At 37.4% G+C, this 63,760-nt stretch overlaps 2 protein-coding genes across 2 annotated transcripts; both read right to left on the bottom strand.

The window, feature by feature from the left end:
* Positions 1-16,165: 16,165 nt before the first annotated feature.
* LOC109696321 (disintegrin and metalloproteinase domain-containing protein 25-like) lies at positions 16,166-21,121 on the bottom strand. The gene is given in 5 exon segments (XM_074053320.1): positions 16,166-16,312; positions 16,517-17,409; positions 17,412-18,077; positions 18,080-18,572; positions 20,885-21,121. Coding segments are annotated over 5 exon segments (2,436 nt in total).
* A 20,497-nt stretch (positions 21,122-41,618) lies between these two features.
* On the bottom strand, positions 41,619-62,327 carry LOC109696322 (disintegrin and metalloproteinase domain-containing protein 25-like). The gene is given in 6 exon segments (XM_074053319.1): positions 41,619-41,885; positions 41,969-42,299; positions 42,301-42,375; positions 42,377-43,440; positions 43,443-43,906; positions 62,237-62,327. Coding segments are annotated over 6 exon segments (2,292 nt in total).
* Positions 62,328-63,760: the final 1,433 nt, after the last annotated feature.

Below are 63,760 nucleotides of genomic sequence, written 5' to 3'. Positions count from 1 at the left end.
TGATGGAGAAAAGGAAGGTGAGGGAATATGGGTGATGTGCTTCATATGTATGTATGAAAAAGAGCCGTAAATCCTTTTTCAATTCTTTTATGTAGGACAAGAGATGGTGGAGGCTAACTAACTAATGTACAGAATTGTCACAATGAATCCCCCCATACAATAAATAAGAAATGAATCTAATTCAGTGTTTTTTAAACTGTTGAAAACAACACATTGAAAAAGTTTAGAGAGGAGATTGGGAGAAGACAGTGGGGGCACTCTAACCAATGTACAATGAAAGGTCATTTGGAATTTTCATAAGGAATCTACCCTTTCTATTGAGTACATGCTAATAAAAATAGGGAAAAATAAAAACAGGTTTGAGGCTCCCAACAAAATAAATAAATACAGTAGAATAGAACATAATAAAGGACATATTCCTCCCAAGATATGGGAATTTGTAAAGAATCATGGTGTGTGTGTATGTGTGTTCATATACTAATTATTTATGCTTCTCTCCTTTAGAGTTAGAGTCTTGAATGACTTACCAGACAATGTAGTGATGATTTCCATGATCCTTTCTCTTTATAGCTCTTTCCATGACTCATTTGTAACAGCCATCTTATGACCAAACATTTTTTTGTGACCTCACAGGACAAAGAGAAAAATAAATGCCGTCTTTCAATTGCCTCTCATTTCATTAAGTTCTAGCTTTTGTTGCCTAGCAGCTGGAGACTCAGTCTACAGACATGACAACTGACCAAGATTTCTCCCCACTGTGCCTCCATCATCTCAACCAAACTTTATTTTTACTTCTCAATATGAATAAACCTGAATTCCTTACCATCATTTATTGTGCTCTAGTAACTGTTCAGCATGAGTGTTTCCTTACTCCCATTCCATATGTTACTCCTATTCAGTATGATTTCACTTTGTGCACTTCTATTCAAACTGCTACCCTCTTCCCACTTTATTTCCTCAACATTGAGCACATGGAAGAATACCTGAAGTACTTCAAGATCCAGAAAAATGTTCAAACACATCTAAAAATTCTCTTAGGAATCCAGACATCAGAAAACATCTGAATCTTTCTTACTAAGGTTCATGAATGAGTCAGAAACATTTTATATATGCATATAAAATACTTTATCGATTATGGAAAACTATTGCATATAGGAAAATGTAAAAGCAGAATTTAGAAGAGAGGCAAATTTAAAAATTAGCAGATGAATAAACTTCATAGTCACATTAGTATGTTGGCAGGAGAGAAACTACATAAACAAGTTGGGTATTTATTCATTTCAAGAGTTTAGCTGTAGGATGGGGAGGATGTTAGTAATATGTGCAAGCTTGGTATCAGCCACTGTGTTTTCACTACCCTCCGTATTAGTGTGTCCAGATCTGCACCATTTCCCTCATTGGACTTTCTCAATTTTTTCCAGGTTTCATCACAACTGATTCTTAAGAGACTAAAGTTGACCTGATGGTTTTAATGTCAATTAGTTAGTTTTCTAGATGTGATGTCATAAAGTAATGACAAAATGAGTGTAAGTAACAGAAAGGCATTGTCTGAAGTTTTGGAGGCTAGAAATCCAGCACCTTGGTGTTCTCAGAGCCATACTTCCTCTGTAGTTTCTAAGGAATGATTTAGTTCAGACTTCTCTCCCAGCTTCTGGCAATACCCTGTTTATACAGAAAAATTCAAATCATCACCTGCTATTCTCCTTCGATTCAAAATTTCTTTCTTTTAAGGAGACACCTATTCATACATCACAGAATTTAACTCAGAAACTGTCACAAGAGACAAAAAGTTCATTATGTAATAAAATGATCAATTCAGGAGAAAGATATGCAGCAGCTGTTTGTGCACCCCTCCTTACGCCCACTAAATACGTAATACAAAATTTGAATGTCTAAGGGAGAAGTAGACATGAATACAATAATTCCAGGAAACTTTAATATATTCCCATAAATTGTGGTTATAAAATCCAGAGAGAAAATTCATGAGTAAATAGAATATTTTACCAACAGTATGAAATAAGAAAATCCAGCAGATATGTACCAAATGCATCACTCAGTAACACTAGCACACACCTCTGTCTCAAATACAAAAAGAATAGTTTTCAGGAGTGATGACATGTTACATCACATAACATATCATAACCAGCTTAGAAGTCTGAAATTATATTGAGTATCTATTTTGACCAATATAGAGTAAAACTAGAAATCAGTACCAGAAGGAAATCTGATAAATTCACAAATGTATAGAAATTATACAATACCTTCTTGAATAAGCAATGTATCAAATGAGATCAAAGGGAAAAATTAAAAATTTCTTGAGCCAAGCAAAAATGAAAACAGAACATTCCAAAAATTATGAGATGCACTAAAAGAGAAATATATGGGTAAGTATAGAAATAACTCTCAAGGAACTAGAAAAATAGGAATAAAGTAAGCCCAAAGTTAACAGAAGGAAGGAAATGACAACAAATAAAGAAGTAAACAATAGAAAATAAGCAAATAAAAAAAAACACTAAGAGTAGGTTCTTTTTGGGAAAGATTCAACAACCTTTCCAATGAAGTAAGGAAAAAAGTGAGAATGCACAAAGTCAGAAATGATACAGAAGACATTCTGACAGATGCCTCACATATCAAAAGCATCATAAGAGTCTACCATGAATAAAAATGCACCAACAAATATGATAAGCTAGAGTGATTCGATAAACTATGTAGCAACAAATATAATAACCTAGAATGATTGGATAAATTGCAATAAATATACTATGAAGAACTGGTAAGTCTGAAGATACTAAAAACAAACAAGGAGATTCAATGAGGAATAACTCCTCGATAATAAAAACTTAGACCAAAAAGATTTCATGAAGAAATGCTACCAAACATGTAAAAAAATAACATCAATACTTTAAAATTTTTCCAAAATATAACAGGGAAATATTTTAAATTCTTTTTGTGTGGTCAGATTCATTCGATCCCAAATCACATTATGACACCACAAGGAGAGAAAACTACAGGCCAATAACCCTGATGAACTTTGATGCAAAAATGCTCGATAAAATACTACCAACCCAAATTTAATAGCATATGAAAAAGATGATAGATATGACCAAATGTGATACACCCTTGAAATGTTAGCATATACAAAGACAGTCAACATGACACACCACATTAACACAATAAGGGATAAAAATCCCAATATCATCTCAGCAGGTACAAATAAAGCAAGTGACAAAATTCAGCACTTTCAACACAGTCTATATAATAGAAACTTACCTAGAATCTATAAAAGCTGTGCATGAGAAGCACACAGCTAATGGTACATTCGCTGATGGAAAACTGAAGCTTTTACTGTAAGATCAGGCACAAAATGAGGACATTTCTCCACTTCTATACAACATAGGTCTTATCCTGCCCAATTGGACAAGAAAATAGAAATATAACTATCCAAATTAGAAAGGAGGAATTAGTATCATCTCTGTTAGCAGAGAACATTATCACATATGTAGAAAACCCTAAAGTCTCCACAAAAACAATTGAAATAAATGAATTCCTCACTGAATCAAAGGGGGGTAAACACAACTTATGACTAAATACAGGCTACACAAAAAAGCCATTTGAATATCAATAGACAGAAATTAAATCAAAAGCCAAATGGAAATTCTTGCACTGAAAAGTATAACCATCAAAATAAAATAATTCATAATAGACATCAGTATGTCTGCTTCTTCAGTGTATCTGAAGCAACCTTCAGGCCAAAAGTTGTACAGGCAACCTCAAAGACAGTCCATTAGAGAGGACACAATTTGAGTAAAAGTAAGGAATAAGACAAGAAAAGTTAATGATCTTTCTGCAATTCAGTATGAAGCATTGGCTTTATTTTTATTTATTTATTTATTTTTTAAATTTTATTATTCATATGAGCATACAAGGGTTGGGTCATTTCTCCCCCCTGCCCCTACCCCCTCCCTTACCACCCACTCTGCCCCCTCCCTCTCCACCCCACCCCCTCAATACCCAGCAGAAACTATTTTGCCCTTATTTCTAATTTTGTTGTAGAGAGAGTATAAGCCATAATAGGAAGGAACAAGGTTTTTTGCTAGTTGAGATAAGGATAGCTATACAGGGAGTTGACTCACATTAATTTCCTGTGTGTGTGTGTTACCTTCTAGGTTAAATCTTTTTGATCTCACCTTTTCTCTAGTTCCTGGTCTCCTTTTCCTATTGGCCTCAGTTGCTTTTAAGGTATCTGCTTTAGTTTCTCTGCGTTAAGGGCAACAAATGCTAGCTAATTTTTTAGGTGTCTTACCTATCCTCACCCCTCCCTTGTGTGCTCTCGCTTTTATCATGTGCTCAAAGTCCAATCCCATTGTTGTGTTTGCCCTTGATCTAATGTCCACATATGAGGGAGAACATACGATTTTTGGTCTTTTGGGCCAGGCTAACCTCACTCAGAATGATGTTCTCCAATTCCATCCATTTACCAGCGAATGATAACATTTCATTCTTCTTCATGGCTGCATAAAATTCCATTGTGTATAGATACCACATTTTATTAATCCATTCATCAGTGGTGGGGCATCTTGGCTGTTTCCATAACTTGGCTATTGTGAATAGTGCCACAATAAACATGGGTGTGCAGGTGCCTCTGGAGTAACCTGTGTCACAGTCTTTTGGGTATATCCCCAAGAGTGGTATTGCTGGATCAAATGGTACATCAATGTTTAGATTTTTGAGTAGCCTCCAAATTTTTTTCCAGAGTGGTTGTACTAGTTTACATTCCCACCAACAGTGTAAGAGGGTTCCTTTTTCCCCACATCCTCGCCAACACCTGTTGTTGGTGGTGTTGCTGATGATGGCTATTCTAACAGGAGTGAGGTGGAATCTTAGTGTGGTTTTAATTTGCATTTCCTTTATTGCTAGAGATGGTGAGCATTTTTTCATGTGTTTTTTTGCCATTTGAATCTCTTCTTTTAAGAAAGTTCTGTTTAGTTCACTTGCCCATTTCTTTATTGGTTCATTAGTTTTGGGAGAATTTAGTTTTTTAAGTTCCCTATATATTCTGGTTATCAGTCCTTTGTGTGATGTGTAGCTGGCAAATATATTCTCCCATTCTGTGGGTGTTCTCTTCAGTTTAGAGACCATTTCTTTTGATGAACAGAAGCTTTTTAGCTTTATGAGGTCCCATTTATCTATGCTAACTCTTAGTTGCTGTGCTGCTGGGGTTTCGTTGAGAAAGTTCTTGCCTATACCTATTAATTCCAGAGTATTTCCTACTCTTTCCTGTATCAACCTTAGAGTTTGTGATCTGATATTAAGATCCTTGATCCATTTTGAGTTAATATTGGTATAGGGTGATATACATGGATCTAGTTTCAGTTTTTTGCAGACTGTTAACCAGTTTTCCCAGCAGTTTTTGTTGAAGAGGCTGCTATTTCTCCATCATGTATTTTTAGCTCCTTTGTCAAAGACAAGTTGGTTATAGTTGTGTGGCTTCATATCTGGTTCCTCTATTCTGTTCCAATGGTCTTCATGTCTGTTTTTGTGCCAGTACCATGCTGTTTTTATTGTTATTGCTTTGTAATATAGTTTGAAGACAGGTATTGTGATACTTCCTGCATTGTTCTTTTGGCTGAGTATTGCCTTGGCTATTTGTGGCCTCTTGTGTTTCCATATAAATTTAACAGTAGATTTTTCAATCTCTTTAATGAATGTCATTGGAATTTTGATGGGAATTGCATTAAACATGTAGATTGCTTTTGGGAGTATCGACATTTTTACTATGTTGATTCTGCCAATCCATGAGCATGGGAGATCTCTCCACTTTCTATAGTCTTCCTCAATCTCTTTCTTCAGAAGTGTATAGTTTTCCTTGTAGAGGTCTTTCACATCTTTTGTTAGGTTTACACCTAGGTATTTGATTTTTTGAGGCTATTATAATTGAATTGTTCTCATACATTTTTTTTCAGTTTGCTCATTGTTAGTGTATATAAATGCTAATGATTTTTCTATGTTGATTTTATGTCATGCTACCTTGCTATAGCTATTGATGATGTCTAGAAGCTTCTGAGTAGAGTTTTTTGGGGTGTTTAAGGTATAGGATCATGTTGTCTGCAAATAGGGATATTTTGACAGCTTCTTTACCTATTTTTATTCCTTTTATTCCTTCTTCTTGCCTAATTGCTGTGGCTAGGAATTCCAGTACTATGTTGAATAGGAGTGGGGATAGTGGGCATCCTTGTCTGGTTCCTGAATTTAGAGGGAATGGTTTCAGTTTTTCTCTGTTAAGTATAATGCTGGCTGTAGGTTTGTCATATGTAGCTTTTATAATGTTGAGGTACTTTCCTTCTATTCCTAGTTTTCTTAGAGCTTTAGCATGAAATGTTATTGGATCTTATCGAATGCTTTTTCTGCATCTATTGAGATGATCAAGTGGTTTTTGTCTTTGCTTCTGTTAATGTGGTTTATTACATTTATTGATTTTTGTATGTTGAACCACCCTGCATCCCTGGGATGAAGCCTACTTGGTCGTGGTGAATAATCTTTTTGATGTGTTGTTGAATTCGGTTTGCCATTATTTTGTTGAGGATTTTTGCAACAATGTTCATTAGGAGATTGGCCTCTAGTTCTCCTTTTTGGAGGTGTCTTTGCCTGGTTTAGGGAGAAGTGTAATACTGGCTTCATAAAATGTGTTTGGCAGTTTTCCTTCCCTTTCTATTTCATGGACCAGTTTAAGGAGGTGTGGTATCAGTTCTTCTTTAAAGGTCTGATAGAATTCAGCAGAGAATCCATCAGGTCCTGGACTTTACTTTTTGGGGAGACTCTTGATTGCTGCTTCAATTTCATTTTGTGTTATAGGTCTATTCAGGTGATTAATTTCCTCTTGGTTCAGTTTTGGATGATCATATGTATCTAGAAATCTGTCCATTTCTTTAAGATTTTCAAAATTATTTGAATATAGGTTCTCAAAGTAGTCTCTGATGATTTCCTGGACTTCCATGGTGTTTGTTGTTATCTCCCCTTTTGCATTCCTGATTCTACTAATTTGGGTTTTTTCTCTCCTCATTTTAGTCAGGTTTGCCAGGGGTCTATCGATCTTGTTTATTTTTTCAAGAACCAACTTTTTCTTTCATTAATTCTTTGTATGGTTTTTTTGGTTTCTATTTCATTGATTTCAGCTCTTATTTTTATTATTTCTCTCCTATTTGTTTTGGGATTTGCTTGTTCTTGTTTTTTTAGGAGTTTGAGATGTATCATTAGGTCATTGATTTGGGATCTTTCAGTCTTTTTCATATATACACTCATGGCTATAAACTTTCCTCTCAGGACTGCCTTAGCTGTGTCCCATAGGTTCTGGTAGGTTATGTTTTCATTTTCATTGACTTCCAGGAACTTTTTAATTTCCTCTTTTATTTCATCGATGATCCATTCTTCATTAAGTAATGAGTTATTTAGTGTCCAGCTGTTTGCATGTTTTTTGTCTTTACTTTTGTTGTTGAGTTCTACTTTTACTGCATTGTGATCAGATAGTATGCATGGTATAATTTCTATTTTCTTATATTTGCTGAGAGTTTCTTTGTGCCCTAGGATATGATCTATTTTGAGAAGGTTCCATGGTCTCCTGAGAAGAATGTATATTGTGTAGAAGTTGGATGAAATGTTCTGTAGACATCAACTAGATCCATTTGATCTCTTGCATATTTTATATCTTGGATTTCTTTATTGATTTTTTGTTTGGATGACATATCTATTGATGATAATGGGGTGTTAAAGTCTCCCACAACCACTGTGTTGGCGTTTATATATGCTTTTAGGTCTTTCAGGGTATGTTTGATGAAATTGGGTGTGTTGACATTGGGTGCATACAGGTTGATGGTTATTATTTCCTTTTGGTCTATTTCCCCTTTTATTAGTATGGAATGTCCTTCTTTATCTCGTTTGATCAATGTAGGTTTGAAGTCTACTTTGTCAGAGATAAGTATTGCTACTCCTGCCTGTTTTCAGGGCCCATTGGCTTGGTAAATCTTCCAGCCTTTCATCCTAAGCCTATGCTTATTTCTGTCGGTGAGATGAGTAACCTGTAAGAAACAAATTGTTGGATCTTCCTTTTTAATCCATTTCACCAAGTCGTGCCTTTTGATGGGTGAATTAAGTCTGTTAACATTAAGCGTTAGTACTGATAGGTATGTGGTGATTCCTGTCATTTTGTTGTCTTAGTTGTTTGAAGGTTTGTTTGTGTGTACCTAAGTTGAGGTTACTCTCCACTGTCTTGCTTTTTCTCTTCCTGTGGTTTGGTGCTGCCTGTCTCTTCATGGTTAAGTTGGGTTTCACTTTCTGTGTGTAGAATCCCTTGAAGAATCTTTTGTAGTGGTGGCTTTGTGGTCACATATTGTTTTAGTTTCTGCTTATCATGGAAGACTTTTATTGCTCCATCTATTTTGAATGATAGTTTTGCTGGGTAGAGTATCCTGGGGTTGAAGTTATTTTCATTCAGTGCCTGGAAGATCTCATCCCATGCTCTTCTTGCTTTTAGTGTTTCTGTTGAGAAGTCTGCTGTGATTTTGATGGGTTTACCTTTGTATGTTATTTGTTTTTTCTCTCTTACAGCCTTCAATATTCTTTCCTTAGTTTCTGAACTTCTTGTTTTAACGATGATATGTCGTGGGGTACTTCTATTTTCATCTGGTTTGTTTGGTGTCCTGGAGGCCTCTTGCATCTGTATGGGAATAGATTTCTCTAGATTTGGGAAATTTTTCATTATTATTTTGTTGAATAGATTACGCATTCCCTTCACTTGCACCTCTTCTCCTTCTTTGATGCCCATGATTCTCAAGTTTGGTCTTTTGATGCAGTCGGTGAGTTCTTGCATTTTCTTTTCACAGGTCTTGAGTTGTTTAATTAATAGTTCTTCAGTTTTTCCTTTAATTACCATTTCATCTTCAAGTTCTGAGATTCTGTCTTCTGTTTGTTCTATTCTGCTGGATTGGCCTTCCGTTTTGTTTTGCAGTTCTGTTTTGTTTTTTTTTTCAGAGGTTTTCCATATCCTGGGTGATTTCCTCTTTAATGTTGCCAATTTTTGTCCTGAGTTCATTTATCCATTTATTCATTGTGTTCTCTGTTTCACTTTGGTGTTTATACAGTGCTTCTATGGTTTCCTTTATTTCTTGTTTTGCTTTTTCAAATTCTCTATTTTTGTTGTCTTGGAATTTCTTGAGTGTCTCCTGTACATCTGGGTTGACCCTATCCAGTATCATCTCTATAAAATTCTCATTGAGTACCTGTAGTTTGTCTTCTTTTAAATTATTCTTGTGGGCTTCATTGGGTTCTTTGGCAAAGTTTATCTTCATTTTGTTGGAGTCTGGATCTGAGTTTCTGTCTTCTTCATTCTCCTCTGGTTCCTGTACTAATTTTTTGCTGTGGGGAAACTGGTTTCCCTGTTTTTTCTATCTTCCCGTCAGGGTCTTTGGTGTTGTTACTGTTCCTGTACTGTGTGCAATTAAGTATTTTCTAGCTTGTAAAAATAACAATGGTTATTAAATATATTAATATATATTAAATATATCAATATATTAAATAGTACAATGGTAATATTTAGAATGGAAAGGTGAGCTGAGATGGAAAGCAAGAAGTTAAAGAAAGGGAGAAAACGAATACACAGACAAGAAGGAGAAAACAGAACAAGATATCAGACAAGAAAGTTTCAAAGGTATAAACAGGGAGCATTAGTGTACTAATTGACAGCAAGCTGAACATACATTAGAGAGACAGAGAGAGGATTGAAAATCAAAATTAAAAAAAAATAAAGATAAGAATAAAAATAATGAATAAGTAAATGAAAGAAATATATCTATATATAAAAATGAATTAAAATAAAATGGAAAATAGAAAATTAAAAAAAAAACACCAAAAACCCAAAAAACCTCCAAGTTCAAATGCAGTGAAGTTTCAGTCTTAATAATTTGGGTGTCTGTCTCAGTCTCCAATCCTGGAGATGGTGCCTCAGATGTTGTTCTGTAGTTGTCTCATCAAAGGGGATGCATAAAGTAGAACAAAACTACACACACACACCAAAAAAAAAAAAAAAAAAAAACCCCACCAAGTGTCCCAGGTTCAAATGCAATAAAATTTCAGTAAGTTTTTCAGCATGCAGGTGTAATTCGGTTGTTTTCTCATCAAGGGTAGGGAGAAAAAGAAAAAAAAGAGTCTGGAGACAGTTCTGAGAATGGTATCTGCAGCTGTGGCTTGCCTGCCCACTGCTGTCAGCCTGCTGTTGCTGGCGGTGTTATTTATGCAGATCTCTGGGGTGAGCTTAGCACTCACCTGGCCCCGCAGGCTTTGTGTACTCAGAGTTCTCCTGTGCGGGAACCTCTGTTACAAGCTTTCCCCTTTGCAAGCACACTGGGAAAGGTGACACTGCACCTGTGTTGTCAGGCCTGCATGTTTATTTACAGTTCATGTGGGAGGTGGGTCTTCCCCCATCTCTTGTGGAGTTTTCCTCCCACCGCCACTTTTACAGGCTTTCCTGCTCTTGATTACTGGGCGGTGCTGCTGCTCCTGCCAGCCGCCATGTTTGTTTACAGTTCACATGGGAAGTGGGTCTTCCCTCCTCTCCTGTGGAGTTTTCCTCTCTCTGCCACTCTCACAAGCTTTCCCGCTCCTGGTTGCTGGGCATGCGCCCCCGCTCCTGCCAGAGCCTCTCCGGCCCACCTGCCTTGTTTATTTACAGTCCTGGGAAGGATTCCCTTCCCACAATCTTCAGCACTCAGGGTGTCCCACCCTCTTTCCCATGTGTCTTTATTGTTCTTATTGCTTATTAGTCAGTTTCTTTTTTTTCCCCAGGTGGAGGTCAGTCTGTCCAGGGGGCTATACTGCTCTGGCCCAGGCTTGTCTGTGGGAGTACCACAGTACTGCGAAGCTCACCTGGTCCACGTCTTCCCAAGCCATCTTGGTGCGGGCGACTGGTGGCCCAGGGGCCCTCCTGGCTTCTCCATTTAACATGAAGTGGAGATTCTCTGTGCCGGCTGGAGGTGTGGAGGGGTCAAAGTTATGCCTCTTCTCAGTGATCATGCCTGCAAAGTGTGTCTCCGGTGTCTCTCCAAGATTTCACTATAGGAGGCTTGCTCTCTGCCTCCTCCCTCTAGCCACCATCTTGGAATCCCCCTGAAGCATTGGTTTTAAATGGAGGAATAATTTCTTCACTTAAGAAAATTGCTGCTGGACACCCGTGGCTCATGCCTGTAATCCTATCTAATCAGGAGACAGAGATCTGGAGGATTGCAGTTTGAAGCCAGGATGGGCATAATAGTTTGTGAGACTCTATCTAAAAAAAACTCATCACAGAAAAGGACTGGAGGAGTAGCTCAAGGCGTAGGCCCTGAGTTCAAGCCCAAGTACCTCAACAAAAAAAGGAAAGAAAATTGTTAACAGGCAGGTTTGTGAACACTACTTCTAGTTAATTCTTTGTTTTCTTTCTCTCTTTTTACTGCAATATTCCAGATACTAGAACTTTATATACATTTCATATATCTGTTATCTTCTTATTTTTTATGTTTTCTTTTCTCTGTGCTTTTTGTGGAGATTTTTGCCATTTGCCTGTCTTCCAGTTAAATAATTCTGTAAGAAGTCTCTCCAATCAGGTGTTCAAACCATCTATTGACATGTTATTATATCTTATAATTTCAATTTCTGAAATGTCAATTAGATCATTTCTAATTCACTGAAGACATTCTACATTCTTATTTTGTACATTTTTCCAATTTTAAAATGCATTAATCATGGCTAATTTTTCAGGTACTCTTGGCCTATTCTCTGAATCATTTTGACATTATTTATCATTTTCCTGTGTGTCTCTTTCTCTCTTTTTTTTTAATAAAAATTCTCTATAAAGAAGACACATACTAAAGCATGTGTCCTTGTTAGTTTTCTCCTGCTATAATGGAACACTAGATACTGGCTAACTTATAAATAAAATAATCTTATTGCTCTTATTGAAAATAATCTGAGAGCAATAAGTGGGACTGAAAAGTCCCACTGAGGGGTCACCTTTTGTATGGGCCTTTGTGAGACATCATCCCATGTGCAAGGTGGAAGGAATGAGAAGGCACATAAGAGACAGAGTGCAATCTTGCTTTCATAAGAAAGCTAGTACTGTGACAACTTACCTGTCCCCATAAATACAACCTTAATCATCATAAGTGCGGAGCCCTTATGATGTGACTTACACACCTACTTTAAAGACCTTACTTCAAAATACCATTACACTAGCAATTAAAATTCAACATGGATTTTTGAGGGGATGGTGAATCCATACCATTCTACCCAACTAAACCAATGTCTTTCTCAGGAAGATGCTTTCATTCCAACTGAATGGCCACAAAGGTCTTAATTCTCTCATCAATTCACAATTCCAAAGTCCAGAGAGTCTCAAGTGCAAGTGAGTCTGGTGTCAGTGAGACACTAGGAATGATTCATCTTTGGGCAAATGCACTCCAGTTGTGAGCCTTTGAAAGTAAACAAGTTATCTACTGCTAAAATACAAAGGTGAGACATGCATGGGGTCGCTATTCCTGGGCCAAACCAAAGGGAAGAAATAATAAACAAGAATAGAGTAACTGCAACAAGCAAGTCAAAACCAAACAGGGCAAATAATATCAAGTCCTAAAGTGAGAAAATACTCTGTTTTGATTCCATGTTCCCATTTCTATGCCTACTGAGACCCTAGCACATATTAATCCTTTGGGAAATTGACCACACGGCCTTTAATAGCCAAGTTCCCATGGTTCTGCTGAACTTGGCTCACACTTCAGTTCTATCTGGTTGGATTCTCTTGACCTTTACCCTCCCAGGCTAGTCATAGATGGTGGGTGTTCTATACTTTTGGGGTCTTAAGGGTGGCCTTGCTTCTGTGACTCCACTGGGCATTGCCCTAGTAGAGGCCCAGTGTTGTGGCTATACCCCTAGGACAAGTCTCTCCATACACTCCCAGTCTGTCCATTACGTGCTTTGACTTCTTGGGTTGGAAGTTATGTCTTCATAATTCCTAAAATCTGCATTCCTGCAAACTTAATACCACATGGATGCTGCCAGTATTTGCTTTTGCCACATTCTGGAGTGGTGGGTCAAGTCACACTTAGGGATGATTAAGGCACGATAGGTGTGTCCAAGGAGTACTGCATTATAATTTAAAGAGCAGACACTTAGGTGGCCCTGGGGAGCAATCTCTTTTTTGCCATCAAGACCCTAATATTCTGAACCTCTGATAGAAACACCAATCTCTAACATCTCAGAATCTTTCTGGTTATTTGTACTATTGGCTTGATCAATATGACCTGGATGTTTTCAATTCATTCTAACATCTCTACCAAACATTGTTTGGTCACACCTGAGCATTCTTTCCTTTGCTATTGTTTTCATTTGTTATATTGCTAGCTTATTAGTTTTCAGATTTTCCACTGTGTTTCTGTTGAATTATAAATTCCATCTTTAAATAATCCTTCTTAAGTGGCCCAAAACACCCATACAACACACCTTTAATGCTTTTCAGTTTAACTATTTATTCTGAACATATCCTAGTTTGTCACTCTAAGTTCTGCCTTCTACAAAGTCCTAGGGTATTGACACAGTTCAGTGAACCTCTTTGCAACTATACGTCCAGTTTCCAATACCTTGTTCCTCATTGTCATGTGACCTCATCACAATGACCTACAGTGTCCATAGCATTTAAATAATCTACAAGAAGTGCACATTTTTTCATAGGTTTTTCTTCTGAGTCCTCTCCAGTGAACTCTTCATAGCCCACTCATGAAATTATTCCATCCTGTGTCTATTACTACTTCCAAAGTTGCTTCAACATTTTAAGGTATTTCTTGTTATCAGCATTGGTACCTTCATGGTTCCAATTTTTTTCATATTCTGATTTCTGCTATTTGAACAAATACTATGTTCTAGGTAATTTATTAAGAAAATAAATTTATTGGTAACTGTTCTGGACACTGGGAAGTCCAAGACTAAGGTCCTAGGGCCTTCTGGGTGCATTTTTTCTTGGTGGCTGACAAAAGGGCGAGAGGTCATTCATAAGAGAGAGGGACCTTGCTCCAATAATACCATTTCTGTGAAAACTAAGCTACTCTCATGATAATGTCTAATGCATTATGAAGTTACAGCCTAAAGGCTTCTTAGAAGCTACACTTCCCATTACTGTTACATTAACAATTAAATTTCAACATGAGTTTTGGAGTTAAAGAAATTCAAACCATAACAGCATGCATACTAATATTAATATTTTATTACATGCATGTCAATGAGTACAAAAACTACTACAGAATCTTCAGGTGGCTCTGCTAGAGATTCTTCACTATTTCCTCTGTTAGAAAGATAGACTAAAGACCTGATTACCTACATCATTCATGATTGAGCTAGGTGGGAGATGAATGAGGGTTTAGTAAATCATAGACTAATACTCCATTACTTGCACTGTGCTGCTCAGATATGGGCCTATGGACTTCCAGTTAGAAGTGTACCTGACTCTATCTCTTCAGCTCTGAAAAATCTATGGATGGATCTCTATCATCTGAAGTTTCACAATGTAGCTCTCCAGGTTCTTACCAAATACAAGTTGAAAATCAAGCAAGAGTCCCAGTGAAGAAAATGTGTATATGCTTGAGGCAAGACCGCTTTTATTATTTCCTTGTTCAAAATATGATTTCATGAAAATATGCCTTTTAGATATTTTGGACTAGCTCAGCAGCATCCTATCAAGCCTTCAAATTTGGCAACTGTGATGGGAAAAATAACGATGAATTATAGGTCCCCAAATGTCTAATGTGTGACTCTAGTGCTCTGCAGTACTTAGAGGATTGGAGTTTCTTTGTCTTTGAATAGACCAACCAAACATCATCCTCAACTGATGTGCAATGTTGGCAAGAGCTCCAGGGGAAATAATGGTGGTCATTCTTCAACTTAATTTCAGAACAGTTTTCTATGTTTGAAATTTTATTTTATGTAGTTCTCTGTGCAAACACAACTGTCAGCTGCCTTTAAAATATTGTTTTAAAAGTTTAATTTGGATTTTTGTTTTATTTCCAGAAGAATCATGATTTGCTAATACTTGTTACTTCCAACATACAACTGTAAATATCTTCTTTATCCCATTCTTAAAGCAAAGTTGCAGAGGAGTTGAGTGGCAAGTGCTATTATCTTCTGTTACAGATTTTAAAGAAATTCTACCCAAGTTTAAATCACTTCCCAAAAATGTTGAAGGTGAGTGGTAAACTATTTCAAATTTCTCTGGCGACTAGCACCTTCTTTATTCTGCATTGTACCAAGGTGAGTTCTGTATCACTTGACTTCAGTCACAAAATGAGAAAACACACATCTGAGATGACCACAAGTTACTATTTGAAGGTGTAGCTGTCATTACTGTGAGTAGAGATCATGGGGAGAGATTAGGGGTATTCAAATCCAGAGTTACTGGAATACATGACATGGTTCTAGGAGCCGAACTTCTAGGCATAGTCAGTTGGGAGCTGGAACCTCTCATAGTTGTTGCAGGAATCAGAGACCTGGGACTCACAACTGTGGGGTAAGTGGTGTGGTAATTGTTCTGTGTCCATGGCCTGACAATACTGCTTCTCTGGGACTTAACTAAATATACATATTCCAATGTGCAGACCGAAAGTCTTTGCTGCCACCAAGGAGAGAACTGCTACTGAGGCTACACAGATGGGAACGCAACTATGCTGTTCTCTCAAGTTCCCAGTCTCCTTCAAGGTGCTCAATGGGTCAAAACTGTAGGGAAAACCGGCAAAGAGGAAATCGGATTTGTAGTTTCCCTTTCTCTCCATGTGGCAAAGCAAAGTAAAAGGGAAAGATGGTTTGGACTATCTTTCATTTGAGAGACACCAAATGAATACAAACACACACACACAAAAACACATACAATCCATGATTTGGACCTTTGTTTAAGAAATGCAAGAGCTAATTTTCATTAAGCAAAAACTAATAAATTCATTAATAAAAGAAACCAGGGTAATATGTTAGGATTTATTTTTTAATGGTGTATAGTTATAATCCTGAAATATCATAGATTTCTGGGGCTTCCTGTCAGTGAATTCTGACACATGGATAAACAGTTACTGCCAGGAAACTAACAAGTAATGAATGAGAAATTTCATTACAACTTGGGATCATTTTCTGAAGTTCTAACATGTTGCTCTTCTGTCTCAGGTGAAATTTGATCAATGAGATGTTCTGTCTTAGATGAAGTTTGACTATTAATGTCTCCTGACAAAGTTGCAGATTGAGAATTCAGAGTTTCTCCCTGAGGAGAGATGTGAACATGAAGCTCTTCTTTCTTAGGAACAGTTTGAACATTGCGATCTTCTTTCTCAGATGAACTTCAAACATTTTGCTCTTCTTGCTTAGGTGATGCTTTTTTCCCCTTCCAAAGTAGAATTAAAAAACAGAGTAACAAAACACAAAAACTAATCAGACATATTGGCATCAGATAATTTCTCTTTTTCACTTTCTTTTGTATAACGTATTTCCCAGGAGGAGGGCCACTGTCATCACTACCTCCAGAACCATTCATGAGGCAGTTGGGTGGATCCCACCCAAAGTTGCAATGGCAGTGATGTTTATTGTTGCAGATCCCTTTCATGTTGCAAGTATTTGGTGAACAATCACTTGTCCAAACTGATTTGTTAACACACTTCTTGTTCATGCACACATGTTCTTGATCACCCTCTGTGCCATCTTTCACTTCACCAACATCAGGAATGGTCATCCCCCAATGGTAGTCGGTACCCCAGCAGGTGACACCATTCAAGTGAGTCTGATGCACAGTAGAATGTTCTCTTAGAAAGGGAATTGCTGTTACGTTCTCACACTGAATTCTCCCACAGAGGATATCTGAACTATTACACTTTATGTATGTATTGTGATTTATTCCGCAGTTACCAAAACGGTCACCTCTGGTGTTCATTTCCATATAGCAACTCTGAGATGCACTCCTGGCATTAATGCCAAAAGTCTGCCTGCACTGCTTATCATGGTTATTACATCTCTTCTCATAACAGTAGCCATTGCCCGGGCAAGGGAATCCCTCCTGCACATACACATCCTCTGGACAGTTGGGTGATGTACCATTACACCACTCTGGAAGATCACATTCATTGTTCTTTTCTCTACAGATTGTGCCGGGTGGCATGAACTCACAATCATTGCAACAAAGCCCAGAAGCACAGTCAGCCCCATATTTCAGCATGCAGCCTGTCATACAACATGGATCATTTGTACACAATTTTAAAGATCCACAGTCACATTCCTCTCCATCTTCAATTACACCATTTCCACAATGCTTCAATGGGACTATATCTAGTGGGTTTGGTGACTGGTGCATACAGCTTGTCCTAGCGCAATATTCCACAATGAGGCATAACTACAGTTACTGAATCTCCTGAAATTATTGTTGACTGCAGCCATTATGCATGATTTCTGCCCACATGTACATAAATTATCATAATGTACCATGCCCAAATTATGACCAATTTCATGTGCCACCACATGTCCAATGATATACATATCCTCTCCCATAAGTTGATCCACTCCACAATTAAAATATGGAACACATACACTTCCAATAATGGCATAGCCAAGATATATACCAAAGTGTTGCTGTACAAAAAGATGTGCAATATCATTTTGTATACGAGAGTTAAGAGTGGTAGCCTTCCAATAACAAAAATCTCCAAGGAGATTTTCTACATCATCTTGCACTATGGGGTTTCCTTTATTCCAGATCTCAAGTCCAAGTAAAGTGACATCAACATCCACCGAAATCAAAAGAGAATTTGCCTCATTGAGAATGATGAATAATTCCTGCAGCACATTTGATATATTACTTCCCCAATAAAGGAATCGATTATGGTCTACAACCAATGCCAATTCAATAAACCATCTGTGGGTCCACCAGCCCTCATAGCCACTTTGCATCAAAATGGATTCATCACGCCCTTGAAGCTTCAGTTGTCGTGCTATTTCTTCTTCCGTTAATGCACATCTTCTGGGGTGGATTTCTGTCTCACGGTGTCCATTTTATAAACTAGATGTTCAAATGTGTCAGAAAGGCTCTTGGGCTTGATTTCATAGAGCATATCATTTATCTGTAGTGTTCCTTGAAAGCCCCCAAAACAGGTGCTAAGAGCAACCAGGGATTCTGGGTCCCCTTCCACATAACCATGATAGTAGCAGTCATTTTGCACATAAGGCTGGTCCTCGAGAAGAGCGCCCTGGTCTGTGTAGGTGAACACAGAGAGGTGTCTGGATATCAAAAGCTTCTTGGCCTTCATGTAGATAATATGCCTCTTGCCCCCAAGGTACAGGCTATAGTAGAGCCAGTCTGGAGTCTTCATGCCTCTACTAGTGCCAGTTAACCTTAAGGGTATCACCACTTCTGGGGGGCTATGGTGTTGAACATGTGTGGATTGGGATCATCCAGAAAGGAATAGTAATACACCCAGCCAGAGCTGCAGGAGAGTGATTCTCACGTGCACCAGAGACTCACCCAGAGCCATCATAGGCTATGAGCGAGCAAAGGAGAGGAGAGCAGGAGGCAATGCTGGCCTATCTCTTCCCTTATTCTTGTTTATATGAAGCCCTGACCTTTATTGGTCTGTCTTCTATAAACTGAATTCTTCAGAACAGAAGAACTAAATGAAAAAAGAAAAAGAATGGCCTAAATAGCAGTGGGTAGATTATGAATAGAACGGAGGGAAGTTAAAATGAATTAGCATTTGTCCTGAGACATGAGTCCGTATACTACATTGGACATGCTATTTAATTTGGGTGAGGCAGTCAGATTGTGGGTATACAAAGAATGTCATTGGCCACATGTTGGTAATTCATAAGCCCAGATGAAGGACACATAATAGTCTTTAAATAAAAGTATATGTATGAATATTTCCACACGAAATATTTAAAGTAACAAATCTTATTGGAAAAGTGATCATACATTCTGTTTTGATGAGTCATTCTTGAATTATGCATACACTTGGAATAAATATCAATAGTTTTTACTTTACTTCAAATGATAAATCATTGAGTCATATTAATAAGAAGAGATACATAAAATTACTCACATTTATTATGTTTGATCATGTGTCTTAATATGTGCTTCCTTTTCTTATCTTTCTTCAATCCTGTGAAATTCCAAAGTGTTACAGCATCACCTCTCCTTCCAAAGTAATAGAATCAACTATAATAGGAACCTCCATTCAACAAAAAAAAAAAAACGGAATTGGAAGGTAGAGTACATTGGGTTGACAGATGGATATTATGCAAGGGTGTTTATATTTGATTACTCTCATAAGACACACCATTGTTTCAAAACCTCTGGTCACATAAAATTAGAAGGAAATCAAACTAACTGGAAAAATAGCAGCTGGAGTTGGGGAAGACTGGAAGCAAAACAAAGTGCCTTCAGAAGTGAAGGAAATCAAAGAACCTTGAAAAGAAAACATTGGGGAAGGTAGTGTAGTTGCACAGGTCAAGCATCAAAATTCATGACATTTTATGATTCATAACCAACTCCCAATAGTAACTTGCAAATGGATTTATATCAGATAAAATACATATATGTAAGTCATAAAGTGCAAATCCCAAACTATCTCAGTAATAAAAATGCATTAGCACCAGGCATAGTAGCTCATGCCTGAAATCCCAGGTACTAGAGGAAGCAGAGATCAGGAGGATCACAGCATGAGGACAGCCCACGCAAATTGTTTGCGAGATCTCATCTCAACTAATGGATGGGCATGGTGGTCCATGCCTGTCATCCCAGCCACACAGGGAAGCACAACTGGGAGGAGTAAATAAATAAAAAATAAATAATGTACTAGCATATATCTGTGAAAGTGAGAAATCCGTTAGTAGCACAGTGCCAGGCTACAAGACGGATGCATTGTGCTGCTCTTAAGTAAAATATTAATAAATTTGGATAACATGCAGATGCGGTGGTACACACGGGGAAAATATAACCGGATGCTACAGACCTGTTACTCCCATGATCTGGATCATCACTTTGTGCAGAATGGCTGGTGCAAAGATACACTTCAAGACTCTTAAACGTGCATGGAATGTTTCACACAATACCTGTTTTTATGGGGCTTGGAAAAGTATTCACAGGGCTCATGAGATCATAAAGTAACGAGAGCCTCAATGGACTGAGATTAAGAACTAAAGCTCTATTTGGGAGAAAAACATACACATAAACAAATAAAAACAACCGTGGAAATGAAATTTGCTCTAAGGAATCCACAACACACTGATCAAACACCATTTCCCACAGAAGGAAATGCAGAAATGAAAGATGTCAGATTGACCACCTGTATACTCCTTCAGTTTTCTTTAATCTTGATTCTAAGTTCTTCAATGTCTTTTCTCTACACTCATGCTCCTATTGTTACCAATCAGCTGGCTGGGGTTCTTTTGCTCTACCCAGGTGAAACTGGAAGTAGGCAAGGAGTAACACCTCCTGTGTTGGAAGACCTGGACCCACGAGTGCCCAAGAGTTGGGGATGTGCAGGCAGACCCAGAGATTTGCATCTCCATGTCCTGAGAACTAAGGACTATCACTCTAGGCTTTAGAATCAGGGACTTAGGCTCTAGGTACTCAGGTTGAAGGCCTGTTGCTCTGGGCCTTAACCATCAGCAGCCCAAATCCTTACACACAGAGTCATCTTCAGCTTTCATCAGCACCTAAATGAAGCAATAGGCAGTGGCAGATAGGGCCTTCTGGTGTTACAGCTTATGGGTGGGCTTTGAGGGGTGGGATCCTGGTTTCCTACAGTGTGCAGTGTGATGTCTTGGACCTAGAATGTCAGGACTCTCTGACCTTAAAGCCTTGGTAGCTCTCTGGAACTCTTCCAATGACCAGGGCCTGAAGTTTTCCTCTCTCATCTTCTCTATACATTTGCCATTTCTTCTTGTCTCCATTGACTATGTTCCTATAATTTATTCCCCCTGCCACTCTATGGAACACTTCAGCTGCACTCTCACCACTACTGTTGCTGCCACTACCACTACAGCCACCTACACCACTGCTTCTACTTCTCTGGTACTTCTGTTGCATCCTATTTGTGTCAGCAGCTCAGTCTGATTCAGTAATGCAAAGATCAAAAGTAAGCAAGAACGGATCACTCCAGAGAAGTCTTTTAAAGCAGGCCTGGGGGCAGCACAGGGGGTTATCTTCTGCCAGACTCAAAAATTTAGCTGAAGAGCCTGGTTTTATGAAATGAAGGTGGGTATGCAAGAGTGTTCGCACTAATCGTGGTGCAATCCTTCATACAAATGAATGTTTGTACCATTGTGTTTGCACCAATCACAGTATGAAGGACTGTGCTTGCACCAATCACAGGCCTTCTGCTGGGTCACCTGGGATGTGCTTCCCCTCTGGCTTGGGTGCAAATGACTTCAAAGTTCTTCAGAGTTTACTGAGGCTTATCTTCCATAGAGTGCTCCTTTCCAAGGCTGGTGCAGGCTGTCTGGAATGGTCATGACCGGACCATGACTACAACTCTTTGGCCAGAGTCATAGCTGGAGTGTCCTCAGAGTGATTGCAAGTGCCCATGAACAAAGTCTGGCCAGTTGCTAGTAAAGGGGCTGCATGGCTGACAGTTCCCTGCTCAAGACTACCAGGCCTAGGAGAAGGGGCCTACCAAATGCACCCCACCCTCACACCATGACACTTTTAATCATTCAAAGAAATTATCAAAATGGTGTTTACAATAAAGACTTAATGAAAGTTCAGCAGACAACCAATAATTCTAGTAATATTTAACAGAACTTAGTAATATTTAACAGAACTTAATAGTATTTAACAATGCTTAATAGCATATAACTCCTGCTCTAGTGTCCTAGCGAGAAGTGAGTCCCTCTGATCTGTCTCATTGTCAGTAATGGAATCTTCCTTTCATGAAATGTAGTATATATTGTCTGTTTATACCACTCATGTAGAATTCCTTTTACCTAATTAATTTTACAAAAATTTATATACCAACAATGCAAAACCCAGCAGAAGAGATACATTCTACTCTCAGAATTTCCATCTACCAAGTAGTCCAGATGTTCAATCATAATCTGCTTTCATTGCTAAAGCCACTTCCAACCCACTGAAACTAACTGGTGTCTCATCATACCATTATTTACCTTTCTTCTTCATTCATTTGCCCACCTCCCCAATCAATCCTGCACAAGCCTCTAAGAATGGAGTTTGTACTACTTTCTTAACTTCCAATAACTAGTAATCATATCCAAATATTAATTTTATTAAGGAAGCATGTTAATGATGCACATAGTACTTGATGTTTATGTGTTTGTTTTTCCTGTTACAACTCATCTTCAATGATCTTTAGGTCTAGACCTATAGCCATTTTCTGCATTGTATTATCACCACCTACCATCCTGATTCTTATATATCAAATAGGTTATCAAAACTTTTATGGTTAATAAACTTAATTTTCAAAGTCATTGACAATTCACATACATTTTATTTATATTTTCTCACTTTTGAAATTGCCCTCTTTGTTCTTGTCACCTCTACAGTGAAGAAGCTCTAGTCTCCATCAGTTCAATGACTGTCGACCAAAATGCTCACCTGAATCTAAACATTTCATGCTTTTAATAATTTGCACAAGGATGTTTTTTCACATAGTTTTTTACCTTTCTAGTTTTCAAAATTTCCTCAGGAAGACATAGGACCTTCAGCTAAACTTTGTCATTGTTTTGGTTTTTAAAAATTATTTAATGATAATATTGTTGTTGTATTTGGGGTACATTGTGACATTCACAAAAGTTCTTACAATGTCATAGTTGAATTCACACACTCCATGATTCTCCTTTACCCTCCTCTATCCCCCAATTTCTGTAGTAGTATCAAAAAGTCTCATTTTCCCATTTGCATACATGAGTAATAATATTTCTACCACATTCACCCTCCTATTTCCTTTCTTAATATCCCTCCTCCCTCCCACTGGTGTCAAAACCAGAGACAGGGCATGATTTGCATTCCTGTTCTCACAAAAAAAACCCTAGATATCATAAACACCTTCAGCAAAGTAGCAATCCTGCAATCAATTTACAAAATCAATTTATGAAAACAGTAGCCTTTTATATACCAATAACAAACAACTGTGAAAGAATTTAGGAAAATAATTGCATTTACCATTGCCTCAACAAATAAAATACCTAAGAAGAAACTTAACAAAGAAAGTAAAGACCTCTACAATGAAAATTATAAGCCACTGAAGAAAGAAATCAAAGAAGCTAGAGAAGATGGAAAGATATTCCATGCTCATGGATTGGCAGAATCAATATTGTAAAAGTAGCTAGATTACCAAAAGTAATCTACATGATCAATGCTATCCCATCAAAATTCCAATGACATCCATCACAGAGACTGAAAAATCAGCCCTAAAGTTCATTTGGAAGCAAAAAAAAAAAAAAAAGAATAGCCAAGAAAAAAGCCATGTGGGAGGTATCACATTCCCAACTTCAAAGTATACTACAGAGCCACAGCAGAAAAAACAGCATGGTACTGGCATAAGAACAGACATTAAGATCAGTGGATCAGAATAGGAGACATATGAATTAATACCACAGATAAGCCCACCTGATTTTTGACAAAGACACCTAAAACATATGATGGAGAAAAGACAGCCTGTTCAATAAATGTTGCTTGGAAAACTGGATATCTGCATGCAGAAAATTGAAACTCAATCCATATCTTTCAACCTGTAAAAGCATCAACTCAAAGTAGACTAAAGACCTTAATATAAGACCTGAAAGTTTGAAACTAGTACAGGAAAGAACAGGGAATATACTGGAATTAAGAGATATAGGCAATAACTTCTTAAGTAGAACTCAAATGTCTCAGCACTAAGAGAAAGGACTGAAATGAAAACACTTCTGTATAACAAAGAAATGCTCACTAGATTGAAGAGGCAACCCACAGAATGGGAGAAAATGTTTGCCGGCTATACATCTGACAAGGAATTAGTAACCAGAACATATGGTTTGCTCAAGAAACTAAACTCCCCCAAAATCAATGACCCAATGAAGAAATGGGCAAATAAACTGAAAGAGATTTTTCAAAGGAAGAATTCCAAATGGCCAAAAAACACATAAAGAAAAGCTCAACACCCCTGTCCATAAAGTCAATGCAAATCAAAGCCATGCCACAATTCTACCTCACTTTTTTGAGATTGGCTGTCTTCAAGAACACAAAAGAGGATGTGAGGAAAAAGGAACCCTCATACACTGTTGGTGGAATGTAAATTAGTACAACCACTATGGAAAACAATATGGAGGCTCCTCAAAAACTAAAAGTAGAACTACCATGTGATCCAGCAATATCATTCCTAAGGTTATACCTGAAGGAAATGTAAGTCAGGTTACAATAAAGTCACCTTCGCACACATGCTTTTTGCAGCATTATTTATAGTAACTAAGCTATGGAAACAGCCCAGATGCTCCACAATTGAAGAATGGATTAAGAAAATGTGATATTTATATATAGTGTAATTTTATTCAGTCATAAAGAAGAATGAAATTTTGTTGTTTATAGGTAAGTGAATGGAACCTGAGAATGTCACCATTTCTGTCGCCAGGCTCAGAAAGATAAATGTGACATGTTTTCTATATATCTGGAATATACACCCAACACAAATACAAACAATATTATGAAAAGCAGGCTATGCTAAGGGGAGATCACAAATGGGAGATGAAGGATAAAAAAAAGGAAGTTAAGTAGGTGTATATGGGTAATGTACTTTCTATACAAGAATGAATATAGAATTTTTCACGTGTTGAAGTCACCATAAGAGGGGTAATAAGATAGAAAGGAGAAAAAGAGGGCATAAACCAACTTGGGTTATAATTTATACATATGTGGAAATGTCACAATGAACTGTATAGCTATCTGAAACAAAAAAAGTCTTTATTTCAAAAATTATGTTTGCTTTTTTCAGATTGTTTTTATTATTAAAATTCAATCCAGATAGGTTTAGTTATAAAGCTAAGAATTTAGTGCATATTTATACAGCATTAAACATTTTTATTAGTCTTTGCTGTGTTGTTGCACATTGATGACAGAAATTTGTTTCAGACTGAAAATTATAATCATTTTTAAAATGAAAAGAGACCCTTGATGTAAAGTGATCATGAAAAATAAAAATAAAAGGAGGCTTAATTCACAAAATTAAGAAGAAAGTAAGATCACTGAAAGAAACCTGAGAGGACAACATTTCTACATTGTGAATAAAATCCTAAATTTCTGCTTTGGTCTTCATGTCTTTCTTGAAATGTAAGTGATAATGCTTTTTGTTAGTTTTTGTCCTAATGGTAAAGAATTATTTATTAATACCACTGTTGAGAGTAAATCCATCAATTTTCTGCTCAGGCCTAGTCTTGCAAGCATGTCTTAGGAAAGCTGTTGAATAATAAGAGTAGTAAAGAAAGGGTAAGGGAGCATAATAGAGGGGATTGAACTGAAAAGTGGAGTTTATTCACAGCTGAGATACATTGAGAAACCCCTTTGAACACAGATTTGGAATTAAAAATGAAGGACAGGGCTGTAAAATAGGACCGTGGGGGTTATGTTTGGGAGGAGGAGGGTGATGGAGAAAAGGAAGGTGAAGGAATATGGGTGATGTGCTTCATATGTATGTATGAAAAAGAGCCATGAATCCTTTTACAATTCTTTTATGTAGGTCAAGAGATGGTGGAGGCTAACTAACTAATGTACAATGTAAGGCCACTCAGAATTGTCACAATGAATCTCCCTATACAATAAATAAGAAATGAATCTAATTCAGTGTTTTTTAAACTGTTGAAAACAACACATTGAAAAAGTTTAGAGAGGAGGATTCCAAGATGGCGGCTACAGGGAAGAAGCAGAAAGTGTGCCCCCTACAATGAAATCTTGGAGAAACACTGGAGACACACCTTGCAAGCAAGACCACCGAGAAGAGGCAAAACTTTGACCCCTCCACACCTCCAGCCTGCGCAGAGCATCTCCACTTCACGTTAAACGGAGAAACCAGGAGGGCCCCCAGGCCGCCAGATGCCCATGCTCAGATAGCTTGGGAAGACGTGGACAAGGTGAGATAAGTGGTACGTGGTACTTCCACAGACAACCCTGGGCCAGATCAGCATAGCCCCCTGGACAGAACGACCCCCACCCAGGGAAAAAAGAGAACTGAGTAATAAGCAATAAGAACAATAAAGACATGTGGTAAAGAGGGTGGGGTGCCCTGAGCTCCAAAGGGTGGGGAGGGGAATCCCACCTGGAACTGTAAATAAACAAGCTGGGCCTGGCCAGAGAGGCTCTGGCAGGAGCGGGGGTGTGCACCCAGCAACCAGGAGCAGGAAAGCTTGTGAGAGTGGCAGAAGAAGGAAAACTCCACAAGAGAGGGGGGAAGACCCACCTCCCACGTGAACTGTAAACAAACACACCAGCCTGCAGGAGCAGCAGCACTGCCCAGCAATCAGGAGCTGGAAAGCTTGTAAAAGCAGCAGTGGGAGGAAAACTCCACAGGAGGAGGGAAAGACCCACTTCCCATGTGAACTGTAAATAAACATGCAGGCCTGAGAAAGCAGGTGCAGTGTCACCTCCCCCAGTGTGCTTGGAAAGGAGAAAGCTTGTAGCAGTGGCTCATGCACAGGAGAACTCAGTAAACAAAGCCTGAGGGGCCAGGTGAGTGTTAAGCTCAACCCAAAGATCTGCATAAATAAAGCCTCCAGCAACAGCAGGCTGACAGCAGTGGGCAGGTAAGCCACAGCCGCATATAGCCATTCACAGACCTGTCTCCAGACTCTTTTTTTTCTCTCTCCCTACCTTGATGAGAAAACAACCGAACTACACCTGCATGCTGAAACTTACTAAAACTGTATTGCATTTGAACTTGGGACACTTGGTGGGCTTTTGTGTGTGTGTGTGCAGTTTTGTTCTGCTTTATCTCTTCCCTTTGATGAGACAACTACAGAACAACATCTGAGGCACCATCTCCAGGACTGGACGCTGAGGGATGAACATCAAAATTATTAAGACTGATAATTCATTGCATTTGAACTTGGAGGATTTTATTTTTTATTTTGTTTTATTTTATCTTATATATGTATTTTTTCTTTCATTTACTTATTTTTTAATTTTTATTCTTATCTTTACTCTTTTTATTTTTTATTTTCAATCCTCACTCTGTCTCTCTAATGCCTTTTCAGTTTATGGTTGATTAGTACACTGTCTCTCCCTGTTTATATCTTTGAAACTTTTTTTGTTTATTTCTTTGCTTTGCTTTTTTTTCTCCTTGATTATTTGTTTTTCCCTTTTCCTTCAACTTCTTTGCTTTCCATCCCCTCTCACCCTTCCATTCTAAATATCACTAGTGCTATTATTATGAGCTAGAAAATACTAATTGCACACAGTACACGGACAATAACAATATCAAGGACAATGATGGGAAGACAGTAAAAAAAGGGAAACAAGTTTCTCCATGGCAAAAAATTAGTACAGGAACCAGAGGGAAATGAAGAAAACAGATACTCAGATCCAGATTCCAACAAAATGAAGATAAACTATGCCAAAGAACCCAATGAAGCCCACAAGAATAATGTAAAAAAAGACATACTACAGGTAATCAATGAGAATTTTATACAGATGATACTGGATATGGACAACCAAAATGTACAGGAGACACTCAAGAAATTCCAAGACAACAAAAATAGAGAATTTGAAAAAGCAAAAGAAGAAATAAAGGAAACCATAGAATCAGAATATAGCACCAAGGTGAAACAGAGAACACGATGAATAAACAGATAAATGAACTCAGAACAAAAATAGACACTAAAGTGGACAACCCAGGATGTGGAAAACCTCAGAAAAAAGGGTGAGACAGAATTGCAAAACAAAATGGAAGGCCAATCCAGCAGAACAGAACAAACAGAAGACAGAATATCAGAACTCAAAGATGAAATGGTAATTAAAGGAAAAACTGAAGAACTATTAATTAAACTACTCAAGACCTGTGAAAAGAAAATGCAAGAACTCACCGACTGCATCAAAAGACCAAACTTGATAATCATGGGCATCAAAGAAGGAGAAGAGGTGCAAGCAAAGAGAATGTGTAATATATTCAACAAAATAATAACAGAAAATTTCCCAAATCTAGAGAAATCTATTCCCATACAGATGCAAGAGGCCTCCAGGACACCAAACAGACCAGATCAAAATAGAACTACCCCATGTCATATCATTCTTAAAACAACAAGTACATAAACAATAGAAAGAATATTGAAGGCTGTAAGAGAGAAAAAACAAATAACATACAAAGGTAAACCCATCAAAATCACACCAGACTTCTCAACAGAAACATTAAAAGCAAGAAGAGCGAGGGGTGAGATCTTCCAGGCACTGAATGAAAATAACTTCAACCCCAGGATACTCTACCCAGCAAAACTATCATTCAAAATAGATGGAGCAATAAAAGTCTTCCATGATAAGCAGAAACTAAAACAATATGTGACCACAAAGCCACCACTACAAAATATTATTCAAGGGATTCTGCACACAGAAAGTGAAACCCACATAACCATGAAAGGACAGGCAGCACCAAATTACAGGAAAAGAAAAATAAAGAAAGTAGAGAGTAACCTCATCTTAGGTACACACAATCAAACCTTCAAACAACTAAGACAACTAAATGACAGGAATCACCACATACCTGTCAGTACTAACACTTAATGTAAATGGACTTAATTCACCCATCAAAAGGCACCGCTTGACAAAATAATTAAAAAGGAAGATCCAACAATTTGTTGCTTACAGGACACACATCTCACCAATAGAAATAAGCATAGGCTTAGGATGAAAGGCTGGAAGAAGATTTACCAAGCCAATGGCCCCCGAAAACAGGCAGGAGTAGCAATACTTGTCTCTGACAAAGTAGACTTCAAACTGACATTAATCAAATGAGAGAAAGAAGGACATTCCATACTAATAAAAGGGGATATCGACCAAAAGGAAATAATAATTATCAACCTATATGCACCCAATGTCAACACACCCAGTTACATCAAACATACCCTAAAAGACAGTGGTTGTGGGAGAATTTAACACCCCATTATCATTAATAGATAGGTCATCCAAACAAAAAAATCAATAAAGAAATCCAAGATCTAAAATATACAATAGATCAAATGGGCCACTTGATGTCTACAGAACATTTCATCCAACCTCTACGCAATATACATTCTTCTCAGCAGCCCATGGAACCTTCTCCAAAATAGATCATATCCTAGGGCACAAAGCAAGCCTCAGCAATTATTAGAAAATAGAAATTATACCGTGCATACTATCTGATCACAATGCAATAAAAGTAGAACTCAACAACAAATGTAAAGAGAAAAAACATGAAAACAGCTGGAAACTAAATAACTCATTACTTAATGAACAATGGGTCATTGATGAAATAAAAGAGGAAATTAAAAAGTTCCTGGAAGTCAATGAAAATGAAAACACAACCTACCAGAACCTATGGGACACAGCAAAGGCAGTCCTGAGAGGAAAGTTTATAGCCATGAGTGCATATATTAAAAAGACTGAAAGATCCCAAATCAATGACCTAATGATACATCTCAAACTCCTAGACAAACAAGAACAAGCAAATCCCAAAACAAATAGGAGAGAAATAATAAAAAAAAAGAGCTGAAATCAATGAAATGGAAACCAAAAAAACCATACAAAGAATTAATGAAACAAAAAGTTGGTTCTTTGAAAAAATAAACAAGATCGATAGACCCCTGGCAAACCTGACTAAAATGAGGAGAGAAAAAACCCAAATTAGTAGAATCAGGAATGCAAAAGGGGAGATAATAACAAACACCATGGAAGTCCAGGAAATCATCAGAGACAACTTCAAGAACCTATATTCATTGGGGATATACCCAAAAGACTGTGACACAGGTTACTCCAGAGGCACCAGCACACCCATGCTTATTGCGGCATTATTCACATTAGCCAAATTATGGAAACAGCCAAGATGCCCCACCACTGACGAATGGATTAAGAAAATGTGGTATCTATACACGATGGAATTTTATGCAGCCATGAAGAAGAACGAAACGTTATCATTCGCTGGTAAATGGATGGAATTGGAGAACATCATTCTGAGTGAGGTTAGCCTGGCCCAAAAGACCAAAAATCGTATGTTCTCCCTCATATGTGGACATTAGATCAAGGGCAAACACAACAATGGGATTGGACTTTGAGCACATGATAAAAGCGAGAGCACACAAGGGAGGGGTGAGGATAGGTAAGACACCTAAAAAATTAGCTAGCATTTGTTGCTCTTAACGCAGAGAAACTAAAGCAGGTACCTTAAAAGCAACTGAGGCCAATAGGAAAAGGAGACCAGGAACTAGAGAAAAGGTTAGATCAAAAAGAATTAACCTAGGAGGTAACACACATGCAAGGAAATTAATGTGAGTCAACTCCCTGTATAGCTATCCTTATCTCAACTAGCAAAAACCCTCATTCCTTCCTATTATGGCTTATACTCTCTCTACAACAAAATTAGAAATAAGGGCAAAATAGTTTCTGCTGGATATTGAGGGGGTAGGGGGGAAAGGGAGGGGCCGGAGTAGGTGGTAAGGGAGGGGGTGGGGGCAGGGGGGAGAAATGACCCAAGCCTTGTATGCACATATGAATAAAAAAAAAGAACCTTTATTCAAATAATTTCAAAAATCTTAAAGAAATGGACAGATTTCTAGATACATATGATCATCCAAAACTGAACCAAAAGGAAATTAATCACCTGAATAGATCTATAACACAAAATGAAATTGAAGCAGCAATCAAGAGTCTCCCCAGAAAGAAAAGTCCAGGACCTGATGGATTCTCTGCTGAATTCTATCAGACCTTTAAAGAAGAACTGATACCAAACCTCCTTAAACCGTTCCACGAAATAGAAAGGGAAGGAAAACTGCCTAACATATTTTATGAAGCCAGTATTACACTTATCCCAAAACCAGGCAAAGACACCTCCAAAAAGGAGAACTATAGGCCAATCTCCTTAATGAACATTGATAGAAAAATCCTCAACAAAATAATGGCAAGCCAAATTCAACAACACATCAAAAAAGATTATTCACCACGACCAAGTAGGCTTCATCCCAGGGATGCAGGGGTGGTTCAACATACGAAAATCAATAAACGTAATAAACCACATTAACAGAAGCAAAGACAAAAACCACTTGATCATCTCAATAGATGCAGAAAAAGCCTTTGGTAAGATCCAACACCATTTCATGTTAAAAGCTCTAAGAAAACTAGGAATAGAAGGAAAGTACCTCAACATTATAAAAGCTATATATGACAAACCTACAGCCAGCATTATACTTAATGGAGAAAAACTGAAACCATTCCCTCTAAAATCAGGAACCAGACAAGGATGCCCACTATCTCCACTCCTATTCAACATAGTACTGGAATTCCTAGCCACAGCAATTAGGCAAGAAGAAGGAATAAAAGGAAAACAAAGAGGAATAAAAGGAATACAAAGAAACTGTCAAAATATCCCTATTTGCGGACGACATGATACTATACATTAAAGACCCAAAAAACTCTACTCAGAAGCTTCTAGACATCATCAATAGCTATAGCAAGGTAGCAGGATATAAAATCAAGATAGAAAAATCATTAGCATTTCTATACACTGATAATGAACAAACTGAAAAAGAATATATGAAAACAATTCCATTTACAATGATCTCAAAAAAAATAAAATACCTAGGCGTAGACCTAACAAAGGATGTGAACGACCTCTACAAGGAAAACTATACACTTCTGAAGAAAGAGATTGAGGAAGACTACAGAAAGTGGAGAGATCTCCCATGCTCATGGATTGGTAGAATCAACATAGTAAAAATGTCTATTCTCCCAAAAGTAATCTACATGTTTAATGCAATTCCCATCAAAATTCCAATGACATTCATTAAAGAGATTGAAAAATCTACTGTTAAATTTATATGGAAACACAAGAGGCCACGAATAGCCAAGGCAATACTCAGTCAAAAGAACAATGCAGGAGGTATCACAATACCTGACTTCAAACTATATTACAAAGCAATAACAATAAAAACAGCATGGTACTGGCACAAAACAGACATGAAGACCAGTGCTTATAATCTCTCTTCAACAAAATTAGAGATAAGGGCAAAATAGTTTCTGCTGGTATCGAGGGGGTGGGAGGAGAGGGAGTGGGCAGAGTGGGTGGTAAGGGAGGGGGTGGGGGCAGGGGGGAGAAATGACCCAAGCATTGTATGCACATATGAATAATAAAACAATAAAAATTTAAAAAAAAGAAAAGAAAAAGTTTAGAGAGGAGATTAGGGGAAGATGATGAGGACAATCTAATCAATGTACAATAAAAGGTCATTTGGAATTTTCATAAAGAATCCAACCTTTCTATGGAGTATATGCTAATAAAAATAGGGAAAAATAAAAACAGGTTAGAGGCTCCCAACAAAGTAAATAAATACGGTAGAATAGGATGTAATAAAGGGCATATTCCTCCCAAGATATGGGAATTTGTAAAGAATCATGGTGTGTGTGTATGTGTGTTCATATACTAATTATTTATGCTTCTCTCCTTTAGAGTTAGAGTCTTAAATGACTTACCAGACGATGTAGTGATGATTTCCATGATCCTTTCTCTTTATAGCTCTTTCCATGACTCATTTGTAACAGCCATCTTATGACCAAACATTTATTTGTGACCTCACAGGACAAAGAGAAAAATAAATGCCTTCTTTCAATTGCCTCTCATTTCATTAAGTTCTAGTTTTTGTTGCCTAGCAGCTGGAGACGCTCAGTCTACAGACATGACAACTGACCAAGATTTCTCCCCACTGTGCCTCCATCATCTCAACCAAACATTATTTCTACTTACTCCTCAATATGAATAAACCTGAATTCCTTACCATCATTTATTGTGCTCTAGTAACTGTTCAGCATGAGTAAAGCTGATTTCCTTACTCCCATTCCATGTGTTACTCCTATTCAGTATGATTTCACTTTGTGCACTTCTATTCAAACTGCTACCCTCTTCCCACTTTATTTCCTCAACATTGAGCACATGGAGGAATACTTGAAGTACTTCAAGATCCAGAAAAATGTTCAAACACATCTAAAAATTCTCTTAGGAATCCAGACATCAGAAAACATCTGAATCTTTCTTACTAAGGTTCATGAATGAGTCAGAAACATTTTATATATGCATATAAAATACTTTATCGATTATGGAAAACTATTGCATATAGGAAAATGTAAAAGCAGAATTTAGAAGAGAGGCAAATTTAAAAATTAGCAGATGAATTAATATGTTGGCAGGAGAAAAACTACATAAATAAGTTTGGTGATTTATTCACTTCAAAAGTTTAGTTGTAGGATGGGGAGGATGTTAGTAATATGTGCAAGCTTGGTATCAGCCACTGTGTTTTCACTACCCTCCGTATTAGTGTGTCCAGATCTGCACCATTTCCCTCATTGGACTTTCTCAATTTTTTCCAGGTTTCATCACAACTGATTCTTAAGAGACTAAAGTTGACCTGATGGTTTTGTCAATGTTAGTTTTCTAAATGTGCTGTCATAATGTAATGACAAAATGAGTGTAAGTAACAGAAAGGCATTGTCTGAAGTTTTGGAGGCTAGAAATCCAGCACCTTGGTGTTCTCAGAGCCATACTTCCTCTGTAGTTTCTAAGGAATGATTTAGTTCAGACTTCTCTCCCAGCTTCTGGCAATACCCTGTTTATACAGAAAAATTCAAATCATCACCTGCTATTCTCCTTCTGTTCAAAATTTCGTTTTTTTAAGGAAACATCTATTTATACAACATAGAATTTAACTCAGAAACTGTCACAAGAGACAAAAAGTTCATTATGTAATAAAATGATCAATTCAGGAGAAAGATATGCAACAGTTGTTTGTGCACCCCTCCTTATACCCACTAAATATGTAATATAAAATTTGAATGTTGAAAGGAGAAGTAAACATGAATATAATAATTCCAGGAGACTTTATTATATTCCCATAAATTGTGGCTATAAAATCCAGACAGAAAGTTCATGAGTTTATGGAATGCACTAAAAGAGAAATATATGGATAAGTATAGAAATAACTCTCATGGAACTAGAAAAAAAGGAATAAACTAAACCCAAAGTTAACAGAAGGAAGGAAATGACAAGGATTAAAGAAAAACAATAGAAAATAAGAAAATAAAAAATCAATAACACTAAGAGTAGGTTCTTTTTGGATTTAATCAACAACATTTTCAGTGAAGTGAGAATGCACAAAATCAGAAATGATAGGGAAGACATTATAACAGATGCCTCAGATATCAAAAGAATCATACGGGTCTACCATGAAAAACTATGCACTAACCAGTATGATAAGCTAGAACTATGGATAAATAGCAAGGATTATATCAGCAAGAAGAATGGGAAAGTCTAAATATACCAAAAACTAACAAGGAGATTCAATGAGGAATAAGCACACAAAAATAAGAGCATAGACCAAAAAGATTTCATGAAGAAATGCTATCAAACATGTAAAAAATTGAAATCAATACATTTCAAACTCTCCCCAAAAATAAAAGGAGCAGTTGTAAATTTACCCTTGAGTAGCCAGCATCATCCTGATACCCAAATCACACAAAGGCACCACAAGAAAAAAACTACAGACCAGTATGTTTGATGAACTTCAATGCAAAAATTCTCAAAAAATACTGCCAATCCAAATTTAATAGCATATGAACAGGATCATATACCCTGATCTAAAGTGATTTACCCTTGAAATGCAAGAAAGGGTTAGCATATGCAAATTGAGCCAACATGATATGCCACATTAAGAAATGAAGTATAAATTCGCAATATCATCTAAACAGGTACAAATGAAGCTCTTGACAAAATTCACACTTTCAACACAGTCTATCTAATATAAACTTACCTATAAACGTTTCTATAAACTTACCTGTAAAGAATCTATAAAAGCAGTGCACGAGAAGTGCACAGCAAATGGTACATTCACTGGTTAGAAAACTGAGGCTTTTACTGTAAGATCAGGAACATGATGAGGACATCGAGTCTCTCCACTTCTGTGAAATATAGGTTAACCTGCTCAATTGGACAACAAAATAGGAATGTAACTATTCTAATTGGAAAAGAAGGATTAGTTTTATTTTTGTAAGCAGAGAGCATTATCATATATGTAGAAAACCTTAAGGTCTCCAAAAAATTGAAATAAATGAATTCCTGACTGAATCAAAGGGGGTAAGCAAAGCACAACATGTGACTAACACAGGCTACACAAAAAAAATCTTTGTGAATATCAATAGACATAAATTATATCAAAGAGCCAAATGGAAATTCTTGCACTGAAAAGTGTAACCATCAAAATAAAATAATTCATAGAGGATATCAGTATGTCTGCTTCTTCAGTTTTTCTGAAGCAACCTTCAGGTCAAAAGTTGTAGAAGCAACTTCAAAGATAGTCCATTAGAGAGGACACAATTTGAGTAAAAGTAAGGAATAAGACAAGAAAAGTTAATGATCTTTCTGCAATTCAGTATGAAGCATTTGTTTTAAATGGAGGAATAATTTCTTCACTTAAGAAAATTGCTGCTGGACACCCGTGGCTCATGCCTGGCTACTCAGGAGACAGATCTGGAGGATCGCAGTTTGAAGCCAGGATGGGCATAATAGTTTGTGAGACTCTATCTAAAAAAAACCCATCACAAAAAAGGACTGGAGGAGTAGCTCAAGGCATAGGCCCTGAGTTCAAGCCCCAGTACCTCAACAAAAAAAGGAAAGAAAATTGTTAACAGGCAGGTTTGTGAACACTACTTCTAGTTAATTCTTTGTTTTCTTTCTCTCTTTTTACTGCAATATTCCAGATATTAGAACTTTTTATACATTTCATATATCTGTTATCTTCTTATTTTTTATGTTTTCTTTTCTCTGTGCTTTTTGTGGAGATTTTGCCATTTGCCTGTCTTCCAGTTAAATAATTCTGTAAGAAGTCTCTTCAATCAGGTGTTCAAACCATCTATTGACATGTTATTATATCTTATAATTTCAATTTCTGAAATGTCAATTAGATCATTTCTAATTCACTGAAGACATTCTACATTCTTATTTTGTACATTTTTCCAATTTTAAAATGCATTAATCATGGCTAATTTTTCAGGTACTCTTGGCCTATTCTCTGAATCATTTTGACATTATCATTTTCCTGTGTGTCTCTTTCTCTTTTTTTTTTAATAAAAATTCTCTATTAAGAAGACACATACTAAAGCATGTGTCCTTGTTAGTTTTCTCCTGCTATAACAGAACACTAGATACTGGCTAACTTATAAAGAAAATGATCTTATTGCTCTTATTGAAAATAATCTGAGAGCAATAAGTGGGACTGAAAAGTCCCACTGAGGGGTCACCTTTTGTATGGGCCTTTGTGAGACATCATCCCATGTGCAAGGTGGAAGGAATGAGAAGGCACATAAGAGACAGAGTGCAATCTTGCTTTCATAAGAAAACTAGTACTGTGACAACTTACCTGTCCCCATAAATACAACCTTAATCATCATAAGTGCGGAGCCCTTATGATGTGACTTACACACCTACTTTAAAGGCCTTACTTCAAAATACCATTACACTAGCAATTAAAATTCAACATGGATTTTTGAGGGGATGGTGAATCCATACCATTCTACCCAACTAAACCAATGTCTTTCTCAGGAAGATGCTTTCATTCCAACTGAATGGCCACAAAGGTCTTAATTCTCTCATCAATTCACAATTCCAAAGTCCAGAGAGTCTCAAGTGCAAGTGAGTCTGGTGTCAGTGAGACCAGAAATGATTCATCTTTGGGCAAATGCACTCTAGTTGTGAGCCTTTGAAAGTAAACAAGTTATCTACTGCTAAAATACAAAGGTGAGACATGCATGGGGTCGCTATTCCTGGGCCAAACCAAAGGGAAGAAATAATAAACAAGAATAGAGTAACTGCAACAAGCAAGTCAAAACCAAACAGGGCAAATAATATCAAGTCCTAAAGCGAGAAAATACTCTGTTTTGATTCCATGTTCCCATTTCTATGCCTACTGAGACCCTAGCACATATTAATCCTTTGGGAAATTGACCACACGGCCTTTAATAGCCAAGTTCCCATGGTTCTGCTGAACTTGGCTCACACTTCAGTTCTATCTGGTTGGATTCTCTTGACCTTTACCCTCCCAGGCTAGTCATAGATGGTGGGTGTTCTATACTTTTGGGGTCTTAAGGGTGGCCCTGCTCCTGTGACTCCACTGGGCATTGCCCTAGTAGAGGCCCAGTTGTGGCTATACCCCTAGGACGAGTCTCTCCATACACTCCCAGTCTGTCCATTACATGCTTTGACTTCTTGGGTTGGAAGTTATGTCCTCATAATTCCTAAAATCTGCATTCCTGCAAACTTAATACCACATGGACGCTGCCAGTATTTGCTGTTGCCACATTCTGGAGTGGTGGGTCAAGTCACACTTAGGGATGATTAAGGCACAATAGGTGTATCCAAGGAGCACTGCATTATAATTCAAAAAGCAGGTGGCCCTGGGGAGCAATCTCTTTTTTGTCATCAAGACCCTAATATTCTGAACCTCTGATAGAAACACCAATCTCTAACATCTCAGAAACTTTCTGGTTATTTGTACTGTTGGCTTTATCAATATAACCTCGATCTTGTCAATTCACTCTAATATCTCCACCAAGCATTGTTTGGACACACCCTAGTATTCTTTCTGTAATGTCATTTTAACTCTTTACATTGCTAAGCTGTTAGGTTTTCAGAAATTTCCCCTGTGTTTCTGTTAAATTATAAATTCCATCTTTAAATAACCCTTCTTATGTGGCCCTAAACAGCCATGCAAAACATCTTTAATGCTTTGTGGTTTAGCTATTTATTCTAAACATATCCAAGTTTGTCACTCTAACTTCTGCCTTCCTCAAAGTCCTAGGGTATTGACACAGTTCAGTGAACCTCTTTGCAACTGTACCTCAAGAGTAGCCTTTCCTCCAGTTTCCAATACCTTGTTCCTCATTGTCATGTGACCTCATCACAATGACCTACAGTGTCCATAGCATTTAAGTAATCTAAAAGAAGTGCAGACTTTTTCATAGGTTTTTCTTCTGAGTCCTCTCCAGTGAACTCCTCATAGCCCACTCATGAAATTATTCTAGCTTCTGTCTATTACCTACTTCCAGAGTTGCTTCTACATTTTCAAGTATTTCTTGTATCAATCAGCATTGGTAACTTCATTGTACTAATTGTTTTCTTATTCTGATTTCTGTTATTATAACAAATACCACATTCTAGGTAATTTATTAAGAAAATAAATTTATTGGTCACTGTTCTGGATACTGGGAAGTCCAAGACTGAACGTATGCATGTCTTCAGGGCCTTCAGGAGCATTATTCCTTGGTGGTTGGTAGAAGGGCAAAAAGTCATACATTGGTCCTATAACACCAGTCCTGTGAAAACTAGGCCACTCTCATGATAATGGTCTTAATGTATTATTAATTTCCTGCTGAAAGACTTCTTATAAACCACCCTTCCCAGTAGGCTTACATTGACAATTAAATTTCAATTAGTTTTTGAGGGTTTATTCAAGCCATAACAGCATGTATGCTAATATTATCATTTTATTATATGCATGTCAATGAGTACAAAAACAATTACAGAATCTTCAGGTGGCTCTGCTAGAGATTCTTCCCTATTTCCTCTGTTAGAAAGATAGACTAAAGACCTAATTACCTAAATTGTTCATGATTGAGCTAGGTGGGAGACGAATGAGGTCTTAGTAAATCATAGACTAATACTCCATTACTTACACTGTGTTGCTTGGACACAAGGCTCTGCGGACTTCCGGTTAGAAGTATATATTACTCTATATCCTCAGCTTTGTGGACTTCCAGTTAGAAGTGTATATTACTCTATATCCTCAGCTCTGAGGTCTTCATCCAAAGGTTCACAGTGTAACTCTCTAGCTTCTTACCAAATACAAGTTGAAAATCAAGCAAGTGTCCTAATGGAGAAAGTGTATGTATATTTGTATATACCCTTTACTATTTCCTTGTTCAAAATATTATTTCCTGAAAATATACCTTTAAGAAATTTCAGACTAGCTCAGCAGTATCCTTCAAGCCCTCAAATTTGGCAACCGTGATGGGGAAAAATAATGATGAATTATAAGTCCCCAAATGTCTCATGTCTAACTCTACTGCTCTGTAAAGGAACCCTCATATACTGCTTGTGGGAATGTAAGCTAGTACAATTACTATGGAAAACAATATGGAGTTTCCTTAGAAAACTAAAAATAGATCTTTCATATGATCCAGCAATACCGGTCTTAGCAATATACCTGAAGGAATGTGACTCAGGTTACTACAAAGGCACCTGCACACCCATGTTTATTGCAGCACTATTCACAATAGCTAAGCTATGGAAACAGCCAAGATGCCCCACTACTGATGAATAGATTAAGAAAATGTGGTATTACACACAATGAAATTTTACTCAGTCACAAGGAAGAATGAAATTTTGTTATCCACAGGTAAATGGATGGAACTGGAGAACTTCCTCTTAAGTGAAGTTAGTCAGGCTTAGAAGTCCAAAAGCTGCATGTTCACTCTCATATGCAGATTATAAACCTATAACAAATGCAGCAATATTATGGGACACAGTTCCCACAAAGAAGCCACACATGGGAAGGACAGGGCAAGAGAAGGAAACCAAAGACTTGAATATGTTGATGTGTTCACTGTATAGGAATGAATATAGAAATATTCATTTCTATGCTCATGGGCCAGGGCCAGGGCCACCAGGGGAAAGGGACTAGGGAAGGCGACAATTGGGATTATAATTATAATGCATGGAAACACCCCAAGGAATCCCCCTGTGTAGCTATATTTTTCCCAAACTAGCAAAAAATGCCATGTTTCTCTAATTATGTATAATGTTTTTTCTTCTAGAAAATCAGAGAAGAGGGCAGAACAGGTTCTGCCGGGGGATGGGGTGGGGGATTAGCACTGGCAGGATGGGGGAGGTTGTAGGGAAAGGGGTAGGAGTGTGAATATGGTGGAAATAATGGATACACATGTACATAAATGCAAAAATGACACCTATGAAACTGCTCCAGGAACTAGGAGAGGAAGGAATGAAAGAGAGCAGTGGATGAGGTGAATTCAAGTATGATATATTTAATACATCATAAGAACCTTTGTAAATGCTGCAATGTATCTCACACAGCACAACAATAGCAAAAAATTTAAAAATTTTTAAAAAAAGAAATGCAAAAGTCTGATTTTCATTAAAAGCAAACCAATATCCACCTCACCCCTGTTAGAATAGCCATCATCAGCAACACCACCAACAACAGGTGTTGGCGAGGATGCGGGGAAAAAGGAACCCTCTTACACTGTTGGTGGGAATGTAGACTAGTACAACCACTCTGGAAAAAAATTTGGAGGCTTCTTAAAAAGCTGGACATCGATCTACCATTTGATCCAGCAATACCACTCTTGGGGATATACCCAAAAGACTGTTACTCCAGAGGCACCTGCACATCCATGTTTATTGCGGCACTATTCACAATAGCCAAGTTATGGAAACAGCCAAGATGCCCCAGCACTGACGAATGGATTAAGAAAATGTGGTATCTATACACAATGGAATTTTATGCAGCCACGAAGAAGAACGAAATGTTATCATTCGCTGGTAAATGGATGGAATTGGAGAACATCATTCTGAGCGATGTTAGCCTGGCTCAAAAAACCAAAAATCGTATGTTCTCCCTCATATGTGAACATTAGATCAAGGGCAAACACAACAAGGGGATTGGACTATGAGCACACGATAAAAGCGAGAGCACACAAGGGAGGGGTGAGGATAGGTAAGACACCTAAAAAACTAGCTAGCATTTGTTGCCCTTAACGCAGAGGAACTAAAGCAGATTCCTTAAAAACAACTGAGGCCAACAGGAAAAGGGGAACAGGAACTAGAGAAAAGATTAGATCAAAAAGAATTAACCTAGAAGGTAACACCCACGCACAGGAAATCAATGTGAGTCAATGCCCTGTATAGCTATCCTTATCTCAACCAGCAAAAACCCTTGTTCCTTCCTATTATAGCTTATATTCTCTCTATAACAAAATTAGAAATAAGGGCAAAATAGTTTCTGCTGGGTATTGAGGGGGGGAGAGGGAGGGGGCGGAGTGGGTGGTAAGGGAGGGGGTGGGGGCAGGGGGGAGAAATGACCCAAGCCTTGTATGCACATATGAATAATAAAAGAAAAAGAAAAAAAAAGCAAATCAATACATTGATTAATAAAATTAATCAGGGTAATATGCTAGGACTTATTTTTTAATGGTGTATAATTATAATCCTGAAATATCATAGATTTCTGGGACTTTCTGTCAGTGAATTCTGACACATGGATAAACAGTTACTGCCAGTAAACTAACAAGTAATGAATGAGAAATTTCATTACAACTTGGGATCATTTTCTGAAGTTCTAACATGTTGCTCTTCTGTCTCAGGTGAAATTTGATCAATGAGATGTTCTGTCTTAGATGAAGTTTGACTATTAATGTCTCCTGACAAAGTTGCAGATTGAGAATTCAGAGTTTCTCCCTGAGGAGAGATGTGAACATGAAGCTCTTCTTTCTTAGGAACAGTTTGAACATTGCGATCTTCTTTCTCAGATGAACTTTGAACATTTTGCTCTTCTTGCTTAGGTGATGCTTTTTTCCCCTTCCAAAGCAGAATTAAAAAACAGAGTAATAAAATACAAAAACTAATCAGACATACTGGTATCAGATAATTCTCTTTTTCACTTTCTTTTGTATAACGTATTTCCCAGGAGGAGGGCCACTGTCAACACTACCTCCAGAACTACTCATGAGGCAGTTGGGTGGATCCCACCCAAAGTTGCAATGGCAGTGATGTTTATTGTTGCAGATCCCTTTCATGTTGCAAGTATTTGGAGAACAATCACTTGTCCAAACTGACTTGTTAACACACTTCCTGTTCGTGCACACATATTCTTGATCACCCTCTGTGCCATCTTTCACTTCACCAACATCAGGAATAGTCATCACCCAATGGTAGTTGGTACCCCAGAAGGTGACACCATTCAAGTGAGTTTGATGCACAGTAGAATGTTCTTAGAAAGGGAATTGCTGTTACGTTCTCACACTGAATTCTCCCACAGAGGATATCTGAGCTATTACACTTTATGTATTCCGCAGTTACCAAAACGGTCACCTCTGGTGTTCATTTCCATATAGCAACTCCGAGATGCACTCCTGGCATTAATGCCAAAAGTCTGCCTGCACTGCTCATCATGGTTATTACATCTCTTTTCATAGCAGTAGCCCATGCCCAGGCAAGGGATCCTGTCTTGCAGATATACATCTTCTGAACAGTTTGATGAATTTCCATTACACCATTCAGGAAGGTCACATTCACTGTTCTTTTCTCTACACACTGTGCCTGATAGCATGAATTGGCAATCTTTGCAACAAAGCCCAGAAGCACAGCAGGCACCAGATTTTAGAGTGCAGCTTAGCTGACAACATGGATCAAATGTACACAGTTTTAGGGATCCACAGTCACACTCCTCCCCATCTTCAACCATGCCATTCCCATAGTGCTTCAATGGCAAGATGTCCACGATGTTAGGTGCACTGAGTATACAGCTTTTTGTTGCAGCAATTGTCACCAATACAGAATAACTGCAGTTGCTGAACTTGGTAGAGAGATTATTTGTTTCTGCCATTACACATGCTTCCTGCCCACAGGTACATGGACCAAGTTCATCATGATCCACACCCAGATTATGACCAATCTCATGTGCCACAATATGTCCTATGTTGTGGAAGTCATCTCCCAATAGACTATCAACTCCACAATTAAAAGTGGGATTACACACAGTGCTCTTATAAACTAAGCCAAGATATTTTTCAAAACAACGCTTTGTGAAAAGATGTGCTACATCATGTGCTATGCGATTATTAAGGTTTGCTCTCTTCCACTTGCAAAATTCTCGCAGGACAGCATTTATTTTTTCTACTGGCATGAGGTTTCCTTTATTCCAGATCTCAAGTCCAAGTAAAGCAACATCAACATCTACTGAAACAAAAACTAAATTTATTTCGTTGAGAATGATGAATAATTCCTGTAGCACTTTTGATGTATTATTTTGCCAATGAAGGAAACATTCATGGTCTACAACCAACACCGGTTCAATAAACCGTGTGTGGGTCCAGCAGCCCTCACAGCCACTTTTTGATAAATCAAAATGGATTCATCATGCCCTTAAAGCTTCAGTTGTCGTGCTATTTCTTCTTCCGTTAATGCACATCTTCTGGGGTGGATTTCTGTCTCATCAGTGACCATCTTATAAACTAGATGTTCAAATGTGTCAGAAAGGCTCTTGGGCTTGATTTCATAGAGCATATCATTTATCTGTAGTGTTCCTTGACAGCCCCCAAAACAGGTGCTAAGAGCAACCAGGGATTCTGGGTCCCCTTCCACATAACCATGATAATAGCAGTCATTTTGCACATAAGGCTGGTCCTTGAGAAGAGCGCCCTGATCTGTGTAGGTGAACTCAGAGAGATGTCTGGATACCAAAAGCTTCTTGGCCTTCATGTGGACAAAATGTCCCTGTCCCCCAAAGTGGAGGCTGTAGGAGAGCCAGCCTGGACTCTTCATGCCTCTACTAGTGCCAGTTACCCTCAAGGGTATCACCACTTCTGGGCAGATGTGGTCTTGAGCATGGGCAGATTGGGACCATTCAGAAAGAAATGGGTAATACACCCACCTAGAGCTGGTGAGTGATCCTCAGGTGTACCAGGGCCTCACCCACAGACATCATGGGCAAAGGAGGGGAGAGCATGAGGCAGTGCTAGCCTGTCTCCTCCCTTATTCTTGTTTGTATGTAGCTCTGACCTCTAGTAGTCTGTCTTCTGTTGAGTCAATTCTTCAGAGTAGTAGAACTAAAAGAAAAATTAAAAGAATAGCAGAGATCAGTGTGGATAAATTTTGACCAGGCCAGGGTGCAGGAAAAGTGGGTTATAGGTTAAAATGGATTAGCATTTAGGCCAAAACATAACTTGATCTAGTCCACTGGGTTTGCTCTTTATTTTGTGTGTAACAGAGCCAGACTATGGTGTGCAAAGAATACTTTGGGCACAGGTGGACAATTTCTTAACTTAGATGAAGGACACATGGACTCATTATTTTGTTCTTTAAATATACTGGAATATACTGTTCCAATGGATATTTAAAACAAAAGAGTCCTACTAGAAACGTGATCATACATCTTGTTTTGATGATGTACTTTTATTTATACCTATGAATTTGAAATTCATACCAATACTTCTCAGTTTCAATTTCAAATGTAAAATTATTTAATACTATTAGTAAGGATATATGTATATGTTCACACTTATTTTTTCTTATGGTTCTTAAAATGTAATTTCATACCTGAAATCATTATTTGTCCTATCCCCTCCTCCAATCCTGTGAAATTCCAAAGTGTCAAAGCATCAAATACCCTTCAAAATATTAAAATCTTATATAATGGATTTTTCTTCAGTAAAATAAACAATATTAGAATTGGAAGAGGGCTACCCTGGTGACAGATTGATGCTACTCAAAGGTATTTACATTTGATTATATTCATAAGAAAAACACCATTTCTCAAAACTTCTGGCCATACAAAATGAAAGGAAATCAAGCTAGTTGGGAAAGTAAAAGATGGAAATAGAAGAATTCAGAAAGCAAAACAAAATGCCTTCAGTAATGAAAAAGAAATCAAGCAAAGAGGGAGGAAAGTTCCAGAAAAGGTAATGCTGTTTTATGGGGCACTTTAGCATTCTAATGTAACTAACTCCTAATGTCAACTTTCAAAAGGGTTTATTTCAGAAATAAAATTACATTGACACAGCTCACATAAAAATATAAATACCAAAATTTTTGTCTCAATTATACAAATGTACTATCATTTGTGAAAATGAGAAATCTGGTAGTAGGATAGTGCCTGACTTACAATATTGATTAGTTGCTTTGTTTTCGAGCGAAATAGTAGTAAAAGTGAGTGATATGTAGATACACTTGGGACACATACTTGAGTACAGGACTAAATAACAATGATCTCCAGTTTATATAGAGTGTTTAATATGAAGATCCATTTCAAGAATCTGTAAACTTGCATTGAATATTTTACATTTAAAATGTCTATTTTTGTTAACCCATTAGAAGTATCCTAGGGCTCATGAAATCATTAAAGCGATGAGATCAAAGGACTGAGATTAAGAACTCCTAGACTGTTAGGGAAAAACAACAAGGGAGGAAAGTGAAATCTCTTCTAAAACACACTGTCAAACACCATTTCCCAAAGTAGAGAACACAGAATTGAAGGATGCCAGACTTAGCACCTATTATCTTGTAGACCCAGGATCCATTTCATCTTAAATTTTCTTTTATCTTGATTCTATGGAATCTTCCTTTCATGAAAAGTAACAAAAATCACTTCTCCATTAGCTCTTCTTTCACGAAGATCTTTTTTCTGAATAATATCACAAAACTTTTATCTATGCAATGTGAAGACCATCAGAGGGGACATATTCCACTCTCAGAATTCTCATCAGTCATAGAAACCAGATGATCACTCATAACTTGTTTTCATTGCCATGGCCACTTCTAAACCACAGAACTGACAGCTATATTTACACCACTGTTCACCTCTCCTCTTTAATCTTTCATCATCCTCCCAATCAATCACACACAAACTGTATTTGATTTCGGTGTCTTCTACTTTCTTCTCCAACAGTGGGTTTTGCAAGGATGTGTTTGTTTGATTTTATTGTTACAACTCACTTTCAGAGATAGTTAGCCATCAACATATATTCATTCCCTATGTCATATTGTTACCTTCTACTATCCTAACTCATACATTTGTGAACCACGACTTTTATATTTAAAGTATAAGACATAGAAGACTCTATAGTTTTTCTCTTCAGGTTTTCCCACTTTTCAAGTTCTTATTGCGCCTATTGTCCCCAAAGTGATGCTCTAGACAACATCAGTTCAACTACTGGTGACTAAACTGCTCAATTTAATTTAGAGTAATGCTAGATTCTGTTTGTCACAGAATCTTTTCAGAGGGATGGCTAAGGAGGAAAACACACAAAATTGGGGTCATTTAACTTAATAGCTCAGACTAAAGACTGAAGTTGTGACCACATATTCATTTAAAACATTCCCATGTTTTGAATAATGTCTCATTTTCCACATTGTTTCTTACCTTTCTGATTTTCTCAAGAATGCATAGGACACTCAACTAATTAGTTGACATTATCCTTGTTTTTTTATAGTTATTATCATTGAATTTCAATCTTGGTAGTTTAAGTTGTAAAACCAAGAATTCTTTATTTAGTGTTTGTTTAATACAGGGTTGGATATTTGTTTAGTCTTTGCTTTGTCATTGTACATAAATGACAAGAGACTTTTTAAGGCTGAATATTATACTCATCTTTAACACAAGTTCCTTGATTGCTTGGGTAAAATATTTAAATAAAGAGGAGATTTAACTTTACATAATGTCAAGAGTCCACAGAAGAAAGTATGACCCATAAAAGTAATTTTTGAGGAAATCTTCTCAAAATTGTTAGTAATATTCTGACATACAAATTCACTGTTTATGTCTGTCCTGATACATTTTGATTCTTATAACTTTGGAGTATTAACATTTTTGTAATGCAAAAAGATTATTTATTTATGATATAACAGTGTTGAGAGTGAACTTAAGCAAAACAAATCCATCAGAATTTATTCCTAAAACCTTGTCTTACTAGTAGGTCACAGGAAAACAAACTTGAATGAATATTTGAGTCAGACTGTCTTTGTGCTCGTTACGTTATTTTATTCAATGACTCCAGAGGACACAGCTCTTGAGAGTATGTAACATTTTCATTCATAAAGTGGTATAGTTCCAAAATAGTACAGAAGTGTCAAAGTTCACTGTCATACACCATCTCTTACTGGTATGTTTTCTTCTCCCCACAGCTTCATCAAATTCATCAATGTCAGTAGCCTAAGTATCACCTACCCTCTGACTCTCTAATTTAGAGTTTAATTCAGTGTTTTCCAAACTGTGGGAAATGACTCATTAGAGTCATAGAGTTTAGAGGCTCCTAACCAAATAAATACTGTAAAATAGAAAATAATAAAGGGCATAGTCCTCCCCACGGGCTGGGGATTTCAAAGAATCCTGGTATGTGTGTTGAGTGTGTGTGTGTGTGTGTGTGTGTGTGTGTGTGTCTTCAGCATGTATTAATTATCTGTACTTCTATCCTTTGAACTCTTGAATGACTTACCAACAGATAAAGTAATGAGTCCCACCATTCTTTCTAATGAAAACACATTTCATGATTCATGCGCAGCAACCACCTCATGAGCACAGATTTTACTTGAGATTTCACATAACAGATAAATATAAATTCATTCCTTCAATTGTCTTTTATTGGATTAAGTTCTAGATTTAGTTGCCTAGCAACAAGAGCCTCTCAGTTTACAGAATTTGGCAACTGGCTAAGACTTCTCCCTACTGTCCCTCCACCATTCTAATCAAACCTTATTTCTATTTACTCCTCATAAATAGGAGTAAGCCTGAGTTCCTTACTCTGATTTAATGTGATACAATGACTGTTCAATATGAATAACTCTCACTTCCTTACTCCCATTCTGTTTGCACTATCTAAATTGGTTCAATTTTGATAGGTCATACCTGCCTAAAATGTATCTATTTCTTCTAGGTTTCCAATTTATTGGAATATGGGTTTTCAACATAATCATTTACAATTCTCTGAATTTTATTCATATCTGTGGTAATATCTCCCATTTTAGCTCTAATTTTATTTGTTCTCTTTCTTTTGGTTAGTTTTATAAAGGGTCTTTCAATCTCGTTTATCTTTTTAAAGAACCAACTTTTAGTTTCATTGATTCTTCGCATTGTTGTTTTAGTCTCCATTTCATTAATTTTCACTGTGATCTTTATTATTTCTTTCTGGCTATTAATTTTGAGTTTGGATTATTCTTGTTTTTCTAAGATCTTGAGGTACATCATTAGGTTATTTGAGATATTTGTAATTTTTTAGTACATGCACTCAAAACTATAAATTTTTCCTCTTAACACTGTCTTGTCTACATCCCACAAGATATAGTATGTTGTGTTTTTGTTTACATTTGATTCTAGGAATTTTTAATTTTCCTCCCCAATTTTTTCAAGGATCCACTGACAATTCAAAGGCATTTCATCCAATATTTGTACAGAAGGAATATGCATTCTACAGTTGTTGAGTGGAATATTTGGATGTCTGTTAAGTTCTTTCAATCTTGATGCAGTTTAACTCCAAAGTTTCTTTGTTGCTTTTTGTTTAGATAAGCTATTGATGAGAGTGGTATATTGAAGTCATTCAGTGTTATTGTATCTAGACATATTTGGCTCTTTGAGCCAAATAGTGTTTCTTTTATGAAATTGGGTGAACCACCATTTTGTGTATATAAATTTATAATCATTATATCTTCTTGTCAGATTGTTCCCTTTATTAATATATGGCAAACTCCTTTGTCTCTTTTGACTAATTTTAGCTTCAAGTTTACTTTTTAGGATACGAGTATAGTTTTGAAACTAGTAGAGTAAAATATAGGGAAAACACTTTGAAACATAGGTATAGGCAATACTTTCTGACAAGGACTATAAATGCTCAAGAAACAATAGGAAGAAATTACAAATTGAATTACAACAAATTAAAAAGCAACTATACCTCAAAGGAAAAAAATTACCAGAGTGAAAAGACAATACACAGAATTGAATAAAATCTGTACAAGCTATTTATTGAATAAAGGATTAATACCCAGAATATACAAAGAACTCACAAAATAAACACCAAAAGAACAAATAACCCAGTTAATAAATGGGTAATGAATTGAACAGACAGTTCTCAGAAGAAGTTCAGAAGGCCAAGAAATACATGCAGCAATATTCAATCCTTAGACATAAAGGAAATGTAAATCAAACTATCATTGAGATTCCACCTCACTCCAGTCAAAATGACTATCATCAAGGAGATAAACAAGAAATGCCAGCAAGGAGGTGGGGAAGAAAGGAACCCTTTACCTTGCTGGTGCAAATTTCTGAAGGCACTATGGAAATCAGAATGAAGACTCCTCAAAACACTAAAAATATAACTACCATATTATCCTGCCATATTACTCCTAGGCATATATACCCAAAGGAATGTAAATTAGCATAGAACAGAAATATCTTGCATGCTTACATGTATTGCAGCACTATTCCCAAGAGCCAAGTTATAGAATCAGCATAAGGGCCTATCAACAGATGAATGCATCAGTAAAATGTGGTATAAATACACAATAGAGCATTACTCAGTCATAATGAAGAATGAAATTATGTCATTTGAGGGAAATAAATGGAACTGGGGATCATTTTATTAAATGAAGTGGGCTAGATTCAGACAAATATGTTTTCACTCATGTGAAGAATCTAGATCTTAAAAAAAAGGACATGAATGTAAAAGGGGGACTGTTTGGGATTGGAGAACCAGTGGGAAAGGAAAGGAGACAAGATGTTGGGTGAATATGACTGAAGCACATTAGAAAGTGTTTTTAAAATCATTTTTAAAAAGGAAGAGAAGACAAAGAGGGATAAGAAAGAGTAATAGAGGGGATGAATATGATCAGAGTACCTTTTACGCATGTATGAAAATATCACAATGAAAGCCTTTACTTTGTACAGTTAATATATGCTAATAAGAAAACAAATAAAAATGAAACCATCCAAATTGGAATGGAAAAATTAGGATTATCTCTCTTTGCAAACAGCATGGTTACATAAGTAGAAAATCCCAGGGCATTCACAAAAAGGAAGAATTAATAAATGAACTCCTCACCAGATCAAGATTGTTAAGAACAACTTCTGAACAAACCAAGTTATAAAAAAAACCACTCTGAAGATCTGTAAATGCATACAAATTATGGCAAAAAAATGAAAAGTATAGTCACCAGAATTTAAAAGTTCATAAAAGAGACCAGCAGAAGATTTGACCAAGTAGAAGAAAGAATAGCAAACCAGAACATTCATTATAAGGGAGGGTACAAGCTGCAAAAAGAAAGAAGGAAAAAGTTAACAATATATTTGCAAAATATGTAATAGAGCACAAAACAATGGGTCAAAGTCCTTCTACCAATTAGCAGAAATTACTTGCAGGTTGTAGAAAAGAGTCTTTTTCTACATGGCAGGGTGCCGGTGGCTCACTCCTGCAATCCTAGCTACTCAGGAGGCAGAGATCAGGAGGACTATGCAAGAGCAAATTGTTCCACAAGACCCTATTTTGAAAAACCTTCACAAAAATAGGGCTGGTGGAGTGGCTCAAGGTTAAGGCTCAAAAAAAAAAAGTCTTTCTAACAAATGGTGGTGGGAAACTGCATAGACAAGAGTGAAACTAGATTCTTTCCTCTCACCCAATAAAAAAATCAACTTCAATTGTATCAAAGATCTTAATGCAGGTCTAAAACTTTGAAAACACTGGCAGAAAACACAGGGGAAGCACTTCAAGATATTGGTACAGGCAAAGATTTCCTGAAATAAAGGCAATAATTGATAATTAGAATTACATCACCTTAAAAAGCTTCTTCACAGCAAACATTGAACAGTGAAGAGACAGCTTACAGAATGGGATTAAGTCTTTGCCACCTGTTCATCTAATAGATTAGTATCTGGAATATAGCCAGACATGCAATGTAATCCCAGAACTCGAGAGTCTGAGGCAGGAGGATAATGATATCTAGGTTAGCCTGGGACAGGACACATGAGATCCTGCCTCAGAGGGATGGGGGAACCCAACTAAAAAAAGTTTTAAAAAACTTACCACAAGGTTGGATTCCAAGATGGTGGCTAGAGGGAGGAAACAGAAAGCGTGCCTCCTAAAGTAAAATCTTGGAGAGATGCTGGAGATACACCTTACAGGAAAAACCACCAAGAAGAGGCAAAACTTTATTCCTCCACACCTCCAGCCTGTGCATAGCATCTCCACTTCATATTAAACAGAGAAACCAGGAGGGCTCCCAAGCTGCTGCCAGACAGCAGCACCCAGATGGCTTGGGAAGACACAGACCACAAGGTGAGTTAAGCAGTATGCAGTACCCCCCGCAGACAATCCTGGGCCAGATCAGCATACCCACCTGGACAGACCGACCCCCACCCAGGGAAAAAAGAGAAACTGAATAATAAGCAATAACAACAAAAAAGACATGTAGCAAAGAGGGTGGGGTGCCCTGAGTGCCAAAGGGGTGGGGAGTGGAAATCCTTCACAAAAAGCCAGCTGGAGAAGGCAGGAGCAGTGGCACACACCCAGCAATCAGGAGCTGGAAAGCTTATAAAAGTGATGGTGGGAGGAAAACTCCACAGGAGAGGATGAAGGCCCACTTCCCATGTGAACTGTAAATAAACACGTGGCCCTGAGAAAGCTGGTGCAGTGTCACCTCCCCCAGTGTGCTTGGAAAGGGGAAAGCTTGTAGCAGTGGCAGTTGTGCCCAGGAGAACTTGAGTAAACAAAGCCTGTGGGGCTAGGTGGGTGTTAAGCTCACTCCTGATATCTGCATAAATAAAGCCTCCAGCAACAGCAGGCTGACAGCAGTGGGCAGGTGAGCCACAGCCTCAGAAAGACATTCACAAACCTGTCTCCAGACTCTCTTCTTTTTTTTTTCTTTCTTCCTTTGATGAGACAACTGAACTACACCTACATGCTGAAAAACTTACTGAAACTGTATTGCATTTGAACTTGGGACACTATGTGGGGTTTTTTTGTTTTGTTTTGTGCTATTTTATTTTGTTTTGTTTTAGTTTTTCTCCCCTTTGATAACACAACAACAGAACTACTTCTGAGACACCATCTCAGGATTGGAGGCTGAGGGATGAACAACAAATTTATTAAGACTGAAACTTTATTGCATTTGAACTTGGAGATTTTTTTTTCATTTATTTATTTTTTATTTTTATTATTATTGTTTTTTATTTTCAATCCTCTCTCTGTCTCTCTAATGCCTGTTTAGCTTACCATTGATTAGTACACTATCTCTCCCTGTTTATATCTTTGAAACTTTTGTTGTTTGTTTGTTTTGTTTTTTCCATGTGTTTGTTTGTTTTCCCCTTTTTCTTTAACTTCTTTGCTTTCAATCTCCCCTCCCCTTCCATTCTAAATATCACCATTTTTATTATTACAAGTTACAAAATACTTAATTGCACACGTACAGGGACAATAACAACACCAAGGGCAATGATGGGAAGACAGAAAAAACAGGGAAACCAGTTTCCCCACAGCAAAAAATTAGTACAGGAACCAGAGGAGAATGAAGAAGACAGAAACTCAGATCCAGACTATGCCAAAGAACCCAATGAAGCCCACAAGAATAATTTAATAGAAGACACACTACAGGTACTCAATGAGAATTTTATAGAGATGATACTGGATATGGTCAACCAAAATGTACAGGAGACACTCAAGAAATTCCAAGACAACAAAAATAGAGAATTTGAAAAAACACAAGAAGAAATAAAGGAAACCATAGAAGCACTGTATAAACACCAAAGAAAAACAAAAAACACAATTAATAAAGATATAAATGAACTCAGGACAAAAATAGACAACATTAAAGAAGAAATGACCCAGGATATGGAAAACCTCAGAAAAAAGAATGAAACAGAATTGCAAAACAAAATGGAAGGCCAATCCAACAGAATACAACAAACAGAAGACAGAATCTCAGAACTCGAATATGAAATGGTAATTAAAGGAAAAACTGAAGAACTATTAGTTAAACAACTCAAGACCTATGAAAAGAAAATGCAAGAACTCACCAACTCCATCAAAAGACCAAACCTGAGAGTCATGGGCATTGAAGAAGGAGAAGGTGCAAGCAAGCGGAATGTGTAATATATTCAACAAAATAATAACAGAAAATTTCCCAAATCTAGAGAAATCTATTCCCATACAGATGCAAGAGGCCTCCAGAACACCAAACAGACCAGATCAAAATAGAGCTACCCCACAGCATATATCATTAAAACAACAAGTTGAGAAACTAGGGAATGAATATTGAAGGCTGTAAGAGAGAAAAAACAAATAACATACAAAGGTAAACCCATCAAAATCACAGCAGACTTCTCAACAGAAACATTAAAAGCAAGAAGAGCATGGGGCGAGATCTTCTGGGCACTGAATGAAAATAAATTCAACCCCAGGATACCTACCCAGCAAAACTATCATTCAAAATAGATGGAGCAATAAAAGTCTTCCATGATAAGCAGAAACTAAAACAATATGTGACCACAAAGCCACACTAAAAACATTCTTCAAGGGATTCTGCACACAGAAAGTGAAACCCACATAACCATGAAAGGACAGGCAGCACCAAACTACAGGAAAAGAAAAAGCAAGAAAGTAGAGAGTAACCTCAACTTAGGTACACACAATCAAACCTTCAAACAACTAAGACAACTAAATGACAGGAATCACCACATACCTATCAGTACTAACACTTAATGTTAATGGACTTAAATCCCCCATCAAAAGGCACCATTTGATGAAATGGATTAAAAAGGAAGACCTGAAAATTTGTTGCTTACAGAAGACCCATCTCACCGACAGAAATAAGCATAGGCTTAGGATGAAAGGCTGGAAGAAGATTTACCAAGCCAATGGCCCCTGAAAACAGGCAGGAGTAGCAATACTTATCTCTGACAAAGTAGACTTCAAACCTACATTGATCAAATGAGATAAAGAAGGACATTCCATACTAATAAAAGGGGAAATAGACCAAAGGAAATAATACTCATCAATCTGTATGCACCCAATGTCAACACACCCAATTTCATCAAACATACCCTGAAAGACCTAAAAAGAAATATTAACTCCAACACAATGGCCGTGGGAGACTTTAACACCCTATTAAAATCAATAGATAGGTCATCCAAACAAAAAAATCAATAAAGAAATCCAAGATCTAAAATATGCAATAGATCAAATGGACCTAGTTGATGTCTACAGAATATTTCATCCAACTTCTACACAATATACAATCTTCTCAGCAGCCCATGGAACCTTCTCCAAAATAGATCATATCCTAGGGCACAAAGCAAGCCTCAGCAAATATAAGAAAATAGAAATTATACCATGCATTCTGTCTGATCACAATGCAATAAAACTAGAACTCAACAACAAAAGTAAAGACAAAAAACATGCAAACAGCTGGAAACTGAATAACTCATTGCTTTACGAACAATGGGTCACTGATGAAATAAAAGAGGAAATTAAAAAGTTCCTGGAAGTCAATGAAAATGAAAACACAACCTACCGGAACCTATGGGACACAGCAAAGGCAGTCAGTCCTGAGAGGAAAGTTTATAGCCATGAGCGCATATATTAAAAAGATTGAAAGATCCCAAATCAATGACCTAATGATACATCTCAAACTCCTAAAAAAACAAGAACAAGCAAATCCCAAAACAAATAGAAGGAGAGAAATAATAAAAATAAGAGCTGAAATCAATGAAATAGAATCCAAAAAAGCCATACAAAGAATTAATGGAACAAAAAGTTGGTTCTTTGAAAAAATAAACTAGATCGAGAGATCCCTGGCAAACATGACTAAAATGAGGAAAGAACAAAACCCAAATTAGTAAATCAGGAATGCAAAAGGGGAGATAACAACAAACACCATGGAAGTCCAGGAAATCATCAGAGACTACTTCGAGAACCTATATTCAAATAAATTTAAAAATCTTAAAGAAATGAACAGATTTCTAGATACATATGATCATCCAAAACTGAACCAGGAGGATACTAATCACCTGAATAGACCTATGACACAAAATTAAATTGAAGCAGCAATCAAGAGTCTCCCCAGAAAGAAAAGTCCAGGACCTGATGGATTCTCTGCTGAATTCTATCAGACCTTTAAAGAAGAACTGATACCAACCCTCCTTAAACTGTTCCATGAAATAGAAAGGGAAGGAAAACTGCCAAACACATTTTATGAAGCCAGTATTACACTTATCCCAAAACCAGGCAAAGACACCTCCAAAAAGGAGAACTATAGGCCAATCTCCTTAATGAACATTGATGCAAAAATCCTCAGTAAAATAATGGCAAACCAAATTCAACAACACATCAAAGAGATCATTCACCATGACCAGGTAAGCTTCATAACAGGAATGCAGGGGTGGTTCAACATACGAAAATCAATCGTAATAAACCACATTAACAGAAGCAAAGACAAAAAACACTTGACCATCTCAATAGATGCAGAAAAAGGCTTTGATAAGATTCAACATCATTTCATGATAAAAGCTCTAAGAAAACTAGGAATAGAAGGAAAGTACCTCAACATTATAAAAGCTATATATGACAAATCTACAGCCAGCATTATACTTAACGGAGAAAAATTAAAACCATTCCCTCTAAAATCAGGAACCAGACAAGGATGCCCACTATCTCCACTCCTATTCAACATAGTACTGGAATTCCTAGCCAGAGCAATTAGGCAAGAAGAAGGAATAAAAGGAACACAAACAGGTAAAGAAACTGTCAAAATATCCCTATTTGCAGATGACATGATCCTATACTTTAAAGACCAAAAAAACTGTACTCAAAAGCTCCTAGACAACATCTATAGCTATAGCAAGGTAGCAGCATATAAAGTCAACATAGAAAAATCATTAGCATTTCTATACACTAATAAGGAACAAACTGAGAAATAATATATGAAAACAATTCCATTTACATTAGCCTCAAAAACCTCAAATACCTAGGTGTAAACCTAACAAAGGATGTGAACGACCTCTACAAGTAAAACTATAAATTTCTGAAGAAAGAGATTGAGGAAGACTATAGAAAGTGGAGAGATCTCCCATGCTCATGGATTGGTAGAATCAACTTAGTAAAAATTTCTATACTAACAAAAGTAATCTACATGTTTAATGCAATTCCCATCAAAATTCCAAGGACATTCATTAAAGAGATTGAAAAATCTACCGTTAAATTTATATGGAAACACAAAAGGCCACGAATAGCCAAGGCAATACTCTGTCAGTAGAACAATGCTGGAGGTATCATGATACCAAACTTCAAACTATGTTACAAAGCAATAACAATAAAAACAGCATGGTACTGGCACAATACAGACATGAAGACCTGTGGAACAGAATAGAGGAGTCAGATATGAAGCCACACAACTATAACCATCTTATCTTGACAAAGGAGCTAAAAATATACGATGGAGAAAAGATAGCCTCTTCAACAAAAACTGTTGGGAAAACTGGTTAGCAGTCTGCAGAAAACTGAAACTAGATCCATGTATATCACCCTATACCAATATTAACTCAAAATGGATTGAGGATCTTAATATCAGACCCCAAACTCTAAAGTTGGTACAGGAAATAGTAGAAAATACTAGGCAGTTAGTAGGTATAGGTAAGAACTTTCTCAATGGAACCCCAGCAGCACAGCAACTAAGAGATAGCATAGATAAATGAGACTTCAAAAAACTATAAAGTTTCTGTAAATCAAAAGAAATGGTCTCTAAACTGAAGAGAATACCCACAGAGTGGGAGAAAATATTTGCCTGCTACACATTACAGAAAGGACTGATAACCAAAATATATAGGGAACTTAAAAAACTAAATTCTCCCAAAACTAATGAACCAAGAAAGAAATGGGCAAGTGAAGTAAACAGAAATTTCTCAAAAGAAGAAATTCAAATGACCAAAAAAACATGAAAAAATGCTCACCATCTCAAGCAATAACGGAAATGCAAATTAAAACCACACTAAGATTCCACCTCACCCCTGTTAGAATAGCCATCATTAACAACACCACTAACAACAGGTGTTGGCGAGGATGCGGGGAAAAAGGAACCCTCTTACACTGCTGGTGGGAATATAAACTAGTACAACCACTCTGGAAAAAAATTTGAAGGCTACTTAAAAAGCTAAACATTGATCTACCATTTGATTCAGCAATACCACTCTTGGGGATATACCCAAAAGAATGTGACACAGGTTACTCCAGAGGCACCTGCACACCCATGTTTATCACAGCACTATTCACAATAGCCAAGTTATGGAAACAGCCAAATGCCCTACTACTGATGAATGGATTAAGAAAATGTGGTATTTATACACAATGGAATTTCATGCATCCATGAAGAAGAACAAAATGTTATCATTCACAGGTAAATGGATGGAATTGGAGAACATCATTCTGAGTGAGGTTAGCCTGACCAAAAAGACCAAAAATTGTATGTTCTCTCTCATATGTGGACATTAGATCAAGGGCAAACACAACAAGGGAATTGGACTTTGATCACATGATAAAGCGAGAGCACACAAGGGAGGTATGAGGATAGGTAAGACACCTAAAAATCTAGATAGCATTTGTTGCCCTCAATGCAGAGAAACTAAAGCAGATACTTTAAAGCAACTGAGGCCAATAGGAGAAGGGGACCAGGAACTAGAGAAAAGGTTAGATCAAGAAGAATTAACCTAGAAGGTAACACCCACGCACAGGAAATCAATGTGAGTCAATGCCCTGTATAGCTATCCTTATCTCAACTAGTAAAAACCCTTGTTCCTTCCTATTATTGCTTATACTCTCTCTTCAACAAAATTAGAGATAAGGGCAAAATAGTTTCTGCTGGGTATTGAGGGGGTGGGGGGGAGACAGAGGTTGGGGGGTGGTAAGGGTGGAAGTTGGGGGAGGGAAGAGAAATGACCCAAACATTTATGCACATATGAACAAAAAAAACCTCACCACAAGTAATTGAATCAATAAGTGGTTAAATAATCTGAATAGAGCTCTTAAAAGAAACAAAAAGGTCCAATAACAATATGAAAAAATGTTAAACATCTTTGACCACGGGGAAATGCAAATCAAAACTACTGTGATTTCATCTCTCCCCAGTCGCAATGGATATTATCTAAAAAACAAAAAATAGCAAACTGTCTCTACATGGGGTAATGAATACTTTAACTATGTGGATATGAATATAAAGTAGTGTAGACATTACGGAAAATAGTATAGAGGATCATCTAGAAACTAAAACTAGAACTACCATAGGACCCTGCTATACCACTCCTATGGATATTCCTGAAGGAAATGAAGTCAGTGTACAAAAGAGATACCCATATCCCTAATCTTATCATTTCATTATTCAAAACAGAGACATTATGGAATCAATTTATGTTCCCATCAGTACATGAATTCATAAAGAAAATATTATATATACAGAATGGAGTATTATTTAGCCATAAAGAGTAGTAAAATCATGTCATTTACAGGAAAATGGAAGGAAATGGAGATCATCATGTTAAACAAAGTTTGTCAAACACAGAAAAAGAAGCATATCCATGTTTAGTATATGAAATCTTTTTTTTTCCTTTTCATTTTTTTTCTTTTATTATTCATATGTGCGTACAATGCTTGGTTCATTTCTCACCCCTGCCCCCACCCCCTCCCTTACCACCCACTCCGCCCCCTCCCTCCCCCCGCCAATACCCTGCAGAAACTATTTTGCCCTTATTTCTAATTTTGTTGTAGAGAGAGTATAAGCAATAACAGGAAGGGACAAGGGTTTTTGCTGGTTGAGATAAGGATGGCTATACAGGGCATTGACTCACATTGATGAAATCTTTAAAAAATGAAAAGAAAGAAAAGAAAAAGAAATGACAATCTGAAAAAAGGGAAAGGGGACCCTGGCAAGAGAGAATAGAAGGGATGGCAAGAAATAGTATTAGGGAGGGTGGATTTGAACACAGCAAGAATTTATGTGGGTATGAAAATGACACAGAAAAATACACTAATCTGTACAATTAGAATTAATTAATAAAAATAAACATTAAAAAGAATTTGCTGACAAACACCTGTTAGAATATTATTTCTATTCAATTCTCTTGTTTTGCTTTCTCTGGTACTCTAATATTAGGAATATTATTCTTCATTTATTTCATATACTTCTTACTTTCTTCTTGCTATGCTTTCTTTTCTGAGTGCTTCCCTGTGGGGAGATTTCCACTGGACTGTCTTCCAGTTAAGTAACTACAGACTTATTGGTCCAGCCAATTGTCCATCTCATGTATTGAGTCTGGCACTGTATAACTTTTAGTTCTAAATACCAGCTGCATAGTTTCCAATTCACTAAGGATATGCTCCATCCTTTCTTGTATTTTGTGCATTTTTCTCTTATTTTAAGATATAGTAAAAAGGCTAAACATTGATCTACCACATGATCCAGCAATATCACTCTTGGGGATATACCCAAAAGAATGTGACACAAGTTACTCCAGAGGCATCTGCACACCCATGTTTATTGCAGCACTATTCATAATAGCCAAGTTATGGAAACAGCCAAGATGCCCTACTACTGACGAATGGAAAATGTGGTATTTATACACAATGGAATTTTATGCAGCCATGAAGAAGAAGGAAATGTTATCATTCACAGGTAAATGGATGGAATTGGAGAACATCATTCTGAGTGAGGTTAGCCTGTCCCAAAAGACAAAAATTGTATGTTCTCCCTCATATGTGGACATTAGATCAAGGGCAAACACAACAAGGGAATTGGACTTTGATTACATGATAAAGAGAGAGCACACAAGGGAGGTATGAGGATAGGTAAGACACCTAAAAATCTAGATAGCATTTGTTGCCCTCAATGCAGAGAAACTAAAGCAGATACTTTAAAGCAACTGAGGCCAATAGAAGAAGGGGACGAGGAACTAGAGAAAAGTTTAGATCAAGAAGAATTAACCTAGAAGGTAACACACATGCACAGGAAATCAATGTGAGTCAACTTCCTGTATAGCTATCCTTATCTCAACTAGCAAAAACCCTTAGTCCTTCCTATTATTGCTTATACTCTCTCTTCAACAAAATTAGAGATAAGGGCAAAATGGTTTCTGCCAGGTAGTGAGGGGTTGAGGAGGAGAAGGAGGGGATGGGGGGGTAAGGAAGGGGGTGGGGGAAAGGGGGAGAAATGACCCAAACATTGTATGCAAATATGAATTTAATAGGTTAAAAAAAGATATAGTAATTCAGATTGTTTTTATGTGTTCTACTGGCTTTGTTCCACTCTACTTCCTCTACCGTAGGAATCATTTTAACACTATTTTACACTTTCTTGTTTCTTACCTTCTTTTATTAAATTCACTAATAAAGGATCATACTTTTCTTTTTTCTTACTATTGTGTTAGTCTATTTTCTACTAGAAAGTCAGGCTATGATAGACCAGGTAACTTATAAAGAAAATAAATTTATTGTTCATAGTTTTGGAGGCTTGGAAGTCCAAACTTGAGGGGACCACATCTGGTGAAGACCTTTGTGGTGCACTATCCCATGGCAGAAGGTGAAAGGACAAGTGAGGGGAAATAAAAGGTAGAGAGCTTGCATTTATATAAAAGTCAGTCCTGTGAAAACTAATCCACTTCCAAGAAAATATCTTAATTCATCATAAGGTGGGAGTCCCTGTGGCCTAAACACCTTTTAAACTCTTGACCTTCTTGTATCTATACATTGGCAATTAAATTTCAATATGAGTTTTTTGAAGGAGCATTTAAATCATACCATTCTATCTATCATGAACTCCAGTCTTTCACAACAAGATGCTTTTATTCCATCTCCATATCCTCACTGTCTTAACACATTCCCTTCTCAATTCAAAAGTCCGAAGCCCAGATTCTTATCTGAGCCACACGTGAGTGAAACTCCAGGAACAATTCATCTTTGTGCAAATTTGCTCTGGTGTAAGTCTGTGAAATTAAGCAAGTTGTCTGCTGCTAAAATACAAAGGTGGGACAGCCATATTTTAGCTATTCCTGTACAAAAAGGAAGAAATAAGCAAAAGAAACGGAGTAGTTGCCCTCAAGGAATTCCAAAAACCAATAAGAAAGAAAAATGACATGACTGAAAGCTAAAGAATGCTCTCCAGAGCAGAACAGTTCTGCCTGGAAGTGAGACAGGTAGGAGGGAGAAGGACGGGGTGCAGACAGGGGCAAGAGACGGCCCAAACAACGTATGCACATATGAATAAGTGAATTTTTAAAAAAGAATGCTCTCCACTGACTCCAGGTCTGTTTTCTGTGCACAGTGAGGCCCCAGTGCATGTTAATACGTTGGAAGTTGTCACACAGCCTTGCAGTGCCCAGTGCCCATGGTTTTGTTGGGTTCAGCCCATACTTCAGTTCTTCCTGGGATGAATCCTGGTGCCTGCACCCGTGTAGACTCATGCTGTATGCACTACAGCTCTGGAGTCTTGAGGGTGACCATGTTCTTGTGGCCCTCCTAGACATTGCCATACTTGAGACTCACAGTAGTGGCTCCACTCTTGGCACAAAGGTGCCCCAAGTCTGTCCATTTCATCCTTTGAAATCTAGGTGGAGGAAGTTATGTCTTCATAGTTCTTAAATTTTGTGTTCTTGCCAAATTAAAAACACATGAACACTACCAAGATTTTATGCTTGCTTTTTCCAGAGCAGTGGGTTTAGTTGTACTGTTGCTGGAAATTGCTAGCTGAGATATGAGACTCTAAGGGAATTAGCAGGAAGCAACATTTTACTGTGACAGCACAGACTCAGGAGACTCGTGTCCAGAGGCTGAGCCCCGAGAACAAAAGGGTCTCACCTTATATACCCTTGCAAACAGCTTACAGAGGCAATAAAATTAAAAAACAAGGTTTAACCCATATGTGGTTATATGCAAGTCTATAGGCTACTTTAGCCTAGTAGTTTAGTGCCCTTCCATCCCTAGAGCTATGTGACCTTCATCACCTTTGAATTCTTTAGGTTTTATCTCTCTGCTATGCCATCCCTTCCCCCTGCTACCTTATCAGAACTCAGGCCTACTTAGCTTTCTTCTTATCCTCCTCCCTGCTACATTATTCCCCTCTTTGATGCTCAGACCCACCTAGGGTCAAAGAGCATCATCTTGATCTAGGGGTTTGTATTTCCATAGCATCATTACATGTGAGGCCGTTTTCCTTTTTATAACGGCCTCCATAATAGTCCTGATAGACTGCAGTACCAGGGGGACCAGGCAGGGCAGTAGTAAGCATGGTCCTAGGATTAGGCCCATCGCCCCTATCAAAGTTTTGAATCCACCTAAGGCAGAAAACCACCCTCCAAACAGGTCATTGGGATCCCATCCTCTCCAAGTCTGGACGGGGACATGGGCAAACTTTTTCATTTTGTCTGTGATCACTTTTTATAACCTTTTTTATTATTAATTTGTAAGCAGCAGTTGTTTAGGTTAAATTTTTTACAAACATCTTCCTCAGAAGCAAGCAAATAGTCTAAAGCCAAGAATTTTTGATAGCTGGCATTGTGCATCTTAGTGCTTTGTTTTGTCAGCAAATTGAGGGTTCTTGCAGTTTTTTTAGTTACAATTTTAACAGCCTGCAGTCTGATAATGCGGTTGAGCATATACATAGGGGTGTGATAGCCCCAGGACTGTCTTTTGCTCAAGTGGCAGGACGTAGTACTGGATGATTTACTCAGGAGGCCATTTGTCATCTTTTTCCCAAGCCCAGTGGTTTCCCATGTTGGTCCCTCTACAAACATAGCATGAAGTGACATTTAGTGTCTGGGATAGACTCACCCAGTGAGAGGACCAAGTTTTTAGCTTCAGTAGAAATGGAAAGCTCACTCCTCATCTCCTTATAAAAGGAGTGAAAAACTTGCTATGGGTAACAGTTACTAATTTGAGGTGTATCAGACTCTCAAAGGGTCTAATAATTAAAAGGGTCTTGACCCTTTTAATTATTTTTCCCCGTGTCCAATCAGATGGCTTAAATACAGTGAAATTTACAGGGTTACAGGTGCCATGGTGCAGTTAGGGGCAGCTTTCCCCTTGTGAAGGAGGGCTGTGTATTTTGTCCTTTGTTAAAACAGATCAGTAACAATAAATAGTAATTATTCATCCTGCTCAAAAGAGATAGAAGAGAGCAAATAAACCCTTTCACCTTAAGACCAATCAGCAGGGGCAGTTTCTGCCAAGCTGATGGCGAACACTAGGGTGAGAACTACAGCAGCAGATAGAGACAAGGGGTGACAATGCATTATAGTGAGATAACTGGTGTGAAAACAGCCCGTTTGTCCCACTGGAGAGTTGACCCCTCAAGCTTCTGCCATGTGTAGACTAGTCAGATTTCGGGGATGATTAGAGCAGGACTGTCATCCCACCGTTCTTGGTCTCCTGTTGTTTGCTGGGAAGCAGAGTCCTGCCAAGGGAGGGCACTCAGGTTCTGGAAGGTGATCTTATACTGTGAAGCTGGATCAGGGATGCACTTCCATTGGAGAGAAGCTGGATTGACTCGAATGTGGTGGATCCAAGGAGCAATCTCTGCTACTTTAACTGTAGTGGCAGTAATAGACAAGAAAAAAACAAAAGGGTCCCTCCAATGGGGTTTTCATGGGTGGACATTTTATTTATTTATTTTTACTCAGACAATGTCTTTTGTTTTTGTTTTGTTAACTGAGTAGAATTACC

The sequence above is a fragment of the Castor canadensis genome, chromosome 14, assembly GCF_047511655.1.
Source record: "Castor canadensis chromosome 14, mCasCan1.hap1v2, whole genome shotgun sequence".
In the NCBI taxonomy this organism is placed as follows: domain Eukaryota; kingdom Metazoa; phylum Chordata; class Mammalia; order Rodentia; family Castoridae; genus Castor; species Castor canadensis.
The sequence above is the reverse complement of the archived record's forward strand: the minus strand, read 5'-3'. Positions and strand labels throughout refer to the sequence as shown.